The sequence below is a fragment of the Kogia breviceps genome, chromosome 9, assembly GCF_026419965.1.
Source record: "Kogia breviceps isolate mKogBre1 chromosome 9, mKogBre1 haplotype 1, whole genome shotgun sequence".
NCBI classification, from domain to species: Eukaryota; Metazoa; Chordata; class Mammalia; order Artiodactyla; family Physeteridae; genus Kogia; species Kogia breviceps.
This window is the reverse complement of record NC_081318.1, coordinates 11,464,031-11,536,119: the sequence shown is the minus strand read 5'-3', so window position 1 is coordinate 11,536,119 and position 72,089 is coordinate 11,464,031. Positions and strand designations below refer to the sequence as shown.

At 43.1% G+C, this 72,089-nt stretch overlaps 1 protein-coding gene across 1 annotated transcript; it reads right to left on the bottom strand.

Annotated features, from left to right (window-relative positions):
- Positions 1-42,229: 42,229 nt before the first annotated feature.
- On the bottom strand, positions 42,230-70,452 carry TCAF2 (TRPM8 channel associated factor 2). The gene is made up of 8 exons (XM_059073479.2): positions 70,355-70,452; positions 67,371-68,004; positions 51,309-52,300; positions 50,935-51,032; positions 49,765-49,978; positions 49,188-49,427; positions 47,348-47,685; positions 42,230-44,713 (listed from the first exon to the last, which is right to left on the bottom strand). The coding sequence occupies exons 2-8, from the start codon at positions 67,991-67,993 to the stop codon at positions 44,459-44,461; spliced, it is 2,760 nt and encodes a 919-aa protein (XP_058929462.1). The 5' UTR covers positions 67,994-68,004; positions 70,355-70,452; the 3' UTR covers positions 42,230-44,458.
- Positions 70,453-72,089: the final 1,637 nt, after the last annotated feature.

Here is a 72,089-nt window from a genome sequence, read left to right as displayed (position 1 = left end):
ATGTGCTGGTGGATTCTGTTTGCTAGTATTTTGTTGAGGAGTTTTGCATCTATGTTCATCAGTGATATTGGTGTGTAGTTTTCTTTTTTTTGTGACATCTTTGTTTGGTTATGGTATCAGGGTGATGGTGGTCTCGTAGAGTGAGTTTGGGAGTGGAGTGTTCCTCCCTCTGCTATATTTTGGAAGGGTTTGAGAAGGATAGGTGTTAGCTCTTCTCTAAATGTTTGATAGAATTCGCCTGTGAAGCCATCTGGTCCTGGGCTTTTGTTTGTTGGGAGATTTTTAATCACAGTTTCAACTTCAGTGCTTGTTATTGGTGTGTTCATATTTTCTATTTTTTCCTGGTTTAGTCTCGGAAGGCTGTGCATTTCTAAGAATGTGTCCATTTCTTCCAGGTTGTCCACTTTATTGGCATGTAGTTGTTTGTAGTAATCTCTCCTGATCGTTTGTATTTCTGCAGTGACAGTTGTTACTTCTTCTTTTTCATTTCTAATTCTATTGATTTGAGTCTTCTCCCTTTTTCTCTTGATGAGTCTGGCTAATGGTTTGTCAATTTTGTTTATCTTCTCAAAGAACCAGCTTTTAGTTTTATTGATCTTTGCTATCGTTTCCTTCATTTTTTTCATTTATTTCTTATCTGATCTTTATGATTTCTTTCCTTCTGCTAACTTTGGGGTTTTTTTGTTTTTCTTTCTCTAATTTCTTTAGGTGTAATGTTTGGTTGTTTATTTGAGATGTTTCTTGTTTCTAAGGCAGGATTGTATTGCTGTAAACTTCCCTCTTAGAACTGCTATTGTGGCATCCCATTGGTTTTGGGTTGCATGTTTTCGTTGTCATTTGTTTCTAGGTATTTTTTGATTTCCTCTTTGGTTTCTCCAGTGATCTCTTGGTTATTAAATAGTGTATTGTTTGCCTCCATGGGTTTGTATGTTTTACAGATTTTTTCCTGTAATTGATATAAAGTTTCATAGCGTTGTGGTCAGAAAAGATACTTGTTTCGATTTCAATTTTCCTAAATTTACCAAGGCTTGATTTGTGACTCAAGATATGATCTCTCCTGGAGAATGTTCCATGAGCACTTGAGAATAAAGTGTATTCTGTTGTTTTTGGATGGAATGTCCTATAAATATCAATTAAGTCCATCTTGTTTAATGTATCATTTAAAGCTTGTGTTTCCTTATTTTCATTTTGGATGACCTGTCCATTGGTGAAAGTGGGGTGTTAAAGTCCCCTACTATGATTGTGTTACTGTCAATTTCCCCTTTTATGGCTGTTAGTATTTGCCTTATGTATTGAGGTGCTCCTATGTTGGGTGCATACATATTTACAATTGTTGTATCTTCTTCTTGGATTGATCCCTTGATCTTTATGTAGTGTCCTTTTATGTCTCTTGTAATAGTCTTTGTTTTAAAGTCTATTTTATCTGATATGAGAGTTGCTACTCCAGCTTTCTTTTGATTTCCATTTGCATGGAATATCTTTTTCCATCCCCTCACTTTCTGTTTGTATGTGTCCCTAGGTCTGAAGTGGGTCTCTTGTAGACAGCATATATACAGGTCTTGTTTTATATCTGTTCAGCCAGTCTATGTCTTTTGGATGGAGCATTTAATCCATTTACATTTAAGGTAATTATCGATGTTTATGTTCCTATTACCATTTCCTTAATTGTTTTGTGTTTGTTATTTTAGGTCTTTTCCTTCTCTTGTGTTTCCTGCCTAGAGAAGTTCCTTTAGTATTTGTTCTAAAGCTCGTTTGGTTGTGCTGAATTCTCTTAGCTTTTGCTTGTCTGTAAAGCTTTTAATTTCTCCGTCAAATCTGAATGAGATCCTTGCTGGGTAGAGTAATCTTGGTTGTAGGTTTTTCCCTTTCATCACTTTAAATATGTCCTGCCACTCCCTTCTGGCTTGCAGAGTTTCTGCTGAAAGATCAGCTGTTAACCTTATGGGGATTCCCTTGTATGTTATTTGTTGTTTTTCACTTGCTGCTTTTAATATTTTTTCTTTGTATTTAATTTGTGATAGTTTGATTAATATGTGTCTTGGCATGTTTCTCCTTGGATTTATCCTGTATGGGACTCTGTGCTTCCTGGACTTGATTAACTATTTCCTTTCCCATATTCGGGAAGTTTTCAACTATAATCTCTTCAAATATTTTCTCAGTCCCTTTCTTTTTGTCTTCTTCTTCTGGGACCCCTATAATTCGAATGTTGATGCATTTAATATAATCCTAGAGGTCTCTGAGACTGTCCTCAATTCTTTTCATTTTTTCTCTTTACTGTGCTCTGCAGTAGTTATTTCCACTATTTTATCTTCCAGGTCACTTATCTGTTCTTCTGCCTCAGTTATTCTGCTATTGATTGCTTATAGAGATTTTTAATTTCATTTATTGCATTGTTCATCATTGTTTGTTTGCTCTTTAGTTCTTCTAGGTCCTTGTTAAATGTTTCTTGCATTTTCTCCATTCTATTTCCAAGATTTTGGATCCTCTTTACTATCATTATTCTGAATTCTTTTTCAGGCAGACTGCCTATTTCCTCTTCATTTGTTAGGTTTGGTTGGCTTTTACCTTGCTCCTTCATCTGCTGTGTGTTTCTATGATTCTCATTTTGTTTATCTTACTGTGTTTGGGGTCTCCTTTTCGCAGCCTGCAGGTTCGTAGTTCTCTTTGTTTTTGGTGTCTGCCCCCAGTGGCTACGGTTGGTTCAGTAGGTTGTGTAGGCTTCCTGGTGGAGGGTACTAGTGCCTGTGTTCTGGTGGATTAGGCTGGATCTTGTCTTACTGGTGAGCAGGTCCACATCAGGTGGTGTGTTTTGGGGTGTCTGTGACCTTATTATCATTTTAGGCAGCCTCTCTGCTAATGGGTGGGTTTGTGTTCCTGTGTCGCTAGTTGTCTTGGCATAGGATGTCCTGCACTGTATCTTGCTGGTTGTTGAGTGGAGCTAGGTCTTGGCATTGGGATGGTGTTCTCTGGGAGATTTTCACCGTTTGATATTATGTGGAGCTTGAGGTCTGTGGTGGACCGATGTCCTGTACTTGGCTCTCCCACCTCAGAGGCACAGCCCTGACACCAGGCTGAAGCACCAAGAGCCTGTCATCCACATGGCTCAGAATAAAAGGGAGGGAGGGAGGGAAGGAGGAAGGAAGGAAGGAAGGAAGAAAGAAAGAAAGAAAGAGATAAAATAAAAGTTATTAAAATAAAAAACAAAAAATAATTATTAAGAAAAAAATTTTAAGTAATTAAAAAAGAAAGAACAACCAAACCAAAAAAGAAATCCACCAATGATAACAAGTGCTGAAAACTATACTACAAAAACAAAAAAATGGAAAGACAGAACCCTAGGACAAATGGTAATAGCAAAGCTATACAGACAAAATCAAAGAAAGAAGCATACGCATACACACAAAAAGAGAAAAAGGGAAAAAAAATATATATCGTTGCTCCCAAAGTCCACCTCCTCAATTTGGGATGGTTCGTTGTATATTCAGGTATTCCACAGATGCAGGGTACATCACGTTGACTGTGGAGATTTAATCCGCTGCTCCTGAGGCTGCTGGGAGAGATTTTCCTTTCTCTTCTTTGTTCGCACAGCTCCTGGGGTTCAGCTTTGGTTTTGGACCCGCCTCTGCGTGTAGGTCGCCTGAGGGCATCTGTTCTTCGCTCAGACAGGACGGGGTTAAAGGAGCCGCTGATTCGGGGGCTCTGGCTCACTCAGGCCGGGGGGAGGGAGGGGCACGGATGCGGGGTGAGCCTGCGGCGGCAGAGGCCGGCGTGACGTTGCCCCAGCCTGAGGCGCGCCATGTGTTCTCCCGGGGAAGCTGTCCCTGGATCCCAGGACCCTGGCAGTGGCGGGCTGCACGGGCTCCCGGGAGGGGCGGTGTGGAGAGTGACCTGTGCTCACACACAGGCCTTTTGGTGGCGGCAGCAGCGGCCTTAGCGTCTCATGCCCATCTCTGGGATCCGCGCTGATAGCCGCAGCTCGCGCCCGTCTCTGGAGCTCCTTTAAGCAGCGCTCTGTGTCCCCTCTCCTCACGCACCAGGAAGCAAAGAGGGAAGAAAAAGCCTCTTGCCTCTTCAGCAGCTCCAGACCTTTTCCCGGACTCCCTCCTGGCCAGCCGTGGCGCACTAACCCCTTCAGGCCGTGTTCACGCCGCCAACCGCAGTCCTCTCCCAGCTTCCGAAAGAAGCCCGAGCCTCAGCTCCCAGACCCCGCCCATCCCGGCGGGCGAGCAGACAAGCCTCTCAGGCAGGTGAGTGCAGGTCGGCACCGATCCTCTGTGTGGGAATCTCTCCGCTTTGCCCTCCGCACCCTGTGGCTGCGCTCTCCTCGGCGGCTCTGAAGCTTCCCCCTCCGGCGCCCGCAGTCTCCGCCCGCGAAGGGGCTTCTAGTGTGTGGAAACCTTTCCTCCTTCACGGCTCCCTCCCACTGGTGCAGATCTTGTCCCTTTTCTTTTGTCTCTGTTTTTCCTTTTTTCTTTTGCCCTATCCAGGTACGTGAGGGAGTTTCTTGCCTTTTGGGAGGTCTGAGGTCGTCTGCCAGCGTTCAGGAGGTGTTCTGTAGGAGTTGTTCCACACGTAGATGTATTTCTGATGTATCTGTGGGGAGGAGGGTGATCTCCATGTCTTACTCGTCCGCCATGTTGAAGCTCTTCTCCTTGGCCTTCATTTTATGTCTTCACATTAGCTTCTCAGGATCCAGATATCTTTTGTCAAGAAACAAAAGCAAAATTGTCCTCTTTCTCAAGGGATTTGTATAAAAATTAGTAATCAGAGCAGGTATGATGCCGACACTAGACATGGAGAATAAGGAAGCTGGGTTTACATGAGGACAGCAGCTCACATGTTTATCTTCATTGATTCCACATTCTTACTAGACAGCTCTGAGCCAAGGACCTTTCATGGTAACTAATAGTAACTTGGTGGAAAACATAACTTGTTGAAGTTTTTTTCCTGTTTTTTTGAAGTTTTAGTAATAAATACATGTGGTAAATTTTGAACTATTTTTATCCCTTAGTTTGTGAAATAACATATTTACCAAATGTGAGTTTGAGGCTACACCCCAACCTCAGCCAGATGGTTTAATACATTGAATATCACACCTCACATTTACAAGATGCTAAACAAACTATTAAGTGAAACAAGCAAGCAAAAACAAAAATCAACCAAGAATAAATGAGAAACCCATTTTATAATCATCAAATTGGCAAAAATTAGAATGCCAGGTAATATAAGGTGCTGGTGAGGTTGTGGAGAAATAAGAACCCTCCTGCACTGTGAGTGGAGGTATAATTAGTGCAGTTTTTATGGAGAACAACTTAATATTAGTGAAATTGCATCATGTTAATCGTCTATGTCTGTGCAATTTCACTCCTGAGAATAGATGCCACGCTTACTCTTCTGGAGAGACAGGAAAGATAAGTCCTCAGAAGTTTACTGCAGCATAGTTTGAACCAGCAAAGAACCGGAAGTAACATGAGTGCCCAGTAGTAGAGAAATAGGTAGGAAAATGTGCCATATGCAAATAATGGAATACCATGCAAGGGATTAGAAGTAATGAACTAGAATTAAGTATGTCTACATTAATAAATCTCAAAATATAATGATGAGTTAAAAACAGTAAGAAAAAGCAATGCAGCATAATGCCAGGTATCTTAATTAAACACACAAGTGAGTACCTGAATAGAGTAATAAAAGAAGAACCTTGCATGACTGATGATGTAATTGTGCCGCAAAGTGATTACAGCCAAGTTAGCATTTTGCCTCACCCCCTGCGGCTTAGTTGTTCCCTTTATCCCCTGACGTGAGTGGGAATGGGAAAGGACATAATGGTTATAGCTAATTAATATCAAATAATGATTGATCCTTCCCTCATTACCCCGTCTTCTCATTTGAGGTCTGTGGTATCACCAATTCATATCAGAAATTATTGTCACCATTGTTTACAAATTTCTAAGATTACTTTTACCATCTTTGATGATTTCTTGTAATAATGACTTCGAAATGTGGGGATGGGGGCAATATTTTCAGCCTCCTTGCAGTCCCATAATTCGTTCGTTAATGAAGCAATACTGTCAAGTCTTGTCCCTGATTTTCCTGTCCATTCATCTTCTGCTGCATTTTCAGTGACTTCAGCACTTAAGTTGCAATATACTAAGCATACTTCCCATCCTTGACTGTTTCCACCTCTTTGCTTAACTAGTAGTGAGGAGATGATTTAAACTTCATGACTATCACCAACACTCCTCTAAGATAACATCTACTAAACCTTTTAACTAGTTGCACCTTTGTGTAGTATGACTGCCTACTTACTGAAATTTCACCCATTATACTAGCCTACTTTCTGACCAGACACCTACCAACCTTTCCCAATACCAGTGCCTGGCTAAACTTCAAGTGGGTTCCTATGGATGCTTAAGAATAGTTTGCTCATCTGCTGAAGAAATCTCCACAGTTTCCCTGTCCACCAACCTTCTTCTATGTTTCTTCAACTTACTTCTGCTCACTTTATTCTGAAACAGATATTTCTTATTGATTATTGCCACTGTTGCTCTGTCTAATTCCACCATCCCCACTATATAATAGCTTAGAAAAGTTCCTGGAATACAGTAAACGCTCAGTAAATGTGTGCTGCTGTTCTTACTACCACCACTCCTACCATCTACTGCTATTCAGTCTCCTGGGGCCACCATTTGTCAAACGATTATTATACATGAAGCCTAGTGCCAAGGATTTTACGTATGTTTTCTCACTTAATTTAATACGTTTTTACTGAGAACACTGAAACCGTTCAAGAAAAATCTTCCGGCTGTTCAAAATTGATCTCCTTAAAATTTGAGCCCTCCTCTTAATCCTTTTTATCTCAGAAAAAGAGGTGTTTTCCTCCTCTCCAAGGCCAACACTTCAATGTGTATTTCATTCTCAGTCCTTGTCTATTACTCCCAAGACCATGTGTTCTTGTTTTCTGACTCTAGATTCTTTAGTCTCTGTCTTTCCACTGGCTCGTTTCTCAGACTTCAAATATGCTCAGGTCTGCCTAACTCGTCTTGAAAATCCCCAAGTTTGAACTGATTTCTGTATAAGATTCTATTATATTTTTCTCTTTCAGTTTTCACTATCTTACACCTCTTCTTGCCTGAATTCTATGTTCCTAGAACCCACCTCTGTTATTTCTGAACTAATCATAGTTGGTAATGATTTCCTTGTTACCAAACCCTCTTCTAAATTCTTAGTCTCACAGATTTTTCTAGTGCATTTGCCCCTTTGACTACTGTAACCTTAAAACTCTTCTTTGGTTTGTATTACAGGACAGATTCTTGATTCTTGCATACCTTTCTGTGCACATTTCCTGGCTCTCCTTGCCTCTTTAAGGCCAGATGGTGAGCATCATATGAGGGTACCACCTGAGGGATGTTGGAAACAGAGCATGCACAGAAGGTCAGGGTTGAGGCAGCAGCAGAGTCATTATTCACATTGTTGCAGAGAAACCAAGAGGACACAAGAAGGTAGAGAAAGCCCGAAGGTTCATATTCCTGGCACCAGTTGATAGCTGAGATGGCTGCAGTTGTCGGTGAAATATTATGGATGTCTGGGCATAGTTTGTCAAGGGTTTACAAACACTGATGGAGCTGGAGGAAGGAAGGGCAGAAGGTGTGCAGGGAGCAGTTGGCTGCAGGTGTGCAGGGTGACAGGGAAGTTGGTGGGCAGAAGAACAGATGGAAAGCAAAAAAAAAAAAAGAGGATAAAGAGAAGGAGTTTTGGCACCATTTACTTACCTCCTCCTAGTGAAGTTAATCTTGGCTTGGCCTTGCTCAGAGGCCTGGGGGTGATTATAGCGTGAAGCAGCAGACTGGGTGATCGTGGGAGCAAGGTGAAGACCCGGGTCGGTCTGATTATTGGCAGTGGAAAGAGTGGAACCTGGCCGAGGTACAGATACAATAAGCAAGGCACTTGGAGCATCATCGTCCTTCGTCTTTAGTAAACGTCAGCCATCCACACAGAGAGCTTTTTATTGTAGAAGGTTTCATATATACATAAAAATAGAGAGGCCAGTACAATAAGCCTTCATGTATTTATTATCCAGCTCAGCAATTATCAACATTTTGCCAATCCTGTCTCATCTATCTTTGCCCCACACCCTTTGGATATTTGCTTTTGCTGCAGTGTTTTACAGCAAATCCAGAGCATCCTGTTATTTCACCCACAGATAATTTAGTGCACTCATTTGTTTTGTATCCAAGCGCGTGCACACACTGGTGCATTTTCCGCTCTGGAACAATTATTCATATAGCTCTTCAGTTATGATATTTGAGTACCAGGTGAGTCTTAAGAAGGAATAGTAGCCTAAAAGCCCAGCAGGTCCTGCAGATGGATGTAATAAGGACTCTGGAACTAGTATCTTCTGTATCCTTTAAATTTTGTGGCCCCACTAAGGACTAGACCTTATTCCTTAAATTAAAGCAGGTTATTCCTTTCTTAAGCAGTCTTTAAAGTTGAAATTTGTATTTCGGGTAAAAAGGATTTTGTTATCTGAAAGCCTCTGAGCTAGTCTGATAAGCAACATCAGAATCATTATTATAATCAACCTAAGTTATAGAGCAACTAACTCTGGGAGATAAATAAGTGCTAGAGATAAATGAGCCAAACTATCAGGAGAGATATGAAGGAATATAAAGCATGATTAACAACACAGGACTGGGCTTCCCTGGTGGCGCAGTGGTTGAGAGTCCGCCTGCCGATGCAGGGGACGCGGGTTCGTGCCCCGGCCCGGGAGGATCCCACGTGCCGCGGAGCGGCTGGGCCCGTGAGCCGTGGCCGCTGAGCCTGCGCGTCCGGAGCCTGTGCTCCGCAACGGGGGAGGCCGCGGCAGTGGGGGGCCTGCGTTACCGCAAAAAAACAAAAAAAAAACAAAAAAAACCCAACACAGTACTGCATATAATGCTTCTAATAAGCAGTACAAAAATAGGTGTGCTCAGTAATTATGGTGAGTTAACTATAAATCAGCAATCAGAACATATAATTTAATAAAGGATATTTTTTTCTAACATGTGAATTTACTTACCTTAGAGATCCCTTCAAAAAAATCCCGTTTCATGCTATGTTTGAATCATCTTCATTTAGAAGAATAAATCGTATTAGCCCAGGGCCACGTGGACAGTCTGGGACGAGTGAGCGGAGCACTCAACAGGCCTCAGGTAGCTAGAGAAGAGGGTAGTGTTGAGCTCAAAGGTGGGCTTGATCTTACTTGGTCAGGAGCCAATTTAAGGGCCAGGAGGGATTTGTACAGGGTACTGGTGGAAGGTAAGTTCAGAAAAGGATGTGGACCTGAGGAGGTAGATGTCATAAACTGTGTTTTGTGGAACATTAGTGCCAAGCAGATATTCCTAGCTTTTCATTGAAAAAAAGTGTTCTTTCTTTTCAAGTGCATTTTGAAATGCCAATTTAAAAAAAGTTTCTGGTCTTGATCACATAATCAGGCTCTTAGCTAATGTTCATGTAAATGGAGAAGAGATGATAGTAGGTAGCATTTCTTTCTTTCCTTTTTTTTTTAGATGTTGGGGGTAGGAGTTTATTATTTATTTATATATTTATTTTTTCTGTGTTGGGTCTTCGTTTCTGTGCAGGGGCCACTCTTCATCGTGGTGCGCGGGCCTCCCACCATCGCGGCCTCCCACCATCGCGGCCTCCCCCGTTGTGGCCCACGGGCCCAGTTGCTCCGCAGCATGTGGGATTCCCCCAGACCAGGGCTCGAACCCGTGTCCCCTGCATTAGCAGGCAGACTCTCAACCACTGCGCCACCAGGGAAGCCCCACCTTTCCTTTTTTTAAATGAAGTGTCTATTAACATCCAAAGAGCATGTGTTTCTCAACACATGGTTTGGGAAACACCAAGGAAAGGAATTAATCTTATCTGAAAGGATATGAAGAGTCATGGAAAGTTTTTCTGCAGGAGACCAAGTGACATGTCACCAGGATTAATCTGGTGTGCTTTTAAGATGGAATGAAAAGGGAGAAAATGGAGACCAAGAGAACACTATAGTAATAGTTGAAAGGTGAAGCCATGAGGGCCTGGATTTGAGCAGTGGGTGTGTGAATAAAAGAGAAAGTGCACATATGGGAGAACCTCCAGGTTCAACAGATAGCAATGAGAAAGGTGAGGGTAAGGGATAAGTCAAGTGTTAGTCAGAGTTTTGGAGTGTAGGCAAAATTTGTGACCATTGACAGAAATGGAGGCATACGCAGAGAGAGAGCTAGTGAGCTGGAAAGGATGCTGAGGTCAGAACGGGACTCGCTGAGCTGCACGTGGCCATTCAGGTGATGATGCACAACAGCTGCTGATGTGGGTGTAAAGTTCAGGAGAGGGAGGGCAGCGAAGGACATGGAGGCTTCGAAATTTTTGTGGCTGGAGTTTGAGTGGCGGAAGGCTGGTAGTAAGAGTCCATGCAGATTTTATAGGCAGTGTGGTACCCCAGAAAGAATAGACTGTCTGGAGTTAGAAAATCTGGTTTCTAGTTCTATCTCTGGCACTTTGCAACTCGGGACAAATTATTTATCTCTCCTGAACCTCGATAGATAGATAGATAGATGATAGATAGGTGATAGATAGATATACAGTAAAAATGTCTGTCTCGAAGGATTGTTATGAAGGTTGACTTAGATAAAGTTTGTACAGAATAAACTGTAAAGGGCGGTACCAATATTAGTTACTGCTCTGAGTGGTATGTCCAGAGAGTTTGCAAACTAAAATGTAAACTCCAGATTCAGAGATCAGTCCCAGAGTAAGTGGGCAGTGAGTAAAGACCATTACAGTTCATGTCTACACAGGTGCCAGGGACTTCCCTGGTGGCACAGTGGTTAAGAATCCGCCTGCCAATGCAGGGGACATGGGTTCGAGCCCTGGTCAGGGAAGATCCCACATGCCGCGGAGCAACTAAGCCCGTGCGCCACAACTACTAAAGCCTGCGTGCCTAGAGCCCGTGCTCCACAACAAGAGAAGCCACCGCAATGAGAATCCCGCGCACCGCAATGAGGAGTAGTCCCCGCTCGCCACAACTAGAGAAAGGCTGCGTGCAGCAACAAAGACCCAACACAGCCAAAAAAAAAAAAAAAAAAGTGCCAGCATCTGAGGAACTGAACTGGTATGGGGGAGGTAACGTAGGGTAAGAGTGGGCAAACAGTTTGTAACAAGGAATTCTGTTAGCAATTATTAGAGATCTACGCATTGGGAATCTGGGGCAGGTGGGGGCCAGCCCCTGGGTGTGCTATACGAGGGAAGAAATCTGAGCAGCAGGCCTGGGGTGGAAAAGAAGGACACCCACTCCCTTGGAATGCCAAGAGCACAGCATTAGCAAGAGCAAGGCTGGCAACAGTCAGAATTGGTCTCAGAGTTTGGAGCAGAGAATACTTAAGGGGGTCCTTCAATAATAAAAATACAACGATAATAATTAACTCTCCAGCACTTACTGTGTGCCAGGCTCTATTATAAGCTCTCCTCATACTGACTGAATCATTTGGTCCTTAGAGACAACTCTAGGCTTATCAGTCTTTTGCAGATGAGGAAACTGAAGCCCAGAGCAGGGAAGTGACTTGCCCAGGTTCACACTGCTGGGAGTAGCAGGGTCAGGATTCGCAGGCAGCGAGCTGGCTTCGGAGTCTGCCTTTTGCCTTGGGCCACAGTTCTAGTGTTAGAAGGGAGAGGAGGTTTCCTAAAGGGTGGATAATCCATTCAACAGCCCACATTCTCAGGATCTGGAGATTTTTACTGCTAATCCCTGTTCTTTATACCTCTGTACTCTCCATCTCCTCTCCACCATTAATTGGTGTATTCACAATCACTGTATTAGTCCTGTGTCAAAGGGTGGTGGCTTTTCTTAGTCTACTAGAGTCTCTATTATGGAGGCAGAGCAATGCGGGGTGGGCCCAGGGCTCTGAGAAGGCTGGATTTGAGGCTGACCCCACTCTGTGTGGCTGTGTGCCCTCGGCTGTTACTTAAATTCTCCAAGCCCCAGGCTTTTCATCTGTTGCTTTAGACTAGTATTGTGTGTGAGGATCCCATGTACAGGCTTTGCAAACACACACTTTGAATCCTGACTTGGCCTCTTATTAGCTGTGTGCTGTTGGGAAAACGATGGACTTCTCTGTTTCTCTGTTTCCCCATGTATAATATTGGGACAATAGCAGTCATACCTGTGCCAGAGAGCTGTTCTGAGGATTTAGTAGAATATTAGCGCGGTACCTGAGGCCCAGCTGGTGTCCTCTCTACGCCAATTTATAGGGTTATGGAGAGGGTGCAAAGTGCGCATGCTGTGCGGTGGTGAGTACAGGACATGGCACGGAGTGAGTCCTCACTCGGCCTCGTATGTCATCATCTCCTTGTTGACCCTCATGCTGTTACCACGGAACGACAGCAGTGCACGCTCCTCATTCTTTCCCTTGAGGACCGACCCGCTGTGTGTTCTCAGGGGACGTATCTCTTGAATGTACACGGCCTCTAGGTACGATTGAATCTAAAATTCAGTCTTGTTACTGATTCCAAAATACAGAGAGAAATTTTTGTCTTCGACTACTGGCCGGAGGGCAACATCTTCCCAGCTCCTTTCTGCGGTCTCACCTGGAGCGCTCTCCTGCCCTTTGTAGCTCTCTGAAGGCTTCACAGCAGGGCCCTTAGCCCTCCAGAAGAGCCCTCATGAGGAATGGCTCTGTGGCTTCAGGAGTGATGGCTGGCCAGTCTGCTACCGCTGCTTGCTTTTGGCTAGATGACTCCTTGTAAGCTTGCTTCGTGAATCTTACCACATACCCTGCCTCACCCTCAAGCTCCTGGCAGGAAAAAGCACTTCCGTTTCAGTTGGAGTTTTATTTTTATCAAAGTTAAAAAATAATTATGTAAGACTGAAAAAAGCATTTCCCCTACTCTGCCCCTGTCTACCTCTGACTTCTGTTCCTCAGTATCTTAATCTATTATTGGTTGATTTTTTTTTTTTTTTTTTTTTTTTTAGTTTTACGTATTTCTCAACTTTCTATTGTGGAAGATGGAAGTTTGGCTTTCTTACACTCCTCCCCAACACAGACACACACAAGACAAACACACATACTTCCTTTCCCCATAGAATAATTACATCATTATCTTGGTATAGAACAATATTCACTGTATCCATTATTATAATTATGTTAAGAGTATTCATGGATGAGCCGTAGATTACACTATTATCACCAATTATTAAATTTCCTTTCTTGTAAACCTTTCGTTTCCCCTAGAGTTAATAATTACCTCATTTTTGCTTGTTTGCTTAGCTTTCTATGTAGCTATTACTTCACCCCAGAGCACTGAGCCAATAGTGTAAAGCTCTGAGTACATTTAAACATATCAGCAATATGTCAGTTTCACCATTGTCATGGAGATGTCCCCCCTGGAGTGCAAAACTACTGCTCCAGCGTGGCTGGTTGGTCTTTGCTCACTGTACATCTGTCTTCCTGGCATTGATCGCCCTTTGTGCACATCCGGGAGATTACCTTCACTTTCTCTGGGGTCCCTGTTTCCTGGATGCCCGATTCTCTCTCTCTCCTTTATTCCCTTATTTGTTGGAAAATATCCCCCTAGAATCTTCCTTAGTAAAAGGAATATGGGAAAATAAAGTTGTTGTTGTCTTTATTTATTTATTTATTATTATTATTTTTAAAAAATGTATTTTATTTATTTATTTTTGGCTGTGTTGGGTGTTCGTTGCTGCGAAGGCTTTCTGCAGCTGCAGTGAGCGGGGGCTGCCCTTCGTTGCGGTGCACGCGCTTCTCGTTGTGGTGGCTTCTCTTGTTGCGGAGCACGGGCCCTAGGGCGCGTGGGCTTCAGTATTCGTGGAGCACGGGCCTAGTTGCTCCACGGCACGTGGGATCTTCCTGGACCAGGGCTCGAACCCTTGTCTCCTGCATTGGCAGGCGGATTCCCAACCACTGCGCCACCAAGGAAGTCCCTGTTGTTGTCTTTAACATCTGTTAATGTCTATCTGTCCACACAATGGATTCATACTTTGGATGGGTATAAGATTTTGTGCTGAAAATCATTATTCCTCAGAATTGTGAAGGATCATTCTATTGTTTCTGGCCTCCAGTGTTGCTTTTGAGAAGTCCAATCCCATTCTGAATCTCAACCCTTTTCATATAACCTATTTCCCTCTTTCTCTCTGAAAACATTTTGTGTCCTCTCTTTGTCCAGAATAACCTGACATATCATGGCACTGTGCCTGTGGGTGGGTCATTTTAAAAATGAATCATGAGTACTTTAGTGGGTTCATTCAGTCTTGAAACTCAAAGCTTTCGTTTCTAGGAATACTCATTTATAATGTTTTGGATAATATTCTTCACTTTCTTTGTTCTTTCTTTTTGGAACTTCTATTCATGAACCTTCTGAACCACTCCTATGATTTTTCTCTAGTTTTTCCTCTATGTCTTTACTTATATAAGGGAGATTTTCTTGAATATCTTCCTAAACTTTCATTGAATTTTTCATTTCTGTTGTCAAAGTTCTGATTTTAAAGAGCATTGTATTCTCTGTTGTTTCTTTTTCTTGTGTGATATGATGTTCTATTTGTTTTCACTCGATAGATGGAATATCTTCTGTAATTTCTCTGGGGAGATGCATTATATATATTTTGTAATAATTTTCTTTCTCCTGAGATTTTTTGTGTGCATATTTTCTCTAATATTAGAGGTTTTTAAAATGACTGGTGCTTCCTAGCTTTCTGTCATATTTATGAGTCAATAAAACTGTTTAGAAGCACAATATGTGCAGACAATTCTTGCTGATTGGTAGGCTTCAGCAATTGAGTGGTGCCTCCGCTACTTCGACGGGGGACCTCTCAATGTCACGATCATAAATTTCTTCTACTGACTTGTCAGTACACTGAGAAAGAAATTCATTTATCTCTAGCTGGTAGGGTATAAGTCTGGCTGCCAACATCTCGGGTGAAAGGGGTTTGAGGGTGAAATGGGGAAGAAACCTCACTCACTGTCTCTAAACTACCCCTGTTCTCGGATGTGTATGGAGTCCCTGTGTACAGAGTTCCTCTAGTTCAACCTCTTCATCTTCACCTGGGGTAGAGTAGGGGCAGCTCACTGACTGTGAGCTTTTGGATGGATCTAACTGCTTTTGTGCAGACTTTTTAACCAGACCTATTTCTTCAGCTTTCAAATCCCGACTCTTGCCCAATTCCAGAGGCTTTCTAGTAATCTGCAGCATAAATCTAGCCTTTAAGAGCTACTGTAGTTCCAGATTTGGTTTCTGTTTCCCTTGGTCCACTAAGTTGGTTACCCACCCATTTGTTTTGCAAAGACTAAAATTGTGTTGCTCTCATCACCACTCCTATTTTCTTGATCCCCTTGGAGATTTACACCTTTTGTAATTCCTTAATTATCATTTTAGTGAGGTATGAGAGGAAGAAGAGGTAAATCTCATGCATAAACGGAAGTTTCTTGAGAAGCACTTTCACCATCTTCTGCAGGGCATGTGTGGTTACCAAGCATGGAAGATAGTTTTGTTTTTGCTTTTTTCATTTATTTTCCTTCCTGACAGCAGCCAGATTTGGTTTTAGGATTTAATTCCTTCATAGTCAGGTGAAACAATAACCACTGGTCCTGCTCTCTCCTAGTCAGGGGCTGGGCATGTGGCCCATGCTGAGCCAGACTGATTCTTTCCCTTAAGATTTCAATCTTCAGGGACTTCCCTGGTGGCGCAGTGGTTGAGAGTCCGCCTGCCGATGCAGGGGACACGGGTTCGTGCCCCGGTCCGGGAAGATCGCACGTGCCGCGGAGCGGCTGGGCCCGTGAGCCGTGGCCTCTGAGCCTGCGCATCCGGAGCCTGTGCTCCTCAATGGGAGAGGCCACAACGGTGAGAGGCCCACGTACCGAAAAAAAAAAAAAAAAAAAAAGATTTCAATCTTCAGAAGATGTAAGACAAGTCTGAAGATATTTGCCATTCATCCATCCCATCCATGGCATCCTAACTAGATTTCTTCTTCTATTAGACAATTTCTGGTTTTCTTGCCTTCTAGATTTCAGAAATGACTGCTGACTTTAAAAAATGCACAATGTGAGAGTTTCTAGTTAAGTTTTATATGGGGCAAAATGAGTAATGTAGCCTGGGAGACAGCATTTCAGATAGCTCTGAACAACTGCTCCAAAGAGGTGGGGGGGAAGGTCAGTACGTATATGTGACTTTGATGAAGGGGGAGTACACGCAATCAAGCACACACTTTTTGCAGAAGGTGTTTGCTAGTCACGAGGAGCAGTCATCACCGTGAAAGATTTTAGCGCTTTTCTAGATACGAGGAGATGCAAGAATTGGGCTCATAAAATGGGCTCCTGAAAATATCTAACTCTCTGAAGACCTGTTCTTCCAGTTTTTACCAGAGGCGCCTCATTTCCGCTCTCCACCCTGAACTCCTTTCACGGGTGTTGAAAATCAGCAGCTGCAGCAGCATATGATTTAATCCTTGTAGAGGTAGATGGCACGTGCCAATTTGTAGTTGACACGACTTTTATTACTATTGGTTTCAAATCTGATTCTATGGGCTTCCAGTCAATTTTATTAGCTTCTGATAATGTTTCGGTAATTTCACACTTGATTTTGTCATTACTCTAAGGCTGTGTAAAAGTTGCCATAACTTTGATTTGGTGAGAAGCTGCTTCATTACCCAACCCTGCACATTTCCAACTCTCTAAATTTTCTCTAAATTTTTGCAAACTGACCAGTTCTTTCCTCAGTTCAGCTCTTTTAGGTAGCACCTTAATAATGTAGCTAGTAGCAGTCAGCTCATCTTTCAACATTCTTTTACAAAACATCTTTGCTTAATGCTATAATTTTGTTAGTGACAGTTTCTGTCTTACAAGTTATCACAGTCACAGTTTATGCCAAATGTCTTGCCTCTATGTAATACACACCAGCATTTTTTCCAGCTTCCACCAACAGTCTCCTTATAGCCTAAAGCTAATGCCACATATTCCAAGTTTTTGTTATGGCAGTACCCCACATCTGTGTTTCAATTTGTGTTTCAGTCAGCTATTGCTATGTAACAAACAACCACAAATCTCAACGTTATGTGACACGATTACGTAGTCTTCATCAAGTTCCCTTTACATCCTTGTGAAAAATAAGTTGATCATTTATGTGTGAGTCTATATCTGAATTCTACTCTTTTACATTGATTTATGTGTCTGTCCTTCCACCAACACTACACTGTCTTGATTAATGCAGTTTTATAGTATGCCTAGATGTGAGATAGTCCTCCAAGTTTGTCTTTTTCAAAATTGTTTCAGCTCTTGCAGTTCTTTTGATTTTTTTCCATGTAAATTTTAGAACCAGCTTCTCAATTGGTACAAAAAATATCCCACTGTAACATTAGGATTGCATAGAATCTATAAAACAGTTGATGGGGAGTTGACATCATAGCAACATCAAGACTTTCAACTCATGAACAAGGTAAATCTCCTATTTGTTTAGGTCTTTGATTTCTTTCACCACTTTTTTGGAGTTTTCAGTACAGAGATCATAAACATATTTTGCTAAAATTTTTGTGTTACAATGCACCAAATTATTTTGTATTTTTTGGTGTTATTACAATGTTACTGTTTACAATTTTCCAGTTTCCATGGATAATATATAGAATATACACAGAAACATGATAGATTTTATACTATAAGTAAATTGAAATTATATTGGCATAATATCCATTGACCTTGCTGAAATTATCTTCTAGCTCTGTTAGTTTCCTTGTAAATTCTTTGGGATTTTCTCGATATACAACCACGTCATCTGTGAAGAGAAACATTTTTATTTCCTCCTTTCCAAACTGTATGTCTTCATGTCTTCAAGTCTCTTATTTATGTCTACTTATTGCAATGAGTAGAAATTCCAGTATGATGTCAAGTAAGAGTGGTGAGAGTGGACCTCCTAGCTTTGTTCCTGATCTTAGGGGTAAAACGTTCGATCTTTCACCATTAACTATGATGTTAGCAGGCCATTTTTTAGATGTTCTTCCCTAGTTTTAAGAATTTCCATTCTGTTATTAACTCCCTGAGAGGTTTTTTTTTGTGAATAGATGCTGAATTCTGTCAAATGATTTTCTGCATCTCTTGGAATGAGCATATGATTTTTTCCTTCTTTTATGTACTGATGTGGTGAATTAATTCAATCAACTTTGGAATGTTCAGCTATCCTTACATGCTGAGATAAGCCTCACTTCATCATGGTGTCTTTTTTTACATATTGTTGGTTTGCAATTGCTAGTATTTCATTGAAGAGTTTTGGATCTATTGTTGTGAGGGATATTTGGTCTGTAGTTTTCTAGTAATATCTGTTTTTAATATCAAGTAATGCCAGCCTCATAAAATGAGTTGGATAGCATTCCCTCCTTTTTTATTTTCTGGAAAAAATGTGTGTAGAATTGGTATTATTGTTTGAAATGTTTGAGAAAACTTGATGGTACAGCATTCTGGCCTGAAGAGCTCTTCTTGGAAGGTTTTTTAACCACATATTCTATTTTTAAAATACATATTAGATTATTGAATCTATATATTTCTTCTTCATATCCATTTCATCTTTATAGTTATAAATGTCTGTAGGATCTGCAATGATGTCCCCTCCTTTGTCCCTCTAATTGGTAATTTATATCTTTTCTCTTTTTTCATCTTTGTTGATATAGCTAGTCATTTAATAGTTTTTAATTTTTTTCCAAAGGACCAACTCTTTGGTTCATTGATTCTTTCTCTCTGTCTCTCTTTTAATGTTTTTCCATTTTTTATCTGTTGCTATTTATATTATTTCCTGGGACTTCTGGAACAATTTCCAGGAATCAACACTCTAGGTCACTGTGTTTAAAACTTAAAATATATTGTGACTTATAAGAAATACTCTTTACATCATATCTTGATATGTGTACAGAAAGTCTACATACATATAATTAAAACAAACTTTCTTGTATTACGTGTGATAAATTTCATTTTCCCCTAATTTAATTCCATTCGGTTCCAACCTGGCTATATTCTTTTTTGTTAAGAAAAATCTGTTCACAACCTGCTAACTATATTCACTGACTGCTAATGGTTAGTGATCTACAATTTGAGAAACTTTGCTGAAGATTATTCTGTTAACAGGTCATGTATACCACACTTTGTTAAACTGGTTACTATTTCTTGATCCATGTCATTGATAAAAATAAAAAACAAGATAGGATACATTATCCAGTCCAACAGCATAACCCTAGAAATCTGTTGACAGGTTGAAACAGAGCCATTAATGAATATATTGATACTTTGCATGTGCTGGTTTATATATCCATTGGACAAACACTGAACCCAGGTATCAATTTAGGTAATGTGAATACAGCAGTGAATAAAGCAGTCCTTTACCTATGATATTTCTACGTTAGTGGGTAAAGTAATTAATAAACAGAATGTATAAATAAGTATGTCAAGTGATAATAAATGCAATGACGAAAAGTAAAGCAGGATGAACGAGAAAGACATGGGATGCCATGCTATTTTATTTGGCAGGATTAGTGACTATTTCTCTTAAAAGAGAAATGAAGAAGTGAGAAATACCTGGGGGATGAGTATTCCAAACAGGGGAAAGAGCAAGTGCAAAGGCCCTGAGTCAGGATCAAGGAGATAGAGAGGAGAACATGGGGAGAGGAGAGTGGTAGAGATGGTAGCAGAGAGGTCGTAGAGTCCAGGCCAGGGACTGCTTTACAGGCCTTAGCAATGACTGGATTTTACTCAGAGAAAGGGGAAGCTACTGAAGTGCTTTTGCAGCTGAGTTACATGATCTTATAGACTTACATGCTAAAAGACTCAGACTGCTGTGGGGAGAGTAGAACACAGGGAAGTAAGATGCGAAGGTCTTACTTACAATACCTGCAAAGGAAGGTATTGCAAAGGTCCAGGCAAAAGGGGGTGGTGACTTGCGTTAGGGAGATAACTACAAAGGGGGTGAGAAGTGATGAATTCTGCTTCTATCTAGTAGGTAAGGCTGACCATACCTGCTGATAAAATTGTATGGGGGTTCAAAAGAAGGGAAAAAGCCAACCCCCAGTCCCTATCATTCCATTTTATGTATTTTTATAACATTAGTTACCATTTATAATTACACTATGTATTTTTTATTTCTTGTTTATTGTCTTCCTTAACCCGTAGATTAGGTATTGCATGAGATTAGAAGCCTTGTCTACCTGTTCACAGCCATATTCCAGCACCTAGAAGAGTGCCTGCCACTAACGATGATCATTACATATTTGCTTGTATGAACGAGTGAAAGGAAGGGAATTTGACATCCATATTGAGTCCTAAATATATTTTGGCCTTTTCACCTCTAATTTAACTTCTAGGAATCTATTTTGAGGAACTCTTCACAAATACAAAGACTTATCCCCATAGACACTCATCAGAGCAACTGATGCTAATAGTGGAAAATCAAACACATCTTAATTGTTCAACAAGAATAAAATCTGGGGCACTTCCCAAAGGTTTAAGGGAGACTTTGACCACTTTCAGGGCGGGACAGTGGATGGCAGGAAACAGCTCTCTCTGCCAGGGCTTTAGCACCAGAGCCCGGCAGACCCATGGGCAGAGGACCATGGCAGCTGGATGGCAGGATGATGTTAGTTCACTTCAAATCATGCATTCTAATCACAGCTCTTAAAATCTCGAGGGTTTAATTTTAAAAGTTTTACAGCGGGCTTTGAACCAGTTCCTGGGGCCTCATTATTGTCAGCTCTCTTCACCATGGGCCTGTGTGGAGGGACTTAGGGGGAAGGAGAGAAGTAACTAAGGGAGGAAAAGAGAGAAGTGTACATATAGAAAAACACGAGGGAAAGTGAGTGCAGAGCTTCAGTTAAAACCCATCTGGGCAATTTGCATCAGTGAGTCTAACTCTGAGAAGGAAAAGGTAGTCTTAGGAAATGCTGTGGGAATATGGGTTTGCTTGGCCCCTCGGAGGTAACACTTCCCATAGACATTGCAGTATAGCTCATGGCAGGAACTCTGTATCTTCCTGTGGGAACTCATGCTGCTGTGCTCAAACTTGACACACTGGCATGTACAATTTTACTAGTTAATGAAACCTACACTTAATCTGAGTGTTGAGTGCTGGGGAAAATAAATGAGATATATCCCCATTTTTTCCTCACCAAAGAAATAATCCTTTTTAAAAAAACTTGCACACAACAGAGTCCTAGTATCCAATCTTCAGTATATTTTTCCCAAAATCAAAGAATTTCTGAGCTGAAAGGTAATCTGAGCTATTTTGCCTCTTTATTTTACAAATAAGGAAAATGATGACCAGAGAGTACCTCAAGGTAGTAGAGAAAAGAAGGGAATGCTTTGTTTTCTGACCCTTATTTCAGCTCTCTCTCCACGATTCTGTACTGTTTTCTCATTTTTTAATGGATTTACTTATTCGACAAATATTTACTGAAAATTTATGTGCAATGCACTGGTTAGCCATTGGGGAAAGATAAAAAGGAAATGAATTGTATTTTCCAGGGATGTGTACTCTGCATGTACATGTTCTTGTACGCATTCTTTCTCTCTCTTCCGTCTGCCTAACTCTAAAACCAACTTCAGGTGCCCAAGATTTTGATCATCGGGAGCCAAATGCAGGACCTAATGCAGAGGAGAAAATGTAGTTACTCTTTGGGCTTCCAGAGATTCTAAGATTTGGGTGGAATTCTTGGAGGAAGAGGCTGTCAGGTTGGCCCGGGGATCCTACAGTTGTGGGCATATCTAGTGTAGCACTCAGGGATCTTGGCTGGATAGCAACAGAAAAGAAAGCCTTGGCTAAATTTTGCAGGAAGGAAAACTTACTAGAAGTAATTTAGGTAATTCTCATAACTAATGTTATGTATGGAGAACTGGGCCTGAATACCCTATAGGCACCAAGATCTAGGTGTCTGGAAGTGCAGCAAAAATTATGCCACAAGAAGAGTTTGGCTGACATGTGACTGCTGTGGTCACTGGTCACTGGATGCCACCAACAGAATTAATTGCATACTTTACACTCCCCGTGTGTCATCTGTTTGGTATTTAGTGTCCCAGTGGACATGACTGACTACTCTAGCTACAGGGTTGAGGGGAAATATGTAATACGTACCTGGCGTTTTTAGCACGTGTGTTGTGAAGAAGAACCTTGTCTTACACGGTGACTTGGACTATTTGAGAAGACCCCAAACAAAATGAGGGTCCAAATGCTGAGCAGCCAAAAAAGAAAAAAACCCCAAAACTCTAAAAAGTCTGTTTAAAATGGAATATAACTGAGTTGAGACCAAATAGGCAATCTGTATAAATTTAGTCAAATTTCCACTTTTGCATCCACAGAAGGTTTCTAGGTGTGAGTTAATAAATCTTTTGTCAATATAGGTCTAGCCTAGATACCCAAAGATCATTGGGAAGTAAGGTGCTCTGATTAGGGGGAAAGCTCCCAGATATTTTACTATAATGAAAATAATCTCTGAGCTAATTAGATACCTGTAAAAGAAAAAATATCTTTTACCATTAGTCTCTTAAACGTCAAGCATATAACAAAATTCAAATCCAGTTGAATTAATAGAAAATCACTTTGGCTGACTTACGGATCATGTTCTATCTAATCTCTTTCCTTTTACTTGAGAAATACTTTATAATTTCGTATAAAACTAAATTTAATTTACTCCCCCCCCCTTCAAGCACATGTCAAAATTTCTCGCTCCATACTGGATTATTCACATCTTCATTGTAGAAATATTCTCTAGTATTTCATTATCTTCAAAAACAAACTTTTCTCTTAGTCCTTTATCCCTCTAGTTATCACCCGTTTTCTTTGTTTCCTTACCAAGAAAAATGTGTCAAAAGTGTTTCGAATATGGGTTGTCTCAAATCCCTCACCTCCCATTCTCCTCGACCTGTTTTCTGACTCAGCCACCACCCACAAGGACCGACCCCCAAATTGTGTCTCCACACTCGTTTTACATGACTTTTTCGTGAGCATTCAACAACATGAACTGTTGACATCTCCCCCCTTCTTTGCTATAAAAAAATATTTTCTTCTCCACAGTTCTGTGATACTGTAATAAATTTGGGCTTTCTTCTTATCTCACCAAACTAGTCTTTCCCAGTCTCATTTGCTTTCATTAAAATAGTGGCTTGCACCATACTAGTATTCTTCTTCTTAAGGAATTCAGTGTGGCCTAAAGCTTTGAATACCGTCTATATTCTAATGAGTTCTAAATTTATACCTTCGGACTGGACCTCTGCTCTGAAGTCTAGACTCATCTATCAAACTGCCTATCTAATAACTCCTCTTAATTTTGTACTCCAAACCTCTAAAGTCTAGACTCATGTATCAAACTATTTCATGTTTTCTCTTAATCCCATACTCTCATTTCCCATTATCTCAGTTAAAGGTATGAAAAACACTGAGGGCTCATTTGCAGCAACATGGATGGACCTAGAGATTTCCATACTAAGTGAAGTAAGCCAGACAGAGAAAGACAAATATATGATATCACTTTTACTTGGAATCTTAAAAAAAAAAAAAGATACAAATGAACTTCTTTCCAAAACAGACGTAAAAAGCAAACTTATGGTTACCAAAGCAGAAAGGGGGGTGGGGGGAGGGATACATTAGGAGGTTGGGATTAATATATATATACACACACTACTATATGTAAAATAGATAACCAACAAGGACCTACTCTATTGTACAGGGAACTATACTCAATATTTTGTAATGACCTACAAGGGAAAAGGACCTGAAAAAGAATCTATCTATCTATCTATCTATCTATCTATCTATCTATCTATCATCTATCTATCTCTAAATTGCTGTGCAGTAAACTTGAAACTAACATGATATTATAAATCAACTATATTTCAACAAGAAAATTAAAACAAACAAACCAAAAAAACCCACTGAGGGCTCCAGCCAAGAGCCTAAGTGGATGACCTCAATCTCTCTTTACCTGTCCCCATCACGTCCACTTCATCAGCTGTCTATTAGATACAATCCCAAAATATAGAGGGTCATATTTTCTGAAAATAATGACTATTTTCCCCTTCCTTTCCAGTCTGTTTTTCTTGTCCAAATGCATTAATAAAGACGTCCAAGGGTATGCTGAAGGTAGCACTAAGAGTGAACATTCTTTTCACATTCTTGAGTGTAATGTGAGTGCTTCTACTTTTTACTACAGAGTATAATGCTTGCCAAAGGTTTCTGGTATATACACTACTTGTTATAGGAAGTTTCTACTTCACTGTCTTACAAAATGTTTAATCATGACTGTGTCTTGAACTTTTCAAACTATTTTTTGCCATGATTGTAAAGTTTTTCTCTTATAATCTGTAAATTCAGTGAACGTATTAGATATACTATAAATGCATCATCCTTGCATTCTTGAGATTTATCTGTTCCCCCAAGCTACCTTCTCTGGATTTGGAGAACTCCTGTGGTCACTTCTGCTCTATAAAGCACTTTGCACTGAGCAGGCTTTAGGTTTTCTTTTTCCATGTGATACCACCTCCCTGGATCTTTTAGGGGGAGGCTGCCTTCTGCCTTTCCAATGCTGTGTTAGAATTTTAGAAAAGATCTGGTCTTCCTAGTAATCTAGGGCCAGGGGTTGAAAGCGGCTGGAGCCTGTGCTTAGTGTGCCACCTTGAGGACAGACAGGAAAGGACTGGATTACTTTGGTTGATGATGTAGAAAGATTGGGGGATCGTGCTGACTTAGAGGAATGCCCTTGATCCAGAAGTTAATGACATATAGCAGGACTAGGGCGAGTGACAATTCAGGGAAAAGAAAAACCTCTTCAAAATTAATGTTGGCTGAAGTTCAAGTGAAGAGAGAAAAGAAACAGGTATGCCAAGAAGTGAAGACAGAGACCGTAAAATGTCAAGACCTAAGGAATTTATTTAAAAAATGATTACATCCCTTGAAAGTTTCCATCTTCATTCCCCACAAAAATTTTGCTAAAAACAAACATTCTCATAAGTACTGAATCTTGAATATATGAGTGGTTGGGAGGAGACCAATGGAAAGTTCCCACTCATCCAGTCTGACCACAAATATGACCGAAATTTTTGTAGCCGGGTATGAGGTGTAAAAAAATAGAGGAAAGGCTAAAAGTCATGTTACTGCTTCCTTCTAGAATAATGGAAGAATCTCTCTGAATTTCAGTAAATGTCATAGAGCTCTATAAGATATTCATTGTGGACAGGTGTTGGGAGTCCTTAATCAGCCTTGTCAGCCGACACATACCTATCCACAAAAACTTCCGATGCGTCAGGAACTGTGCTATTTATTGGGGATAAAGTCTGAGAAATACAGACGGCAGCCTTGCCTTCATGAAATGTGCAGTCCGGTGAGGGAAGAGAACATTAAACACACATTAAATGTGAATGTGATGAGAAGTATCGAATGAAGCATGGGTAGTGTGGCTGCACGTAAGCAGCGTGCATGGTCAGGACACAGCTGGGCATGGCGTTTCCTCTAAAAAATGACTTTTAGGTTGAGACCCAAAAGGGAAGACAGAGAACCATTGTCAGCCTTTCCGACCAGACTCCTGTCTTTCCAAAGCTGGAAAAAAAACCCCAAATTCTTTGTCTAGCCTCTCTGTCCAGAGGTACCTTTAAAAACAAGAGTGTATGGTTTCAGAATCATGGGATTCTAGAGGCGAAGCCTTTGGTGACTGTTGCTTATCTTTACCATCAGTGGGAAACTGGCTTGTGTTACCACTGTCTCAACTCACGTTATACTGCAGCTGCCCACTGTGAGTAGAGGAGAGAGATGTGAAAGCAGGAGGGTCTACTCCAGATAAATCCTTCCTGAGAAAAGGCAGGAGTCACATTGCTCCAATAGCAAACTGGAGAGGACTTAAAAAGGGGAAAAATGTTATTTGGACATTTCTGATGACAGGTAACAGGAACTCAGCTCAATCTGGTAGAAGCAAAAAGGAAGCAACTTATTGATTCAAGAAACAGAAGAGTCTGGGTGTTGCCATGGAGCTTGCATCACTACTAGATCTAGATTCTTGAACAGTGTCCTTAAGGATATAGATCTTTCTCTTTGATTGTCATTGTTTTTCCTTGTGTGGGTTTCATTGTCCATCAGGCTCTCTTTATGCAAAGATGATATTGCAAGGCAGCTCCTGGCTTAAATGGCTCATGGAACCCATGATCTCAGAAAAAACATTGTTCTTCCTCTACCAATGACTTCATTACTTATCAAAAAAGGACGCTGCCTGGTTCTACTTAAGTCATGTGAACATCCACAATCCAGTCACTAGGTCCAGAGGATGGAGTACTCTGGTTGTCCATGGTCTTATGCCAGCTCTTATGATGGGAATGCTGTGGTCCCGTGATTGACAACCCCATTCCAATCAAGGAGAAGGCAGAGGCAGCTCTCAAGAGGAAGCTTCATAGAACAGATGAAAAAGTGAGTAAGTCCACTAAAGAAAGGCACATTTATGTATTTTTCTTCTTTGAGCTTACATTTGGCTCCTGTAACTAGAGGAAGAGTAGCTATGATCATATGTTCTTACAGTTAATCCAATGATTGGTTTCAGATTCTTGCTCTGCCACTTGTTAGTTTGTCACTTTGAGATTTAAGCGTCCTTGTGTGCCAGTGAAGATTATATATGCATACATGGCTTAGCAGTACCCCATTCAGCATGGATTTGCAACAGCATTAATCCTCCAGCACAGAAGATACTGACCAAAACGCAACCACGTGCCTGGCAAAGGTTTCATTGATATGCATGGAACAAGCCTATATATATATATATATATATATATTTATTTATTTAACATCGTTATTGGAGTATAATTGCTTTACAATGGTGTGTTAGTTTCTGCTGTATGACAAAGTGAATCAGCTTTATGTATACATATATCCCCATATCCCCTCCCTGTTGCGTCTCCCTATCCCACCCCTCTAGGTGGACACAAAGCACCGAGCTGATCTCCCTGTGCAATGCAGCTGCTTCCCACTAGCTAGCTATTTTACATTTGGTAGTGTATATATGTCAGTGCTACTCTCTCACTTCGTCCCAGCTTACCCTTCCCCCTCCCTGTGTCCTCAAGTCCATTCTCTACATCTGCGTCTTTATTCCTGTCTTGCCCCTAGGTTCATCTGAACTATTTTTTTTCTTTTTTTTTTTAGATTCCAAATATATGTGTTAGCATATGGTATTCGTTTTTCTCTTTCTGACTTACTTCACTCTGTATGACAGACTCTAGGTCCATCCATGTCACTACAAATAACTCAGTTTCGTTTCATCAAGCCAATATTTCTTTCGTTTGCTTGCCTTGGTCTATCTTTCTGACACTAACATAAAATTTTCTCGATAACAGGCTTTGAATTGTCCGCAAATTGTTTGATCATTTCCCAAAGGAACCACATGGGGTGTTCGGTAGCTGTGTGGCCGCTCCCATCTGTAGAGGTGAAATGGATGTGCGTGGTCCTCTATGCTACAGGAATAATTCTAAAGAATTTTGTGAAGTAGTAAATCGACATCCCCTCCCCTATGCATATGGAATATAGCTTCATGAAGTTTCACCTATTATAACGTTAGAGCTTTAATTTCCAGGAACACATTTTCCTACTTGGAACAGGACCTGTAATGGTTCCTAACTCAGGGTTGCTGCAATCAGGAAATGACTTGGTCCAGTTAAAGCACTTACTGGCCGGCACACAGTGAGTTCTCTATCATGTAGTTGTTATTATTCATTTTCTTTTTTATTATTATTACTTATTTATTTTTAAAATTGAGTTATTAATTTTTGGCTGCATTGGGTCTTCGTTTCTGCGCGCAGGCTTTCTCTAGTTGTGGTGCGCAGGCTTCTCACCGTGGCGGCCTCTCTCGTTGCGGAGCACGGGCTTCAGGCTCACGGGCTTAAGTAGTTGTGGCTCGAGGGCTGTAGAGCGCAGGCTCAGTAGTTGTGGCGCACGGACTTAGTTGCTCTGCGGCATGTGGGATCCTCCAGGGCTCGAACCCATGTCTCCTGCATTGGCAGGTGGACTCTTAACCACTGCCCCACCGGGAAAGCCCCTGTTATTCATTTTCAACAAGTATCTGTTGACCAACTACTGTGTTCAAACCATGCAGACAAAAGATATTTGTGAAACATATGAAATGATTTTAGGATAAAGAGAAAGGTGCTCTAAAGGGATCCAAGGAAAGACATTCCTGGGGTTAAGTCTTTGGGTCTGAGCAGTTCCTTTCCCCCAATGAAGCAAATGTAAAACACTAAACAGATCAAGAAAGGAATCTCTTAGGATTAAAAAATAAAACTAGAGAAAACATGGTTGAGTTATGCAAATTACTAATTTGAAAAGCACTGTCTAATTTAATCTCTATGTTGCAAATGAATTAGGATGTTCTGAACAAGATTGAGAAAAAAAAAGAAAGCTGAAATTTGGGTTGATTATGTGAGGATTAGACCTGTTACATCCAATGATCTGTTTTAAAGTGAACATTTCTACAACTCTCCTCTCCTTTCTGTGCATATGATCTCATGGGATTTCCTTGCCACTCAGGGAGACAGGGCAGGTTATTAGCCACTTCCTTCTGGACGGGCCAGCCCCAGGCCTCAAAGGAAGTAGCCAGATTCTTCTGCACCCTTTCAGAGAACTTCTTCACCACAGATTCATCTTGCCAGTGTTGTCTTTGGGGATGCCAGAGAGGGTCTGGTACTCAGCAAAGAGCTGGACGAATGCCTCCCACCCAAAGGCCTCCTGGAGCTGGGAAGAGCAGGAAGGGGCAGGATGAGGTGTCCGGTCTACAGAAGCCATGCCCCCCGGCACATACTCACATAAAATTACACGGTGATGCGTAGTTGTAAGCTACCTTTTAACACTGATTTAATTCTCAACGGTGGCTCTCTCCTTCTCCGCTCTCTCCTGTGCTCATCCCAGTGACTGGTGTCATACCGTATCCTGCCGCACTCCACTCTCAGAGATGGAGTCTGTACTTGCACTTTACTTGGTCTATAATAAATGGTAGTCACTTTTAGTGTTATTATTTTTCTCACTCCTAAGCTTAGTGGTCGACAAAGATTTTAATCTGATATAGGTGAGGATAATCTTGTGTAGCTGAAAAGTGGAATCCTTCCATTGGAAAACACAGACACCAGCCAGATGTAATGATATTTTTATTCTTTGTTGAAGACTCGACTCTTAGTAAGTCTGCCATGTTGTCTTATGGAGACAGGCAGATGTATAGAAAGAATGCATTTTTTTGTGGGTCGAGCTAGGATGAACTCAGACATAGGGAGAGATGTGTACTCAGAGTCAGTGCCTGGAAGGCCCTCTGAAATGGATAGTTGGGGTTATAGAACTTTAGAGCTAGAAGGGACACAATCCTGGTCCATCATTTAGGAATCTATGACCCTGGAGAAGCACTGCCTTGAAGACAAGTTAAAGTAGAATGTCTCAGCCAACACCACTGTCATTCTTTCACTATTGCTCAGCTGCGATCACAGACTGAGCCATTAGGAGATATCTAATACTAATTATAATCAACTTATTAAATTTAATTTAATTTTAATTAATTAAGTTGAATTAAACAAATAACTGACAACCTGGGGTCATTTCAACACAATTGTAACGTGGGGGAGCAAGTAAATAATATCTCAAAGGAACATATTTGGGGAAAGCTTCTTGGAGAAGGTGACACTGGTCTGATTTTGAAAGATGGACAGTTTTCTTGGTATATAAAGAAGGCAAAACTACCTCAGTGAGAAAGAGCAATATTTGCAAATGTGCAGAAACATGAACCATGGCAATGTGTTCTGAAAACTGTAAACAGTTTGGATTTGCTGGCGAATGAGTAGGAAGGCAAGAATCTGGATCTCGAGGCAGGAGGAGAAGGCAGAGCCAGTTACAAAAGAGTGTGGCATTCCACCTGAAGGCACCAGGGAGTTACTGAAGTTTTATTCGCTGAAATGTGTGGTTTTTTTTATCAGCACCTTTGGAAGGCAGGTCAGTCGGGATCACGGATAGAAGTAGGGAGACTAGTGAAGAGGCTATTGGAATAGTTTGGATGACAGACGCCTGGGACTTGAATTTTGACCATGTGGTGGGAATGGAAGGTGAGGGGTCAGGGAGGTGGCCGCCTGGCCTGAATCCAACCCCAGAGCTATGGAAGTCCAGCTAGAGAGCAGTGAAGGGAGTCTGCCCCCAAGGGCTTTGAACTGAACTTGTAGGTCAAGCTTCTGGGACACTATGACTCTTTCATGCATATGCTCAGACAGATTAGTTATTGCTAAGGAAAATGGAACAGTCCAAATTTATTTTGCTACCTGAAGTAATCTCAGAATCTTTGGAATCGTGAATATCCAGAAACGGTGTGCGGTAGTGCCAAAGGCGCGGGGGTCTGGAGTCAGAACACCAAACCTGAGTTCTAGGTCTTCCCCTTTCTCTCAGTTTTAAGGTCGATGATGGACTGCTTATGCCCTTTAACCTTCAGCTTCTGCACTTGCCAAATGAGGATAGTGATAATACATCCTTAATGTGTTTCATGAGGCTGGCAAGAATTAGACGGGGGAAATGGAAGGGAAGGCTTTGAAAAGCTGAAAAACACTACACGTTACTTATTATTATTTACATCTTTACTGGAGTATAATTGCTTTACAATGGTGTGCTACTTTCTGCTTTATAACAAAGTGAATCAGCCATACATACACACATGTTCCCATATCTCTTCCCTCTTGCATCTCCCTGCCTCCCACCCTCCCTATCCCACCCCTCCAGGCGGTCACAAAGCACCGAGCTGATCTCCCTGTGCTATGCGGCTGCTTCCCACTAGCTATTTTACGTTTGGTGGTGTATATATGTCCATGCCACTCTCTTACTTTGTCACAGCCTACCCTTCCCCCTCCCCATGTCCTCAAGTCCATTCTTAGTAGGTCTGTGTCTTTATTCCCATCTTACACCTAGGTTCTTCATGACATTTTTTCCCCCTTAGGTTCCATATATATGTGTTAGCATACGGTATTTGTCTTTTTCTTTCTGACTTACTTCACTCTGTGTGACAGACTCTAGGTCCAACCACCTCACTACAAATAACTAAATGTTGTTTCTTTTTATGGCTGAGTAATATTCCATTGTATATATGTGCCACGTCTTCTTTATTCGTTCATCCGATGATGGACACGTAGGTTGCTTCAATCTCCTGGCTATTGTAAATAGAGCTGCGATGAACATTTTGGTACAAGACTCTTTTTGAATTATGGTTTTCTCAGGGTATATGCCCAGTAGTGGGATTGCTGGGTCATATGGTAGTTCTATTTGTACTTGTTTAAGGAACCTCCATACTGTTCTTCATAGTGGCTGTACCAATTCACATTGCCAACAGCAGTGCAAGAGTGTTCCCTTTTCTCCACACCCTCTCCAGCATTTATTGTTTGTAGATTTTTTGATGATGGCCATTCTGACCGGTGTGAGATGATATCTCATTGTAGTTTTGATTTGCATTTCTCTAATGATTAATGATGCTGAGCATTCTTTCACGTTTTTGTGGGCAATCTGTATATCTTCTTTGGAGAAATGTCTATTTAGGTCTTCTGCCCGTTTTTGGATTGGGTTATTTGTCTTTTTGATATGGAGCTGCATGAGCTGCTTGTAAATTTTGGAGATTAATCCTTTGTCAGTTGCTTCATTTGCAAATATTTTCTCCCATTCTGAGGGTTGTCCTTTGGTCTTGTTTATGGTTTCCTTTGCTGTGCAAAAGCTTTGAAGTTTCATTAGGTCCCATTTGTTTATTTTTGTTTTTATTTCCATTTCTCTAGGAGGTGGGTCAAAAAAGATTTTGCTGTGATTTATGTCATAGAGTGTTCTGCCTATGTTTTCCTCTAAGAGTTTGATAGTTTCTGGCCTTACATTTAGGTCTTTAATCCATTTTGAGCTTATTTTTGTGTATGGTGTTAGGGAGTGTTCTAATCTCATACTTTCACATGTACCTGTCCAGTTTTCCCAGCACCACTTATTGAAGATGCTGTCCTTTCTCCATTGTACATTCCTGCCCCCTTTATCAAAGATAAGGTGACCATATGTGCGTGGGTGTATCTCTGGGCTTTCTATCCTGTTCCATTGATCTATATTTCTGTTTTTGTGCCAGTACCATACTGTCTTGATTACTGTAGCTTTGTAGCATAGTCTGAAGTCAGGGAGCCTGATTCCACCAGCTCCGTTTTTCTTTCTCAAGACTGTGTTGGCTATCCGGGGTCTTTTGTGTTTCCATACAAATTGTGAAATTGTTTGTTCTAGTTTTGTGAAAAATGCCTGTGGTAGTTTGATAGGGATTGCATTGAATCTGTAGATTGCTTTGGTTAGTAGAGTCATTTTCACAATGTTGATTCTTCCAATCCAAGAACATGGTATATCTCTCCATCTGTTTGTATCATCTTTAATTTCTTTCATCAGTGTCTTATAATTTTCTGCATAAAGGTCTTCGGTCTCCTTAGGTAGGTTTATTCCTAGATATTTTATTCTTTTTGTTGCAATGGTAAATGGGAGTGTTTTCTTAATTTCACTTTCAGGTTTTTCATCATTACTGTATAGGAATGCTAGAGACTTCTGTGCATTAATTTTGTATCCTGCTACGTTACCAAATTCATTGATTAGCTCTAGAAGTTTACTGTTAGCATCTTTAGGATTCTCTATGTACAGTATCATGCCATTTGCAAACAGTGACAGCTTTACTTCATCTTTTCCAGTTTGGATTCCATTTATTTCTTTTCTTCTCTGATTGCTGTGGTTAAAACTTCCAAAGCTATGTTGAATAAGAGTGGTGAGAGTGGGCAGCCTTGTCTTGTTCCCCATCTTCATGGAAATGGTTTCAGTTTTTCACCATTGAGGACGATGTTGGCCGTGGGCTTGTCATATTTTGGCCTTTATTATGTTGAGGAAAGTTCTCACTATGCCTACTTTCTGCAGGGTTTTTATCATAAATGGGTATTGAATTTTGTCAAAAGCTTTCTCTGCATCTATTGAGATGATCATATGGTTTTTCTCCTTCAATTTGTTAATATGGTGTATCATATTGATTGATTTGCATATATTGAAGGATCCTTGTATTCCTGGGATAAACCCCACTTGATCATGGTGTATTATCCTTTTAATGTGCTGGTGGATTCTGTTTGCTAGTATTTGTTGAGGATTTTTGCATCTATGTTCATCAGAGTATTGGCCTGTAGTTTTCTTTCTTTGTGACATCTTTGTCTGGTTTTGGTATCAGGATGATGGTGGCCTTGTAGAATGAGTTTGGGAGTGTTCCTCCCTCTGCTATATTTTGGAAGAGTTTGAGAAGGATAAGTGTTAGCTCTTCTCTAAATGTTTGATAGAATTCGCCTGTGAAGCCATATGATTCTGGGCTTTTGTTTGTTGGGAGATTTTAAATCACAGTTTCAATTTCAGTGCTTGTTATTGGTGTCTTCATATTTTCTATTTCTTCCTGGTTCAGTCTCGGAAGGTTGTGCATTTCTAAGAATGTGTCCATTTCTTCCAGGTTTTCCATTTTATTGGCATGTAGTTGCTTGTAGTAATCTCTCATGATCCTTTGTATTTTGGCAGTGTCAGTTGTTACTTCTTTTTCATTTCTAATTCTATTGATTTTGAGTCTTCTCCCTTTTTCTCTTGATGATTCTGGCTAATGGTTTATCAATTTTGTCTTTTCGAAGAACCATCTTTTAGTTTTATTGATCTTTGCTATTGTTTCCTTCATTTCTTTTTCATTTATTTCTGATCTGATCTGTACGATTTCTTTCCTTCTGCTAACTTTGGAGTTTTTTTGTTCTTCTCTCTCTAATTGCTTTAGGTGTAAGGTTAGATTGTTTATTTGAGATGTTTCTTGTTTCTTAAGGTAGGATAGTATTGCTATAAACTTCCCTCTTAGAACTGCTATTGCTGCATCCCATAGGTTTTGAGTCATCGTGTTTTCATTGTCATTTGTTTTTAGGTATTTTTTGATTTCCTCTTTGATTTCTTCAGTCTCTTGCTTATTAAGTAGTGTATTTTTTAGCCTCCATGTGCTTCTATTTTTTACAGATTTTTTTTCCTGTAATTGACATCTAGTCTCATAGCATTGTGGTCAGAAAAGATACTTGATATGATTTCAGTTTTCTTAAATTTACCAAGGCTTGATTTGTGACCCAAGATATGATTTTAAAGTCTATTTTGTCTGATACGAGAATTGCTACTGCAGCTTTCTTTTGCATGGAATATCTTTTTCCATCCCCTCACTTTCAGTCTGTATGTGTCCCTAGGTCTGAAGTGGGTCTCTTGTAGACAGCATATATACGGATCTTGTTTTTGTATCCATTCAGCCAGTCTGTGTCTTTTGGTTGCAGCATTTAATCCATTTACATTTAAGATAGTTATCGATATATATGTTCCTATTCCCCTTTTCTTAATTGTTTTGGGTTTGTTATTGTAGGTCTTTTCCTTCTCTTGTGTTTCCTGCCTAGAGAAGTTCCTTTAGCATGTTGTAAAGCTGGTTTGGTGGTGCTGAATTCTCTTAGCTTTTGCTTGTCTGTAAAGGTTTTAATTTCTCCATCAAATCTGAATGAGATCCTTGCTGGGTAGAGTAATCTTGGTTGTAGGTTTTTCTCCTTCATCACTTTAAATATGTCCTGCCACTCCCTTCTGGCTTGCAGAGTTTCTGCTGACAGATCAGCTGTTAACCGTATGGGGATTCATTTGTTTCTTTTCCCTTGCTGCTTTTAATATTTGTTCTTTGTATTTAATTTTTGGTAGTTTGATTAATATGTGTCTTGGTATGTTTCTCCTTGGATTTATCCTGTATGGGACTCTCTGTGCTTCCTGGACTTTATTAACTATTTCCTTTCCCATATTAGGGAAGTTTTCAACTATAATCTCTTCAAATATTTTCTCAGTCCCTTTATTTTTCTCTTCTTCTTCTGGGACCCCTATAATTCGAATGTTGGTGTGTTTAATGTTGTCCCAGATGTCTCTGAGACTGTCCTCAGTTCTTTTCATTCTTTTTTCTTTATTCTGCTCTGCTGTAGTTATTTCCACTATTTTATCTTCCAGGTCATTTATCCGTTCTTTTGCCTCAGTTATTTGGCTATTGATTCCTTCTAAAGAATTTTTAATTTCATTTATTTTGTTGTTCATCATTGTTTGTTTGCTCTTTAGTTCTTCTAGGTCCTTGTTAAACGTTTCTTGTATTTTCTCTATTCTATTTCCAAGATTTTGGATCCTCTTTACTATCATTATTCTGATTTCTTTTTCAGGTAGACTGCCTATTTCCTCTTCATTTGTTAGGTCTGGTGGGTTTTTGCCTTGCTCCTTCATCTGCTGTGTGTTTTTCTGTCTTCTCATTTTGCTTAACTTAGTGTGTTTGGGGTCTCCTTTTCACAGGCTGCAGGTTCGTTGTTCCTGTTGTTTTTGGTGTCTGTCTGCAGCGGCTAAGGTTGGTTCAGTGGGTTGTGTAGGTTTCCTGGTGGAGGCGGCTAGTGCCTGTGTTCTGGTGGATGAGGCTGGATCTTGTCTTTCTGGTGGGCAGGTTCACGTCTGGTGGTGTGTTTTGGGGTATCTGTGGCATTATGATTTTAGGCAGCCTCTCTGCTAATGGATGGGGTTGTGTTCCTGTCTTGCTAGTTGTTTGGCATGGGGTGTCCAACACTGTAGCTTGCTGGTCGTTGAGTGGAGCTGGGTCCTGGCGTTGAGATGGAGATCTCTGGGAGATTTTCACCGTTTGTTATTACGTGGAGCAGGGAGGTCTCTTGTGGATCAGTGTCATGAAGTTGGCTGTCTCCCTTCAGAGGCACAGCCCTGATGCCTGGCTGGAGCACCAAGAGTCTTTCATCTGCACAGCTCAGAATAAAAGGGAGAAATATGAAAGAAAGAAAGAAAGAGAGAGAGAGAGAGAGAGAGAGGGAGGGAGGGAGGGAGGGAGGAAGGAAAAGAGGAGGAAAGGAAGGAGACAAAATAAAATAGTATAAAATAAAGTTATTAAAAAATAATTAAGAAAAATATTTTAAAAAGTAAAAAAAAAAAGAAAACAGATGGACAGAACCCTAGGACAAATGATAAAAGCAAAGATATACAGACAAAACCACGCACGGACGCATATACATACACACTCACAAAAAGACAAAAAGGGGAAAAAAATATATATCTTTGCTCTCAAAGTCCACCTCCTCAGTTTGGGATGATTTGTTGTATATTCAGGTATTCCACAGATGCAGGGTACATCACATTGACTGTGGAGATTTAATCCGCTGTTCCCGAGGCTGCTGGGAGAGATTTTCCTTTCTCTTCTTTGTTCGCACAGCTCCTGGGGTTCAGCTTTGGATTTGGCCCCGCCTCTGCGTGTAGGTCCCCTGAGGGTGTCTGTTCTTTGCTCAAACAGGACGGGGTTAAAGGAGCCGCTGATTCGGGGGCTCTGGCTCAGGCCGGGGGAGGGAGGGGCACGGATGCGGGGCGAGTCTGCGGTGACAGAGGCCGGTGTGACGTTGCATCAGCCTGAGGCACCGCGCGTTCTCCAGGGAAGCTGTCCCTGGATCCCGGGACCCTGGCAGTGGCGGGCTGCACGGGCTCCCGGGAGGGGAGGTGTGGACAGTGACCTGTGCTCACACACAGGCTTCTTGGTGGTGGCAGCAGAGGCCTTAGTATCTCATGCCCGTCTCTGGGGTCCGCGCTGATAGCCACGGCTCGCGCCCCTCTCTGGAGCTCCTTTAAGCAGCGCTCTGTGTCCCCTCTCCTCGCGCACCAGGAAACAAAGAGGGAAGAAAAGGTCTCGTGTCTCTTCGGCAGCTCCAGACCTTTTCCCGGACTCCCTCCCGGCCAGCCGTGGTGCCCTTGCCCCTTCAGGCTGTGTTCACGCTGCCAACCCCAGTCCTCTCCCTGAGATCCGACCTCCAAAGTCCGAACCTCAGCTCCCAGCCTCCACCCGCCCCGGCGGGCGAGCAGACAAGCCTCTCAGGCAGGTGAGTGCAGGTCGGCACCGATCCTCTGCGGGAATCTCTCCGCTTTGCCCTCCGCACCCCGTGGCTGCGCTCTCCTCCGCGGCTCCGAAGCTTCCCCCTCCGCCACCCGCAGCCTCCGCCCGAGAAGGGGATTCTAGTGTGTGGAAACCTTTCCTCGAAGCCTTCACGGCTCCCTCCCACTGGTGCAGGTCCCGTCCATGTTCTTTTGTCTCTGCGTTTTCTTTTTTCTTTTCCCTACCCAGGTACGTGGGGGTGTTTCTTGCCTTTTGGGAGGTCTGAGGTCTGCCAGCGTTCAGGAGGTGTTCTGTAGGAGCTGTTCCACATGTTGATGTATTTCTGATGTATCTGTGGGGAGGAAGGTGATCTCCGCGTCTTACTCTCCCCCCATCTTGAAGCTCCTCCTGTATTTTTAAAAAGTTACTTAGAATCAAATCCCAGCAGAGTTTATTGTTGTAGTTGTTCGCTTATTTGTTGTTTTGGTGGAATGCAATGAGCTGATTCTAAAATTTAAATGGAATCAACCAAGAACCAAGAATAGTTGAATGTTCCCAAAGGAGAAAAAAGGTAGAACAAATATCAAGATTTATTATAAAAGTATTGCAGAAGCATAACATTGTCATAGAGACAGAAAAATTAATCAACGGAAAGGAAGAGAGAGCATCTAGGAAGACCCACCCATATACAGACACTTGATCCTGTAGATGAGAGGAGAGGGGGAGCTTTTTAATGCACAGTGCTATGATAACTGGGAATCCATGGTTTTAAAAACTGAATTTGTGTTTCTACTTCACGCTACACACAAAACTCATTCAAAGATCTAAAATGGAAAGAAAATTTATAAAACGTTACAAGGATACTGTAGAAAAAATATCTACATGAAGTTTGGGTAAGCAAAAAAATTAATCAAGATACAAATAGCACTAACCATAAGGAAAAGATTACTAACTTTGACTACATAAAGTTAAGAAACAATGTTTATCAAAAAATACCCTAAGAGGCAAAAAAAAACAAACAAACCCTAAGAAGAAGGGCAACCCAGAGTGGGAGAAGTTATCAGCTGCACAAAGAAGTGACCACAGTTATATACACAAAATATCATGACACAGAAAATCCAACAGAAAAATGCATGAGAGAATTAAATGGGCACTTCAAAAACAAAAACAAAACCAAAAACCCAAAATCTAAATGTCTAATTAATATATGGAAACTGTTTGACTTCATTAGTAACCTCTTTGCTGGATCTCTCTGAACATGAGATTTTGCATGAGCCGTTTAAAAGCAGTCTCTGTTTCCTACAGCCCTCCGGCTCTCCTGGACACAGGCCCCACAGGCCTAAACGCCAGATGTTTGGGGGCTCACCTTCCCAGTGCAGGACCCCTGGGCTGGGAAGCTCAATGTGGCGCTTGAACCCCTCGCTCTTTTGGGAAAGCCTCTGCAATTGTGATTATCCTTTCATTCAGGGGTCTTCTACCCGGGGTGTGGGTGTTGTCTGTACCGCATCTCCACCCCTCCTACCCATCGTGTGGTTCCTCTTTATAGCTTTAGTTGTGGAAAATCTTTTCTGCTATACTTAAGGTCATTCTCGTCGGTAGTTGCCCCGTAAATAGTGTAATGTTGGTGTGCTCATGGGAGGGGGTGAGCTCAGGGTCTTCCTGCTCTGCCATCTTGGCCACACCTCCTACAATTATTATTTGAATTGTACATATGTTTCATGCAATTTTTTTGTGAGCACGATGCATTTCCTAATAATAAGAATATTGTTGGGTTGCTTATTGTGACTCTAAAATCTCCAAATTTAATTAGAGCACATTCTAACTTGTGTAGAAATCATGACAATGTTCATAAAAATACTTTTTCCCGCATTTTTAAAGTCTGTATTATAACAACAGGATTCTGGCAAGTAAAGATGAAAGTCCTACCTGCTTCTCAGTTGTATCTTATTGCTTCATTCAAATTGTCTGTCCCTAGCACAGATTCAAAGAATTTCCATGTTTCCTTTAAATTTGATCTTTAAATGTCTTAAGACTATATCCCAACTCCCATCCCCTACTCCAAGATCTCGGTATCTCTGGAGGGGTTCCCAAGAGGTTTGAATATTTTAGATAGGAAATCATGATATCCTAGTCAAATTAACTTAAATCACTATTGCCTTAAACTGAGAACTGTGTACATCAAGGAGTCTTGCTTCAAGTAAAGACAAAGAAAAATAGAGTAGAATCTCCCTCAGTACTAGCTGTTCTTCTTTGTCCTTTTCCACTTGAGTGTAGGATTTGGGTAACAATTAAAGGGATACATTGACTCAGATCCTTCTAAAGGCAAGCAGCTATTCACATTCATACATCAGTTTCTTGCCACTAGAGGAATAGCTAGAGCTCCCTAGAACATCAATTCTGATTAAGATATCCACTGCATAATTCTGCTTAGAATCTTTTCATACACACACACACACACACACACACACTTTTATGTATATTTGATATCAATATATGAGACTAAAATTGTACTTAATCTGTATATTTGACCAGCTGTTTTCAGATTTACTTGTTCTGTATTAGTTTGGATCCAGTATACCAATTGTCCCCCACACTAGGGCTTGATCCCAGGTCCCAGATCATTGGAGGTGGTGCAGGAATTTTCTTCGTACCTAAACATTTGATTCTGCAGCCTTTCAAGATCTTTGGGCAGGACATAGATGTTGCTTTTAGTGTTGTCTTAAGCAGGGCCACAAAGTTCTTGACAAAAAGTTTGAGAACAGAGAATCAAACCTAAAGACCCATGAGGTCAGAACTCTGCTCTTAAGAGTAGAGTTAGAACTCCCTGGTCATGGATCCTATTTTGGTGAGGTGATGAATGACCAAGATGTGGATGCAACTCCTCATGAATTTATTTCCAAATGTACTTGGACATTTTCTTGGCAGAGGTCTTATTAGCCTTAATTGTCCTGTGGCTGGAGATATTTTCATTACTCAGTTTTTTAAAAAAATATATTTATTTTATTTATTTTTGGCTGCGTTGGGTCTTTGTTGCTGTGCGCGGGCTTTCTCCAGTTGTGGTGAGCAGGGGCTACTCTTCGTTGCAGTGCGTGGGCTTCTCATTGCGGTGGCTTCTCTTGTTGCAGAGCATGGGCTCTAGGCACGCGGGCTTCAGTAGCTGTGGCTCACGGGCTCAGTAATTGTGGCTCGCGGGCTCTAGAGCACAGGCTCAGTAGTTGTGGCACACGGGCTTAGTTGCTCCTCGGCATGTGGGATCTTCCCAGACCAGGGCTCGAACCTGTGTCCCCTGCATTGGCAGGTGGATTCTTAACCACTGTGCCACCAGGGAAGCCCCATTACTCAATTTTTAATAAGTAGTTTGTAGCACTTGACGTCCTTCTGTGAGTAGCTTTTTTCCCCAAAAAATTGGCCCTTAGAGGCATCAAGCGGCCAAGTTTCCTTTTCTGTGTGGTATGAGACAAATGGAAAGGCAGCCTGTACTGTGACCTGAAAAGCTTGTAAACATCTTAATACTTCTTTTCCCCAGTGGGAGGTCACCAATTTATACATATCCCAAAGCATTAGGCTGGAGAAGCCTACCCAAATCCTGAATGGACTACCGCTAGTTACAAAGCTACTAATCTTTGTTCATCTTTCTTAGAAGAGCTAGTGTAAATGAGAGAAAGGTAATGTTTATTTTGGGAGAATATTTCTCTGTGGTCTAGATGGCCCCAAACGTATATTTTGGGAAGCCTCTTGGGCTTGTTCTAATAATCATTTATTTTATGAAAGTCATAAATTTAGTAAAAAGTGTTAACTAAAACTTCGTATGTGTAATTGATAATGGCAGTAACTCTTTTGTATGCCAAGAATCTAAATCCATTTTAACAACATTATGAGCTAAAGAGCAGAGGAATTTGTTTCCATTCCAGTTGAAGCAAATTGATTTGGGTGTTTTTTTTTATGGATATTAAAAGTGAAGAGCAGGGCTTCCCTGGTGGCGCAGTGGTTGAGAGTCCGCCTGCCGATGCAGGAGACACGGGTTCGTGCCCTGGTCCGGGAAGATCCCACGTGCCGCGGAGCAACTAAGCCCGTGAGCCATGGCCGCTGAGCCTGCGCGTCCGGAGCCTGTGCTCCGCAACGGGAGAGGCCACAACAGTGAGAGGCCCGCATACCGCAAAAAAAAAAAAAAAAAAAAGTGAAGAGCATATTGACCAATCTGTTTCTTCATGGGAAGAGTCACATGAATATGTCTTTTAAACTAAAACTAAGACAGAAACTGAGTTTGCCTCCATGGGAATAATTACACTGTTACAATTGATGGTCAGGAGCTGTAAGGTTTTCTATGTGGCCATAAGGGGGAGACAAAGAGCAACATAGGCGACCAGGGAAAGTACAATGCCAGATTTAGTCAAGATAGAAAATCACTTTAATTCCTTTTAGGAAGTGCTTGTTATTTTATTTCAACAATATTTGCCACAAGTATGAGGTGTTGTGGTTCCATGTAGTGTGACCAACCACAAATGCTTTAATTTTTTGAAATTAATTGTCCATTCTTCTAATAAGTCGGTGGCTATCTTGTGCTCAGGGGATAAGATAGAGGTATATTCCTTTTTAATCTCCTTTAAAACTTTAAAGTAGCCATTACTACTTCCCTGAAGTATCCTATGGTGATTTCTTTCCTTTGAAAATTATCCAATTTGCTAGAAATTTGGATATTTCAGATATTGGATCTAGTAACCTATAAGAATGCATGGGCTCCTTTGTCTAATAAGAGTCTTAGACATGAGGATGGAAGTTTGGGTATCTTTAAGAATGAGCAAAGGACACTTGGATACAAGCCTTGAGGTTAAGACAAGCTTCCTCTAGGACTCCATGAAGTTGTTGTTTGAAGCATAGGATCTTTAAAACCTTTCAGACTTGGTAGGGCAGGGTCTTGGTATTGAGGGATGTGTGCCTTGGATGCATGACCCTTATGGTTAAATAATTCCTGTTTGGGTAACTAGAAATAATCTGTTTGGTTTTTAGTAGTTTTTGTGTGGTCATTTTGTGATACAGTAGCCATACACATAGTTCCATGCAAGTAGAGCTGCAGGTTGTGGCAGACCCAGTAATATAATATACAGTAGTATATAGTACGCTGGCTAAAGCGTGGGTCCTGAGTCCGACTTCCAGGGACGGAAATGTGGTTTCACCACTTGCTACCCCTGTATCTCTGCTTCTTTCTTTGAATAATGGAGACAGTCATAGTACTTATTCCATAGGACTGTTGTGAGGATAAACAAATAAAAAGCACTTATAACAGTTCCTGGCAAGTGGCATTTATTGATGATTCACCGGACCTGCATAGACATCCTTCGGAGCACGTTTGCTCTGGAATACAGAATACTCTGAGAGTGTTGCAGTTACACGCAATTAATTCTGAACTTAGAAACAAGTGGCAGAGCCACAGTCTCTCTGTAAGAGGGAGAAGGGCTCCAACTTCCACTACAAAGAATGTGGGGAAAAGTCAGGTTTTGTCTTTGTCTCTATGGCAACCTCTTAACCCCAGCATTATCCATTCATTTACTCATCTCTAGCATCATGGATAAGAACACCAGTTCTGGAGCTGAGTTGCCTGGGTTCAAATCCTTTCTCTACCTATAGGGAAGCTAATCACATGCTGAGACAAACAGAAAATCAGGTACCAATATTTTCTTAGAGGTTAAATTTTATATTTAATAAAAATTCAATAGTGAACATGGCATAAGTCAGAACTTTGTTGAACTTCCATTTTCTCGGTGAATTTGTGTCTAAATTGACAATCATTCTCGGAGAAAAGCTCTACAGTTTTTTCATTGCTGTGGCTTCAGTCAAGCCCCGACTCTTCCTCTCACTAGCTTTGTGACTTCAGAAGCTATTTGATATCGTTAAGTGTTCATTTTCTCATCTATCAAATGGGATAATAATAGCACCAACCTCAGATTCTGTAAGATAACTCATAGGAACTACCTCACACAATGTCTGGGACATAAAGACTGTTCATTTTGTGTTAGGTGTCTTTACTGTTCTTTCAGTTAACAAATATTTACCGAGCACTTTTCATGTGAAAAGCACCTGATGAAGGACACTAGTGAAATAAAAGGACGTTATCCTAGAGTTGGGAGAAGGATGTGCTGACGGGATTCAGAGAAAGACATTGCCTAGGTTACTTCTCCACCTGAGGAGTCTCTCTATTCTCAACAGAGCTAATGGAATGATATGGAAAACAACACAAATATGGTTAAAGCAAGCTAGAGGCAAATGGGTGGATGTACACCCCATTAATCCTGAGGGTGCATCTCTAACTGAAACGCCGCCAAAGGGCCGGGGTGGGTTGGAATGAGATTATGAGAAAGCTTGGGGATGCTGGTTCGTGGGGTAATAAGTGAGTATGGGTTAATCCTGTCTGCTGCACTCAGGAATCCTGTTCCACTGGAGCCGGTCCTGGCCATGGCCCTCTCAGCACAGTAGCTGTCGATCACTGACAGTGCCTTGATTCCAAGGTGACCAGAGGAGTCAGACACCTGTGTTGTGCTAAGAACCAATGGGCTTATGGAGTTGGTAGGGTTGCTGGAATGATCTTTTCCTTTGGTTGAAGCAAATGTTCTCGAAGATGAAACTAACCAAGAAGTCCAAACCCCAACAGCTTTGTAACCTCCAGTTTGAATTCATACCACATTCTTGGGGTTAGGTTATACCCAAGAGTCTTTCCAGAGGCAGAAGAAAGGACACATAGGATGAGCTAGGATCTTGAGGACTATCATTGATACCATGTCTGGGGACAACCCTGGTGTTCACTAAATACTCTCACACAAGGACTGAATGCTAAACTCAAGGAGGTTGAGTCCGAAGGGAGATTCCGTTTTCAGGCTGTCCACATGAAAGTGGGCAGACAGGCTACTCTGGGGCCTGGTGAAAGCTGAAGAGCTCCCTTATATACATGTGTGCGCAGGTTGTGTTCAAAGACGTTCACCATCATCAAACAATAGATTTTCATCCCATGTCATGGATAAGAAGCCAGATGCAGACAGAGTTTAGTGATTTTCCATAGACCCAAAGCTGGTTCAGGGCTCTCTCCATTATACCAGCCTGTCTCGCTTGCTGTTAGAAAGCTTCTCAAAGCAGAAGTTAAGAGCTTTGTTCGGGCCTGGCTGGGATGATATCAGATTATCATGGAATCCATGGTCTTTAGAACTACCGGTCATAAATAGAAGCGAAGAGCCTGCGGAAACTCAAGATGCCAAGATGAAACATCCTCTTCTGGAGGATGAGGATGGTGAAGCAAGTCTCTTGATGAGACCAAGAGTGCAAGCAGAGAAACAATAAAAGAAGTATAGCAGCACTTTCCTGAGACAGTTGGGCTCATTTTGTCTTAGGACCTTAAAGACCTTCCTGAGGACAGGTAGGAAGTAGGATTCAGGCTCAAGGTACACTGGGCAAGAAAGAGGGTGGCAGAGTTGGTGGGTGATCACCCCCCCTTCCGCACACACACCCCTTGGCGCACATCCTTTAGTCCTCAGTCTGGACGTACATCTGCACGGGGTTTTCCTGCCACTGAGGCAGACAGGCCAGGCTCGCAGCCACTTCCTTCTGGACGGGCCAGCCCCAGGCCTCAAAGAAAGGAGCCAGATTCTTCTGCACCCTTTCAGAGAACTTCTTCACCCACAGATTCATCTTGCCAGTGTTGTCTTTGGGGATGTCAGAGAGGGTCTGGTACTCAGCAAAGAGCTGGGTGAATGGCTCCCATCCAAAGGCCTCCTGGAGCTGGAAGAGAAGGAAGGGGCAGGATGAGGTACAAGTGTGTGAAAGTACCTGCAACATGCGTGTCCACGAGTGCATCTCATTTCTGGTACTTTCTTTCCCTTAATCATTCACTAGCTTCACTTCTTTGCTTGCCCTCATCTCCCCATCTCAACCCTGCACATAAACACAATCTTGTTGGCTCATTCCACTTCTTGGCCACAAACCCTGTACCCCCTGAATGTAGTAGGGGGCTACACGAGGAACCGAATGGCTGAAAAGAGGTAAATACTCAATAGATGACAGTTATCATTATTATCTCTATTTTAGAAACTTATATCCCCAGTTCCTAAGTGTTTTCCCATGTGCATCAGACAGGTTTGAGCCCGACCGCAATGGGGATTGAGAACTTCCGACACCTTCCAGACATAATGAACCCTTGGTTTTTTTCTCTTTTTCAGCCACCTCAGAGCTGTGACTGTTTTCAAGGCAACTGTTTTTCTCTGTGGAACACTGCCTTTGGGGCAAAACAAGGAAGAAGCAGGTATGTCACAAGGGGTTCAAAATGAGAGTGACTTATACTTTATAGGGAACAGCCCAGCTGAAAGCCATGGGCAGGAGACTCTGACTTGCCAGGATTATAGAGATTTAGAATTAGCAGGGATCTTGAGGTTTCCGAGACCACCCCCTTTTATGGAGGAGAATCGTCTGACTCTGAGGTGTAAAAGCCCGAGGACAGATGGCATTTTGATAGCCTCCCTCTGACCGCACTGTTGTGCTCTCACTGCTTGGCCTTTGACAATCGTCCTGCTCATCTCTCTTAATTAATAATCAACAGATTAAACATTTATCACACATATAACATTAAAAAATATCTACAGTGTGCCAGGTATTTCACTAGGCAAAACGACTACGGCTCTTGTTTTTCTGGAGGTCACTGGTCAATGGGAGAGACAGACGTGTAAGTAAACAAATTACAAAAAAAGTTGGCTTGTCAAGGAGATGATGTCGGGAGAAGAGGACAAGAGAGCTGAATTTTGACAGGTGACTTGACAGGTAACAGACAAGGTGTTCAAGCATGTTTCAGCTGCTGGAAGGAAACGTGAGGAGGTATAGAAGCGAAAACAGCAAGATTCGTTCATAGTGGGAAGCAGCTCGGTAAGCTGCAGGATAATTATGGAGATGGGAAACTGGGAGATGGAGCTGGAGGTGTTGGCCAAAGCCTGATGTTAAAGGGCCTTCTGCACTCAGCCGAGCAGCTTCCATTTTATTCTGTGTGTGAAGGAGAACACTTGACGAGCTTAAACGTGGAATATGCAGATTATTTTGGAAGTGGTGTGGAAGATGGATTGTAGGTGGTTGAAGCAAGATGCTGGAAAAACTGAGGAGGCTTTTAACACAGAAGAGGATACTGAGGACCTGTGCTAAGGCAACAGCAGGGGAATGATGGGGAGCAGACCTCCCACAGGTGAAGAAAACAGAAGGTATCGCTCTGTCCTGGGACCAAGGCTCAGACTCCAAGGCGAGGGGTCTTCCCACAGCTTTTGCAAAATGACATTCATGGTGAGTGGGTCAGTAGGTAGGGTGGAATTAGGGCTTTGCCTTACACTTCCGTGGCAACTACCACGTAAGGTCTCTTTCCCTGTAGACCCTCAGACCGGCTCTAGAAGAATCCTGAGCTGATGCTACACAGTTATCTCATTGACTGGGGCTGTCTCACACTCACTCTTCAGAAAATAAGTGAAAAAAGAAAAAAAAAAATCAAAGAGAGGGTTCAGAAGTGCAAAAGCCTGGGCTTGTCATTAGCTCCTGATTTTAGGTTCTGGGTCCATCATTTAAATGTGTGACATTGGACAGGATGCTTAAACTCTCTAACTCAGTATGTGCCTGTAAAAAGTGGGCAATACCCACTATCTAAGGAGTCATGGTAGACAGTATAGGAGATCTGATATGGGGAGTGGCTTTGACAACTTGAAAATATAAAAATTTAAAGCAGGATGGGGGAGGGGAAAGGGATTTACGCTTATTTCATAGGAAATCGACTCACTTTGGGACTTCGGTGTTCTTCTGTTGGGTTGATTATGTACTTATTCATTCTAAAGACATTTTGGGCTCAAATGGGTGATGGAAATATGAGAATCTCGTTGACAGATTTACCTCCTAAGAGGCCTTCTTGTTATACAGTTGCCCCTAACACATCACTGTAATTATGAAGGGATGCAACACTCACTTGACCCATAAAACTAAGGTGAGGGAAAAGAAAGCAAAGCAAAACAATCAGCATTTCCGAGGCACCTGCCAGGGGACAAAGGACAAATGAGTGAGAGGGAGAGCTGTGACTCAGTCTTAGGAGTGTCTTACTCAGAGCTTCTGCTCTTGACCGACATACCCAGAGACTGTATTCTCTACTTATTTTCTTTTCACAGTATTTTTCATTTGCTCTTACATATCATCACAAGACCACAGTACGTGAGTGGGACAGGCACCATTATCTCCATCTTAGAGATGTGTGACCTGAGAAGCACTGCCATGCAGCCAGGGGAGGTGGTGGGCCCAGACTGATGGCGGTGGTGAAGGAGTTGGAGAGCTCCTGGGATCCAGGATGCGACACGACTGAGGGTCTAGTGGCCCCCGTCTCCCTGAATTTCAGTTCAGTACCTTTAGATACGTTTCCAGAGCTGTCCACACATTCCAGTCATTCAGGGGCGCTCCCTTTCCCAGGTGTGTTTTGATCCTTTTCTCTCGTTCTGAAGGACTCAGAGCTGGGTGGGCCTGAGCCCTGGGGATGTGCAGGACCGTCTCGTGCACATAGACTGACCAGAGGTTGCAGGTGGCCTCGGTGGTGTGCGGGGGGAACTCCCACCCGTGCCGCTGCTGGTTGTGGCCCAGCTCGTGGATGGCACCCCACAGACCTCTGCTTCTCATGCCCGTCTCACCGATGAGCTCCTGCACTGACTGCAGGTGGCACATGATAGGGTATCCTGAGTGCATCCAGCCTGGGGACGCAAGAGGAAGAGTGAGGCATGGTGGGCGTGGTCCCCCCGAACCCATCTCCCTTCATTCCTCTCCATGGGGTAGCTTTTCTCGTCATCGTGGCTGCCACCAGAATTCCGGAATCTCCACGCTGACTGCAAAGCAGATGCTTTCTTTGACTTGGTCTGAAGAGTCCCTACCCTTCTTCCCGGCCTCCGCACTGGAGTGGTGCCTCTCCCTCTCTCTGGCCCCCCAAATATTAACACTTTATGTAGTCATTCTCACTATAATTCAGTGCTTCCTTCTGTGTGAGTTTTCTTTGCATGTGAGTCTGCAACATTAGGTCCTGTGTCTGAATTTGAGATCCTGAGGCCAGGGCAGGGCCATTCCTTCTCCTATGTAAACTACTGTTGGCCAGATTTATACCTTTTAACAGTGAAAATCTTGTGTTTTTTTGAAGGTTAGAAAACAGGTCCAGAGGAATTTTCCACATGTTGGAACCAGATTTCCTTTTTTTTTTTTTTAAAGATGGCCTTCTTTCCTCTAAACCACTGAATACTTAACGTAAACCTCTTTATTCTCTCTTTTCATTGCCAACACTGACTTACGTTTGAAGGAGATATTTCTGTTTTAAACTATCCTTGAAACAGTGTCACTGCCATCTTGAACTCCTAGTACCAATTTTTCTGAGACTGTTCTCCCTCCTGTGAAATCTGACGCTTTAGATGAACATGATTTACCTTTTCGCATGTAAACATCTTTTCATCTCCATCAAAGTCCATGTCTTGAACGTCTTTTTTCCCTTACTTTACTGGTAAAATTATACCTTACACATATCGGACGTTTAAAAGAGGCAAAATAGATGTCAGCAGAAGGAAGGAAATAACAAAGATCAAACAGGAAATAAATAGAGATTAAAAAAACAATCGAAAAGATCAATAAAACCAAGAGCTGGTTTTTTGAAAGGATAAACAAAATCGACAGACCCTGGCCAGGCTCACAAGAAGAAAAGAGGGGACTCAAATAAACAACATAATAAATGTAAGAGGAGAAATAACAACTGATATCACAGAGTTACAAAAAATCACAAGAGAATACTATGAACAGTTATATGCCAACAAATTGGACAACCTAGAAGAAATGGATGAGTTTCTAGAAACACAAATTGAGTCAAGAAAAAAACAGATAATTTGAACACACCAATTACTAGAAGTGAAGTAGAACCTGTAATTTAAAAAACTCCCTACAAACAAAAGTCCAGGACTGGACGGCTTCACAGGGAAATTCTACCAAACATACAAAGCAGAACTTATACCAATCCTTCTCAAACTCTTCCAAAAGATGGAAGAGGATAGATAGAACACTCCCAAAACCATTCTATGAAGCCGCCATCACCCTGATACCAAAGCCAGACAAAGACACTACAAAAAATAAAAAATAAAAATAAAAAACTACAGGCCAAAAAAAGGCAAAATAGTAAATAAATGGTGTCCACAGACTAGGAGCATCCCTCTGGAGCACCCACCGGCTGAGATCTGCACATCAGCAACAATCCTCTCTGGACGGAGGAAAGGAAAGGGCTGGGCTGCCAGCCTGGCTATAGCCCGCATCATCTCATCCCAGAGGTGGAGTAAAGATTCGGGGTCCTCCAGAGCCTGGAGGTCTGCAGTTGGCACCGTCAAGATGATGTTGTCTGTTGCCAGCTCTCCCCAGGGAGCTGTGCTCTCCTGGATACGCCTCTTCCACTCCTCCAGGGATGTCTTACCTGGGATAAAGGGCATGGAACCTGTCACCCACTTCCTCAACTTCCCCTGAGCTGAAAAACACAACTGGAACTCCAGGAGGAGGACAATGAAATGATGAACTACTATCATGCAGGTCTTTGTGCTGTGAAGTGAAGGACAGGCCCCCAGACCCTTCCCTCTGTTCTGCCCTGACGTCTCCTGGACACAGGGTGTCCCTCATCTCCTGCCTCCACTGGCACCTCAAACAGTCCCTCCTCCTCCTGTGCACCAGTCTTCTTCCCTCCCCTCCTCCAACCAGCCCATCAGCACCCCAGCACCCCCGGCCCTCCCACTCCCCAAGACGTTCAGTCCACTCACCCAGCCTGTAATATGGGGCAGGCACAGCCCTCTTGATGGTGACGGACACGGGGCCCAGTTTATTGCCCTTGGGCACGATGACATAGAGAAGCCCACCCCAGAGGCAGGAGATTGACCGTTTGGTCCTATCCATGCAGCACTGGTGAGTCACCACAGGGGCTCGAGACAGCTTGCTGGCACTCGTCAAGTCATCGGTGTGGCAGCCAATCTGTACCTGGAGAGGCGATCCCACCGTGTGTGCTGTGGGTGTGTGGTACTGTGTGGACGGAGGGTATTAAAAAACTCCAGCTTCCCCTTTCTATGAGCAGTGCATGCAAACCTGTGAGCTTTTGGCACTCCCAAAATCGTATAGACTGAAAGGTACGCAGAATCATTTTTCTAGGGATTTAAGCAGCTCCACGATGGACCACCATCAGGCAGACCAGGCATAGCTCCGAGGCTGATACTGACTAGGGTCCCGTGGTGCCTCTGTACCAGGCAGAACCTGGGCTCTCGCTCCAGGGTTCAAACCCCTGAGATGATTCCGATGCTGGGAATGAGGCAGAGGGAGTCTTCCTCTGCCCTTTGTGCACAGACAGGAGGCCCATCCAGAGGAGTAGGGGATGGGGGATGGGGGAGGACTGGTTCTCTCCCCGCTTTGCCTCAGCCTCCCCTCCTGCTCAGGTAAATTGAGTGCATTCTGTCTGGAGTCCTGTGACTGCTTTTCTTAGGTTTAATGTAAGTGAGCTCGAGAAAGGAGACTAACCCCAAAGAGACCCTTACTTTGATAGGAAGTGACCCTCAAAATTGAGACAGGAAGAATTTTCATTCTGCGTGACGGCCTGTTTTTGTGAGTGACGGGGTTAAGTACACCCTTCAGCGATCAAGGTGAAGAGGTAAAACCCAGAAAGGCCATGTGGGCGGATTGAGTGAGGTTCCGAATATGCCCCTTCCCCTCATACCCCTGTTGGGAGGTGGAAACCTGAGGGCTTGTGTTTGAGGACTGGATCTGATGTTAGGAGATCGGGCATCTTCAGTCACTCCCTTAGGCTCCCTGAAACTTAGCTGTTTCATCTGTGAAAGCTGTAGCGTGGGCAGAACAATGCCTGCCTGCACCCCTGGAGGAAGTGCCGCGAGCTGGATGAGAGTGCTGTGTGGCTCTGAGATGTGGCGGTGGTGTGCTGGCCTTACCTTCAGGCCAGCAAAGACTGCAGCTTCAGGCAAGGAGACTTCTGCATTTTGTCCATTTGGGAGGTAGAGCCCCGTACTCACCCAGGAATCACCGCTGCCTGAGAAAAGCGGTAGGAAAGGCTGAGTTATTCCCCCACCTGACTCTGCCCCACCTGGAACCTCACAGCCCCTCCCAGAGGTACAGCCCTGCCCTGTGCACCTTATCTCCTCCATGCTTCTCGCATGCATCCCACCTAATCCCTGAGCAGAACCCCAACCCCTATCTCCTGGGAAGTACCTGTTAGAGAATGGAGCTGGCCCACCTGAGCTTCAGCACCTGCAATGTCCTGCAAAGCTCGCTGGCCCCACCTTCCCCCAGGTCCCTCATTCGGTACCTGGGTTGCTTCCATCAATCTCCACTGTGATGGCGTGTTCTGAGGGGTACGAACTGGAGCTGCAAGACCAGGTTCCAAGCCCCTGTGCCAGCTGAGAGCAGTCTGTGCCGGAGCGTGCCAGCTCCGTGGCCAGGCAGAGCAGTGCAGCCTCATAGGAGTCACTGGCAACTGGGTTTTCCCTGCTCACAGCTGGGAGGCCCGACAGATGCAGCATCTTCCTCAGGAGCCGGTGCAAGGAGGCATAAGCAGGGACCCCCTCTGCGGGGATCTGCAGGAAGCCCGCCCCATCTGCTCCCAGTTTTGCCAGCCAGCTCTTTTCCAAGGTCCCACCCCCATGCTTCACGATAAGCTGGAATTCAGACAGTGCCTTGCGGAAGTGGTAGCTCTGCTTCTCAGGGGTAGGGACAGGGAAACAGCCTGGGTCCAGAGTCTGAGCTAGGATACTGAGGCCAAAGCAGTTGAGTATGATGTTACCAGGGAAACTAGCCAAAGTGGAGCGGCCGGGGTTCTGGGAGGCCCACCACCAGGCCTGGCCCCCGATCAGCAAGCCCCCACCCTCAGCCACAAACTCCTGCAGCTGCTTAGCCTCCTTGTCACTGTAAGCCACACAGCAGTAGACACTCAAGTCAGCAGTCAGGTGGGGCTCCAGACTGCATTCCAGGCCATGCTCTGACAGCAGGGCACACAGATGTTTTAGACATGTGTTCACCCCAACTTTGCTCGTCTGGCCTCTGGCCAGCCAGCGCACAGCATTGAGCAAAAAGGGCCCCATCTTGGGCGTACAGAGCATGCCCTCGTGGGCAGCCAGAACCACACGGCCCCGGCCATAGCGGGCAGCTGCCAGGAAGCAGCCGAGAGAGGCATCTAAGCCCAGGGGGAAGGCCAGCGCCCCATGCACCAGCAGCTGCGAGGGGATTCCTCCTGTCTTGATGTCCAGCTTTGAGATCCCTTCCAGGAGCTCCCGCTGATCCTGCCTGAGGTCCTCCCCAAACCTGGAGAAGAGACAACGGTAGAGGAACAAAGGGGCTACAGTCAGTTAGTGAACCACTGAAATGAGCTCACTGAATAGAGAAATCTGTGTGGGTACAAAGATACACAGTTCATGCCAATCTTCTTATTCTCGCTAAGATTTGAGATTTGAATCACTCGTGTGACCCGCTTTATTGCAGTGGTCTGGAACTGAACTTGCAGTATCTCCGAAGTCTGCCTGTTACTGAACATACAAATGAATTGTTAGAAAAATGGATCTATTATTCTTAGAGAAAGTAGTCCTACTTAGACATTTTTCAGAGTAACATTTCTGTAAAAGAAGGCAGTAAAAATCAAATCCCCCTCTCCACATGCTAGCACTGATCTAGGAACATGTTACAAGTAAACTATTTAATACTACACTTGAAGATTTATACAAACTCACTCTTTTTAAAAATTGTCACTTAGGTGATTCTAACGTGCAGCACAGAAGGACGGCCACTGCAGGCCAGCTTCTCCAACTCAGAAGGCACTCCAGCCGTGTGGCTGACAGGGTCTTGGTGCTCCGGCTGGGTGTCGGGCCTGAGCCTCTGAGGTGGGATAGCTGAGTTCAGGACATTGGTCCACCAGAGACCTTCTGGCCCCACATAATATCAATCAGCGAGAGCTCTCCCAGAGATCTCCGTCTCAGTGCTAAGACCCAGCTCCACTCAATGACCAGCAAGCTCCAGTGCTGGACACCCCATGCCAAACAACTAGCAACAAAGGAACACAACCCCACCCATTAGCCAAGAGGCTGCGTAAAATCATACTAAGTTCACAGATACCCCAAAACACACCACCGGACGCGGTTCTGCCCACCAGAATGTCAAGATCCAGCTGCATCCACCAGAACACAGACACCAGTCCCATCCACCAGGAAGCCTACACAAGCCACAGAACCAACCTTACCCACAGGGGTCTGACACCAAAAACAATGGGAATTACGAACACGCAGCCTGCAAAAAGGAGACCCCAAGAACAGTAAGTTAAGCAAAATGAGAAGACAGAGAAATATGCAGCAGATGAAGGAGCAAGGTAAAAACCCACCAGACCAAACAGTTGAAGAGGAAATAGGCAGTCTACCTGAAAAAGAATTCAGAATAATGATAGTAAAGAGGATCCAAAATCTTGGAAATAGAATGGAGAAAATACAAGAAACGTTTAACAAGGACCTAGAAGAACGGAAGAGCAAACAAACAATGATGAACAACACAATAAATGAAATTAAAAATTTTCTAGAAGCAATCAGTAGCAGAATAACTGAGGCAGAAGAACAGATAAGTGACCTGGAAGATAAAGTAGTGGAAATAACTACAGCAGAGCAGACAACATTAAATGTACCAACATTCAAATTATAGGGGTCCCAGAAAGGAAGAGAAAAAGAAAGGGACTGAGAAAATATTTGAAAGGATTATAGTTGAAAACTTCTCCAAAATGGGGAAGGTCATAGTCAGTCCAGGAAGCGCAGAGAGTCCCATACAGGATAAATCCAAGGAGAAACATGCCAAGACACATATTAATCAAACTACCAAAAATTAAATACAAAGAACAGATATTAAAAGCAGCAAGGGAAAAGAAACAAATGAATCCCCATACGGTTAACAGCTGATCTCTCAGCAGAAACTCTGCAATCCAGAAGGGAGTGGCAGGACATATTTAAAGTGATGAAAGAGAAAAACCTACAACCAAGATTACTCTCCCCAGCAAGGATCTCATTCAGACTTGATGGAGAAATTAAAACCTTTACAGACAAGCAAAAGCTAAGAGAATTCAGCACCACCAAACCGGTTATACCTAGGCAGGAAACACAAGAGAAGGAAAAGACCTACAATAACAAACCCAAAACAATTAAGAAAATGGTAATAGGAACATACATATTGATAATTACCTTAAATGTAAATGGATTAAATGCTCCAACCAAAAGACACACACTGGCTGAATGGATACAAAAACAAGACCCATATATATGCTGTCTACAAGAGATCCACTTCAGACCTAGGGACACATACAGACTGAAAGTGAGGGGATGGAGAAAAAGATATTCCATGCTAATGAAATCAAAAGAAAGCTGGAGTAGCAATTCTCATATCAGACAAAATAGACTTTAAAATAAAAACTATTACAAGAGACAAAGGAGGACACTACATAATGATCAAGGGATCAATCCAAGAAGAAGGTATAACACTTGTAAATATTATGCACCCAACACAGGAGCATTTTAATACATAAGGCAAATAGTAACAGGCATAAAAGGGGAAATCGACAGTAACACAATCATAGTAGGGGACTTTAACACCCCACTTTCACCAATGGACAGATCAACCAAAATGAAAATAAATAAGGAAGCAGAAGCTTTAAATGATACATTAAACAAGATGGACTTAATTGATATTTATAGGACATTCCATCCAAAAACAACAGAATACACATTCTCCTCAAGTGCTCATGGAACATTCTCCAGGATAGATCATATTTTGGGTCACAAATCAAGCCTTGGTAAATTTAAGAAAATTGAAATCGTATCAAGTATCTTTTCTGACCACAACGCCATGAGACTAGATATCAATTACAGGAAAAAAACTGTTAAAAATACAAACACATGGAGGCTAAACAATACGCTACTAAATAACCAAGAGATCACTGAAGAAATCAAAGAGGAAATTAAAAAATACCTAGAAACAAATGACAATGAAAACACGATGGCCCAAAACCTATGGGATGCAGCAAAAGCAGTTCTAAGAAGGAAGTTTATAGCAGTACAATCTTACCTCAAGAAACAAGAAAAATCTCAAATAAACAACCTAAAGCAATTAGAGAAAGAGGAAGAAAACAAAATAACCCCAAAGTTAGCAGAAGGAAAGAAATCATAAAGATCAGATCAGAAAGACATGAAAAAGAAATGAAGGAAACAATAGCAAAGATCAGTAAAACTAAAAGATGTTTCTTTGAGAAGGTAAACAAAATTGATAAACCATTAGCCAGACTCATCAAGAAAAAAGGGAGAAGACTCAAATCAACAGAATTAGAAATGAGAAAGAAGAAGTAACAACTGACACTGCAGAAATACAAAGGATCATGAGAAATTACTACAAGCAACTATATGCCAGTAAAATGGACAACCTGGAAGAAATGGACAATTTCTTAGAAAAGCATAACCTTCTGAGACTGAACCAGGAAGAAATAGAAAATATGAACAGACCAAATCACAAGCACTGAAATTGAAACTGTGATTAAAAATCTTCCAACAAACAAAAGCCCAGGACCAGATGGCTTCACAGGCGAATTCTATCAAATATTTGGAGAAGAGCTAACACCTGTCCTTCTCAAACTCGTCCAAAATATAGCAGAGGGAGGAACACTCCCAAACTCATCCTATGAGGCAACTATCGCCCTGATACCAAAACCAGACAAAGATGTTAACACAAAAAAGAAAACTACAGGCCAATATCACTGATGAACATAGATGCAAAAATCCTGAACAAAATACTAACAAACAGAACCCAGCAGCACATTAAAAGGATCCTACACCATGATCAAGTGGGGCTTATCCCAGGAATACAAGGATTCCTCAATATATGCAAATCAATCAATGTGATGCACCATATTAACAAATTGAAGGAGAAAACCTATATGATTATCTCAATAGATGCAGAAAAAGCTTTTGACAAAATTCAACACCCATTTATGATAAAAACCCTCCAGAAAGTAGGCACAGAGGGAACTTACCTCAACATAATAAAGGCCATATATGACAAACCCACAGCCAACATCGTCCTCAATGGTGAAAAACTGAAACCGTTTCCACTAAGATCAGGAACAAGACAAGGGTGCCCACACTTACCACTATTATTCAACATAGTTTTGGAAGTTTTAGCCACAGTAATCAGAGAAGAAAAAGAAATAAAAGGATTCCAAATCAGAAAAGAAGAAGTAAAACTGTCACTGTTTGCTGATGACATGATACTGTACATAACAATCCTAAAGATGCTACCAGAAAACTACTAGAGCTAATCAAGGAATTTGGTAAAGTAGCAGGATACAAAATTAATGCACAGAAATCTCTTGCATTCCTATGCACTAATGAGGAAAAATCTGAAAGAGAAATTAAGGAAGTGGGCTTCCCTGGTGATGCAGTGGTTGGGAGTCCGCCTGCTGATGCAGGCGACATGGGTTCGTGCCCCGGTCCGGGAAGATCCCACATGCAGTGGAGCGGCTGGGCCCGTGAGCCATGGCCGCTGGGCCTGCGCGTCCGGAGCCTGTGCTCCGCATTGGGAGAGGCCACAGCAGTGAGAGGCCCGCGTACCACCAAAAAAAAAAAAAAAAGTAATGAATTGAGGAAAGATTTTGTATTTCAAGAATTTTTAAAACCCATTTGTAGATACTTTGTCAAGCAACAGGAGATTGGTTAAATAAGTTATGGTTAACTGTAGATAGCATATCATATGGCATTAAAATAATTATGGGAAAATGCTTAATAGAAAATATTTTAAGTCAGATTCTAATATACTATGCTCTAAATAAGCCCAATTTTGCAAAACAAACTGCCAAGAACAAACAGAAAACAAAATCCACAAGACCAGACAGAGAAACATTATCCAAAGTATGTTTATCAAATTGTCTTCAGTGATCATCTTGTCTAGTGGGATTTAGATGATTTCAATTACCCCTATAAAACTTTGTCTCATAATAAAAATCAAATGTTAAAAGGTTTACTCATTCAAGTAGCAAAACATTACTGGAAAAAATTCCTCTCGTACAGTTTCTCCTTAATTTCTCTATAGCATGAAAATGGAGACACATCATGTCTTAATTTTGTCATTCCATTTTCAACTAACATGGCCAAATGTCAAAAGGGTTCTGGCATCAGTTTAGCTTGTACCTTTTTTCCACCTGTAGAGGCTTAAAGACTTATTTTGTGGGGCAATGACGTTGAGCCACAACACTTAGCTTGTAGACTTAGCTTGCACGCTAAGTGTTCTGCCAGAATCTTCTGACGGGCACCTTGTGAAGTCCAGCTACTGATAAAACACCTTCACTATGGAGAGCTGTGATAATGAGACTGGGAGCGTGAAGGTTTAAACTCATGTGCTTATAAAAATATCTCACTGCCACTGTCCAGCTGAGCAGGTCATTGGTCGACTCTGGCTCTGACTGGTCAGGATGATCCTGCTTCCTCCCTTGGCCGAGTAGCTGGAAGAGCCTGTGAAGTTTACATCCCCGCTCCAAGCCACCCCTTGCCTACCACCCCCTGTGTCTGGGAGTATTCAGTAAAGACGACGTCCCTAAGTTGGCTGACATAGTACCTGATACATAGTAAGTCTTCAACACATGTTAGTGGGTATATAAGATACACAAATACACACGGAATATTTATCTGATAATGAAAGGCTTTATATCTGATAGACAGGGACCTTAATACCTAAAAGTATTAAGGGTATAAAGGGTTCTGGGTTGAGTTGTGTCCCCTCCAAATTCATTTGTTGAAGTCCTAACCCCCAGGACCTTAGAATGTGACCTTATTTGGAAATAGGATCATTGCAGATATAATTTGCTAAGTTAGGATACGGTGGGCCTAATCCAACATGCCTGGTGTCCTTATAACAAGAGGAAATTTCGACACAGACACACACACACGTAGGGAGAGTGCCATGTAAAAATGAAGGCAGAGATCAGGGTGATGCTTCTACAAGCCAAGGAAGGCTAAAGATTGCCAGGAAACCACCAGAAGCCGGAGAGAGGCCTGGAGCTTATTCTCCCCACAACCTCAGAAGGAACCAACCCCGCCAACCCCTTGATCCCAGATGTTTAGCCTTCAGTGGTGCGATGACAAAATTCTGCTGTTTAAGGCAGCCAATCTGTGGTACTCGGTTATGGCAGCCCCAGGACGCTAACACAGTCACAACTCTGAAAACTGATCCACACAGAACACTCTAGGGTAGGTGATCTGTAAAATTGGTCTGGATGTATCCTAACATTCTTGGACTTACTCTTTTTTAAAAATTAATTAATTTTTGGCTGCGTTGGGTCTTCGTTGCTGCGCGTGGGCTTTTCTCTAGTTGCAGCGAGTGGGGGGGCTACTCTTTGTTGTGGTGCACGGGCTTCTCACTGCAGTGGCTTCTCTTGTTGCGGAGCATGGGCTCTAGGTGTGCGGGCTTCAGTAGTTGTGGTTCGCGGGCTCTAGAGCGCAGGCTCAGTAGTTGTGATGCACGGCTTAGTTGCTCAGCGGCATGTGGGATCTTCCCGGACCAGGGCTTGAACCTGTGTCCCCTGCATTGGCAGGCGGATTCTTAACCGCTGCGCCACCAGGGAAGCCCCTTGGACTTACTTTTTAAAACACTGATAACTGAATCAGACAGTTACCCGGGGGTAGGACCATATCTTGTGTGTCTCTAGTTCCAACAGCACCTAGCGTGGTGTCCAGTGGGAAGCACTACCTAGCGGTAGTAAGACATGCCACAGAAATGAGGGGGCAACCATGTAAAATTACCATGCAATGGGCTGAGAGCAGCCCTCTGAGCTGCAATGCCTCTCACCTTTCTTCTGAAAAAGGACTCACCCTCTCACTTACACAGGAGTACATGTGTATATGTATTTGTATTTATATGTGTTTATATATACACATAGGCATGCGAATATACACAGAGACATGTGTGCACACCCATATATGTATACATATACTATATGTGAAATGATTATATGGGCCTGAGGAAAACTATGGAAGATGACATCCTGGGTTGTCAACACGGTTCCTGGGGAAGGGGTGGGAAGATGGTGTGCATAGTACCATGAAGGAGGAGCAAATAGAAACCTGGCATTTAATCACACCACAGCTTACTATTTATCAGCTACAAACAACAGGTAGACCTCTGAGAACTAACATGGTCAGATGTTCCAAAACATTTTTGTGAGTAAAAAATTTAAAAATAAAACCCAACAATTGGGTGATGCAATTTATATAAGACAAAAATAAAACAAAGTAAATATATGTCCAAAAAAGTCAGGACAAAATCACAAGAGTGTACGATGTATTCTGAATTGTGACAGTGATGGAGACAAGGGCTTGGTATTGAACGAGCTGCTCAAAGGGGACTTGTCTCATCAGTATTTTTTTTTTCAAATACGGAGAATGTATGAATAAATTTCTCAGGTAATTAAGAATTAAATTTAAAATGTTAAGGTAACTGATGGAAAAATAGAACTGAGAAGCATAATCTACAAACATGTTGGGAGAATTTAAGGAGTAGAGAAAACTAGGTCAAATACTGTAACAAAGAAGAGAAAATGTAAAAAGAAACAAAGTAGAAAAACAAAACAGGAAAACAACGAGGGAAGAGTAAGAAATACACTTGAATTATCACTATCTAGGACTGGATTAAATTTTTATATGAAGAGACAGATGCTCTCAGACTGGGCTAAAAACATCTAGGTATAAGCTGCTTACAAAAGACACAGTTGGGCTTCCCTAGTGGCGCAGTGGTTGGGAGTCCGCCTGCCAATGCAGGGGACACGGGTTCGTGCCCCGGACCGGGAAGATCCCACGTGCCACGGAGCGGCTGGACCCGTGAGCCATGGCCGCGTGAGAGGCCCACGTACCGCAAAAAAAAAAAAAAAGACACAATTGAAACTATCAATAAATGGTACGCAAAGATTGAAATGAGGAAATCACCAAAGGTATATCTGGAAGGTACAACAAAAAGAAAGCAGAAGTGCCGGTATTAATATGAGATGCAGTTGATTTCAAAGAGGAAAGAATTAAACAAAAGATGAAAATTTTCTATGAATAGAAGTTAAGCCTTCCAAGGATATAATTTTCATTAATTTTTATGGGCCTAAAAACAAAGTGCTGAAAGCAAAAACTGCTACAAAGAAAATTAAAATTTGATGAATTCATAATCACATTTGAAAATGGTAACCGATCTCTCAGCATCCAATGGATCAACTAAAAAAAAAAAAGGATAGAGATGATTTGAGCAGAGTGACTGACAAACTTGATTAGAACCGGAACATAATGGTGCAATATCACCTAGAATCTGAGGATGAGAAAGTGAGAGCCTGGAATGCTGTACCCGGTCAATTTGTTGTGTAAATATAACAAAAATGCAGACATTCTCAAACATGATACATTAAAAATACAATTTTTTAGAATACACACACAGGCATAGACAAGCAGTTGAGAGGGTCCATATCAAACTTCTAAGAGCAGCTGCCTTCCTTAGTCCAGAGGCATGAGACTGGGAATGGTGGTGTGTGATGAAAGACAATTTGCCACTCTCCTCTATACATTTTTAAAAATTGGAGTATAATTGCTTTACAATGTTGTGTTAGTTTCTGCTGTACAGTGAGGTGAATCACCTCTGTGTATACCTATATCCCCTCCCTCTTGGACCTCCCTAACCCCCCCCCCATCCCATCCATCTAGGTCACCACAGAGCACCGAGCTGAGCTCCCTGTGCTACACAGCAGGTTCCCACTAGCTCTCTGTTTTACACATGGTATCTGTGTATCTTATTTATGTCAAACCTAAGCTCCCAGTTCATCCCACCCATCACCTCCCACCCCCCCACCCCTGTGTCCACACGTCCGTTCTCTACATCTGCGTCTCTCTTCCTGCCCTTGTATTTTTCATTATAAGCTTGAATTCATTTTGAAATATTTTTTGTAAAAAGGTGAAATGTTTCGGGACTTCCCTGGCATTCCAGTGGTTAAGACTTTGCCTTCCAGCACAGGGGGTGCGGGTTCAATCCCTGGTCGGCAAGCTAAGATCCCACGTGCCTCACGGCCAAAAAACCGAAACTGAAAACAGAAGCAATATTGTAACAAATTCAATAAAGACTTAAAAATTGGTCTACATAAAAAAAAAAAAAATCTTAAAAAAAATTTTTTAAAAGGGTGAAATGTTTCTCAAAAGAAAAGAAAGGAGGGAGAGAGGGAGGGAGGGAGGAGAGAAGGAAGAAAGGAAGGGAGGAAGGCCGGACAAGCAAGCATAGAAGATGGGATGTCAAGGAATTCTCAACAGATGTTTCTATTTACCAATATTTAAGTCTTGTATAATATCTATTTACAGTATTTAAGTTTGGATAATAACATAATGAAAGTAGCTGTTATTTAATGAGATTTAATATACTCTAGGCATTTACACACACAGATCATCTCATTTAATCATTATAATAAACCTGAAAGTTATTATTCTTGCTTTATAGATGAGACAGAAAAGTTAGGCTATTTGCCCCGTGTTTCTTAGCTAATAACTGGAAAGGACAAGAAACAAATCCAGGGTGGTTTGTCTCTAAAGCCAGTGATGTTTGTTGTCCACACACCAGTAATCTCTCACTTACTGAGTTTTGAATGAAGCCTACAGTTGGGTGTGCGGCAATCAACAGGTATATTTTGTGCAAAAGAGGCTTTAAGTAGACATGAAGGTGTGAATAATACTGCATTTACGCCAAAGGAAAAGCATGTGCTCCTTCAGAGCTGGAAGTGCAAGAGAGGGCACTGAGGAAAGGAAGGGAGAGGTGGCAGTGCTCAGGTACCAAATCACACCTGAGCAAACAGATGATACGGGAGATGGCTTTCTGAATGGAGATTTAAAACCTGTCATAGTAATGACAGCAATGATCAGAGTTCAGTGTGAGGCGAGCTGCTGTCATTGTCACCATGCATTGGCCTTGTCTCTTCTCTCCCATGTGCTGGCTACTAGACCTAGTTCACCTGGGGTGTTTGCTTCTTTTTTTTTTTTTTTTTTTTTTTTTTTTTTTGCAGTACGCGGGCCTCTCACTGTTGCGGCCCCTCCCGCCGCGGAGCACAGGCTCCGGAAGCGCAGGCTCGGCGGCCATGGCTCACGGGCCCAGCCGCTCCGCGGCACGTGGGATCTTCCCGGACCGGGGAGCGAACCCGTGTCCCCTGCATCGGCAGGCGGACTCTCAACCACTGCGCCACCAGGGGAGCCCTGTTTGCTTCTTAATTTGTTTTCTTCACTCTGAAATTCCCCCTTTTCATCTCATTTTGTCTCTCGTTTTATATAACATACATTTTTAGAAAGTTCTGTTAGAGTGTGAAGCATTCTCAAGGAGTGAATGTGTCTTCATTCATGTATTTATTCACTAATTATATAGTCTACAAATATTCTGTTCTGTTCATTGGGTCATATTTTTCTTCCAGGCATGATTGATCTGTTGTCTTTACACACTAAACTTCTGTCTAATGTTTTCCTTTTAAATTTAATATAGCCTTTTTTATAGTTATTACCTAGTATTTTTTTTCACTATGGGCATGAGCAGATCTTTTGCACGTTCTGATATCGTGTGGGTGAGTTCCTCTTGATATTCTTTCGAAGTTATCCCAGACCAGTTTGTTTGCAGACATGCACCACATCCGCCATCTTCTCAAATTATACTGGGGTCTGTAGAATGCTTCCTTCCACTTGCTTATTGCTTAACGTCGGTATCTCTCACTGAAGGGCAAAGGTCAGCTGGGGCCTATTGCTGTCCTTACTGGGGGCTTGTCCCTCCACTCTTCAGGGACCTAAAGCAAGGCCTACTCCACCCAACAGGGCATGGAATGCACTGCACGTGTTCAGCCCGCCATTGTCTTTGGAAGATGGCAAACTCCAGCATCCCTTTCTGCCTCCACCAAATTCTGAAGGAGCTTTGCTGCTTTTACATTTGAGGGTTTTTTCCCTTAAGTGTCTACTCACCCAATTTGTTCATTCTTCTACAACATGAGAAGGCATCAGTGATACTTCTTGGATTTGCTTCAGCTTTTTCCTTGTGGTTGTGCATTGTGGGTAGGTACGGTCTCAGGAGACGCAGCACACGGCGCCACACATCAGTCCCCGGGCACTTCCACCGGCTGTGCTTTATCAGTACGTGGGATCAGCATCAAAACCCCCACATTCAGTTGTTTGCTCACTAATTTTCATTCACTTGGTCAGATTTGGTGGAGAGGGCAATTCTGGGATCTAGGCTCATTTCACACTACCTTTACCTGGAAACTCTCTACATTTATGGATCTTGAATATGCAAACAGAACAGTGCTACTTACGAGCTGAGAGTCCTCAGACAAAGACCTTGCACTCTGGGAATGTGGTGATGATCAAGAGAGATAACACATAATCTTTAAGAGAGGCATAAACCTAAGCTACTAGTTTGTATTTACTTTTATATGAGCAGCTCCTAATACACTCTAGACCTTGTAGGTTATGCCCTGTGTAAGAGTAATGAGCTGCTGATCTGAGATTAATTTTTCCCGAGACTCTCCTGTGTCTTGGTATAAAAGCAGCAAATGCCTTTGGGTCTGGCTTTGCATGTTAAAGTACAGGCAGGACCTCCTCAGGTGTGTAAACCTAGTTGTGCAGGCAGCTTTTGCCCTTGGGGATAGGACCCTTGAGAGGATCTTTTGTCGGTTTTATGAGACTGCCCCTCCCCTGGGCAGACAGGGCAATTCCCTTAAGGAGCTCCAGAGCCTCCCGCAGCAATTTAAAGTCAGCAAACCTGTTCGGTCAGCCCAGGAGCCATTGACCAAGATTTGCTGGCAGGAAAGTTCACTGAAAACCTCAAAGGAGACATGCGTGAAGGCGGCAGGGATCTGAGCTGGGGGCCTGGGCACCACACAGGCCTTTTAAGACTTTAGAGTTGAGGGGGGTCAGTCAACTCCAGCTCAGTTTTAGGCTGAGGCTGGAAGCCTCTGAGACACAGTACATTCTATAACATGAAGCTGTCTGTAGGCTCAACCCTGGTACCCAGGCCACCCTTTCCCTTCTCATGGTTTAGGATGTGTACTCGTTCATATATTTATTCACTAATTTACACAGTCTACAAATATCTGTTACTCTCTACCATGTTTCACACATCAGGCAGCGAGAATAACTCAGCACACGTGACAGGCAAGATCAGCGCATCCGTGGAGCTTTAGACTTTGGTTGGCTAGACAGGTACCAGCAAGTACACATGTTGGGTATTTACAGATTGTGATCACTGATGTTTAGGCAAGAGATGGAGAAAAGTGATACTGGAAGTTTAGTCTTAGTTTCAAGAGAGTCATTGAGGAAGCCTCTCCTGAGGAGGGTGTTTGAGCTGAAACTGAAGAAGGAAAATAAATTGGCTTTTCAGGAGCTGAAGGAAGATCCAGAATAGGAAGAGAAATTTGAAAACCAAGTCTTACATTCAGCTTTGCCGGAGCTACCAGTGTAATTTTTTCGATTAACTGAATTTCCAAATATCTGATATTTTATAAGACAAACTGTAAGGAAAAAATGTTGCCTGCCATCCCAGTTCTACAAGGATCAAGCCATTGGCTAGTGCGGTCACGCACTGACTTATATAAAATTCGAACATGAATCTGATCAAGCCTCTCAGCCAGGAGGTGGGAAACTTTTTCTTAGCAGTCCAATAATAAATAGTTTAGGCCTGTGGGCCACATGTTTTCCACTGACACAACTCAACTCTGCCACTGTAACTCAAAAACAGCCACAGACAATATGTACACAAATGGATACCTCTGTGTTCCAATAAAACTTTATTTATGTAAACAGGGGGCTGGCGCACAGGCCATAGTTTGCCAATCCCTGCTGGAGAATCCAGATCTAACTTCCAATTTACAAGAAATATAGAGAACAGAGGAATACATTCAGTGACACCACAGGGATTCAATCAGCAAAACTCAGATTGTTTTGAAGGAAACAGATTCTGTACTGTGGGGAAACTGCTCAGGACAAAGTACCTAGTTTCTTCAACAAAAAGGCAGCAAGAGATAAAAAGAATTGGAAAAGAAACTCAACATTATATGAGATATATAATTCATACCAAGCAATCAAAATATTTGGGTTTTAATAAAAGACCAATTCCAACAAACAGTGAAAAAACAAGACAATTATGGAAATGAATAGTGACATTAAGAAAGTATTACTTCTTTTGGGTATGCTGATGGTGCCTTGTGGTTATGTTTTCAAAACGATTTACATCTTTAGGGATACGTGTGAAAAAACAGATGGAATGATATGATGTCTGTGATTTGCTTCAAAATACTCTGGGGTGAAGCGGGGGTGTGGCTGTCGATAAAACTAGATTGACTGTGAGTTGGCTCTTACTGAGCTTGGGTAAGGGTTGCATTACCCACTGGGGCTCTCTGTCCTGTTTTCTCTACTTTTGCATATCTCTGAACTTTTCCATAATTAAAAGTTAAAACAAACAGAAAATATACTTCAGATTCAGTGGCAGAGATGAAAAATGTAGGCGTGGATGAAGAAAAACAGGTTTAGTCTGATGGACAGGAGTCCTTTGGAACAATGCAAATCAGTCAGGTTGATGGGATTTAACCTTGTTTGTCCCTTAGAATTAAAGGGAAGTTGGAGTGAATCAGATCCACCCTGCCTCTCTGAGTAACTCATCACCTCCCAACCCTCTCGGAGGGAAGGGAGACCAAGCGAGCCAGGACTTGGGGCCGAGGCCGCTGCTAAATGCTCACTAAATATGTGTACGCCCTTCCTTGTGGCAGAGTCTTGATTTCTTCAGAGATGCCAGGGCCCATTTTAAAATATTCGGCCCTTCAGACCCTCGGGCAGCTAGAGTTGGCCAGGTGAGCTAATTTTGGCCACTGAAATATAATAGCAGCCTAATGGTCAGGGCTCCCAGAAAATATATTATTTTCTGCATTAGAAGGGACATATTCAGCAGGTGTATTCATTCTGGCTTATTCTTGTGGAGGTGTAATTATAGTGTCTGAAGCAGTAGTACCAATCTTGTAACCATAAAGATAAAAGTGAAACATCATCAGGATGGGGGGGGTGGGGGCCACGGGGGTGGGGAGAGAGCAAGAGAGAAATGGAGAGAGAGGGAGGAAGGGAGCGAGGGCGGGAGAGAATGGATAAGCATGAACGAACCTGGGTCATCATGAAGCAGGGACTCAATGCCCCAGGCCTGATTATCTTGGCCGGACTTTGTTACATGAGAAAAATGAACTCCTACGTGGTCAATCCACTATAACAAGGCTTCTGTTACATGTGGCCAAGCACAGTGAGTCACCGATACCAAGTCATCTAAAACCCCAAATATCCAAAACTAAACTCCTGACCTCCTGTCACCTGTCTTCTCATAGACTTTCACAGCTCCTTACGTGGCAACACTCACTTTTAAGGCATTCGACCACCAAAACGCTTGACTCCTCTTTTGCCCCCTCGCTCCACATTCAGTCCACCAGCCAAGCCTGAAGGCAGGAAGGAGGAAGGAGCTGAGGCATGTGTGTGTCTCAGGCTGTGTCTCTGGCCATCACTGTCTTCTCTTAGGCTCCAGGTCCCATCAGACAGCCCCCCATCTGGAGTCCCAGCTCCTGCTGGACAGGCCTAACATGGCTCCAGCCTCCACCAGGTGGCTGCAGCCCCTGGGCTGCTGGACCACCACTGCTTAATCTCCTGGTTACCTCGCTGTCTCCTGTGCGGTTTTCAGCTCTTGTGTCGCCTGCTTAGTCAGTTCCCCATATTAAATCCCTTCTGTTTGAAACACCAATTACTCCTGACCAGGCCTGATTGATATGCCTTCCCTGATGACCCTAAATAAAATATTCTCCACTCCCCTCGCTGTCACTCTATCACTTATCCTGCTTTACTTTCCTTGCAGCTCGTATCAATACCTGCTAGCGTGTATCTATTTGTTTCCTTAGTTGCCTAATTTTCCACTGGAAGACAAGTGTCAAGACAGCAAGGGTCTTCTGCATGGGGCCTGGCACATGCTATGTACCTCACACAAAGAAACAAATGCTTTTCCGTTCCTTTAAGAGATATTGACACACACACACTCTCCAAGTCTCAGGCACTAGACAGATTGATGAATAAGACAAGCTTTTCTAATAGATCGACTGTCGCTTTGGCCACAGGTAGGAGTGGCAGTGAGAACCCAGCCGCTCTTGGGCTTCAGTGCATTTTAATTGTCCTATTTTCTATTTGTAGTGGTTCTGAAAAGCAGTGGTAAATCACGTGTATTAAAGTGGAAGCTCACTGGAGAGGGGGATCAAATCTATTGTGAACATGCATCAGACTCCCCATAGGGAAACACCACTCACCTGACCTGGAGAGGGATCTTGGGCACCTTCTTAGAGACCTTGAACCGGCTTCTGTCCCCATAGGTGTCAGTGAAGTACACCCCAGCCACACTGGTCACCTGGTTCCCTGGGAACTTGGACAGCACCTTGTCATGACCATGCTGACTGGCCCAATGCCAGGCTTGCCCCCCCATGAGCAGCCCCCCTCCACGTTTCACAAACTGGATCAGCTCTGCAGTCATGGTGTCATTGTAGGCATTGATGCAGTAAACCCCCAGGGCTTCTCTCGGTTCTGGCTGAATCTGTGCCTCGACCCCAGAGCCCTGCAGGATGTTTGCTAGTGATGCCAGGGATGGGTGCACTCCAACGGGAGCCCCAGGAGAGGGACAGAGCCAGCCCACTGCATTGAGAAAAAATGGGGCCAAGCCGGCGTCCAGCAGGTAGCCCTCATGGGACACAACCACAAGGCGGCCTCGGCCATAGGCGGACGCAGCGATGAGGACCTGGCCCTGATCATTCACCATCACCGGGAAGGCAGCCTCTCCAGTTAGAAGGAGTTCACTGGGGATGGGGCCTTTAGGGACATCCCAGCTTGTCACTCCATCCATGAGGGCCTCAAAGGCAGCAGCAGGAGTTGTCGCCATGGTTCAGTCAGCTGCAGGAGAAGAAAGCAAAGACTGAGTTTGCTCAGAACAGATGAAGGAATGAGTGAACACAAAAACAACCAAATGCATTCAGATGAAAACTACTTGTCAGGTTCTGCACTGTGTGCCACGGCCTGGGGGTGCAGCAAGGAACACAAGAGACAAGGTCTCTGCTTTCACGAATCTAATATTTGAGAAGGGGAAGGACAATAATTAGATAGGTAGATAAACAGATAAAATGCAGCAATTAATAAGTGTTAGATGAAAATAAAACAGTGATGTGATACCGAGCAAGCGGAAAATTACTTTAGACTGGGTGACAGGAAAGGCCTACAGGAAAAAGTGACCTTGAAGCTGAAACCTGACACTTAAGTTGAGGCCTGAAATGCTGCAGGAGAGCACTTTAGCAGTGAGAAGCCCCAGGGTGGCTGGAGGAACAGACAGGGAGGTGCAGAACCTGAATGGAGTGAGGGCGGGGCTGGATCCCCGCCCGGAGCAGGTAGATCAAGGTGAGAGTTGACCTGAGTTGACTTAGTATTTTACTTCTCTGGAAGAAAAGGTCAGTTGACCTTTCAGAAACTAAATTTGTTCTGGTAGCTTTGACCAAATGAATTGGAAACGCCTCCCAATTTATCATATCTGCCCTAACTAGGGAGCTCCCCGCCTCTACTTGGGGAGCATCCTGAGGTTTACCAGGTCTTTTAAAATTTGGTGTGCCTAGAACTGAGTTAATTATTCCCTTCAGAGCAGCTCCTCTTGGATAAATTACTTACACTTTAGTCTCTCCATTTACATAAAGAGAATAGTACAGCCCTTGGAGGATTGTTTTTGAAGATGAAGAGAATGCAAATAAAAATGCCTTGTCCAGTGTCAGGTATACAGTGAGCACTGAGAAAACACTAGTGTCTGTCCCTCTGCTGTCTTTTCTAGCTTCCTAAGTGACAAGAGCTATGTAGTAGGTGCTCTGGGTGCCCTGGACCGCCTCTGACTCCAGCAAATAAATGCCCTGGAGGACTTTCCTGGGCACTGGGAAACCTTTCTCACCTGGCAGGTGCCCTGAAGTGGCGGTGAGCTGATACAGGGTAAGCTTCACCAGGGGGGAGGGTGTCACGGATAAAATGCCACAGGGTTGTCCTAGGTGCATTCTGGAGCCCCTCACAAGGTCACCCAAGGAATTGGGTTCCAGCTGCCCACAGTGGTAAACAGCTCAGCGACAGGCCCTTCCTTGCTGGCTTCCCTTCCTTCCTGGTCTCTTCCTCCCCATGTCCTCACTGTGCGGTACTGGGCTCACCTACACTCAGGTCCTTCTATCAGGTTTTGCTTTGGGGAACAATCTAAACTGACAGAGAGCAAACCCTTCGCTTCCGCTACATCTGCCTCTGTCCTTCCTCCCTCCTGCTTCCCTGCACTGTCAGCCGCCTCATTTTGTTCATCTTCTCTCATGTATCTCTCAAATATCAGTCCCTTCAGTTTACATTCATATCTAGATGAACCCAATCTGGTTTCTGTCCCCAGGATACATCCCCACCTACAATCTCCCTCAAGCCATCCTACTCACATGTCTTCCTAATCAGAACCCTCAGGTTCATCCACTCCCCCAGGTAAAAACCGAGTGGCTCACCCTGGATTTTAAGCCTCCAGGGTATGGGCTCTCCACAGTTTCTTAGACTTTCTCCCTTCACTTTCTCCACCAAATCTCTGGTACGCTTGGCTCCCTGAGCATGCCCTGTATTCCTTGTAAAGTTCCAGCTTTTTTTTTTTTTTGGTTTTAAACTGCCGTTCCCATCTACCACCTCTTTCTTAATATTGCCCCCAGGAAAGTGAATTCACAAAAAAGCACCAGTTCCCAGCTGGAGGGAGTATGGAGCCCGTGGGTGAGTGATCTCAGCTTGCGGGTTTGGGGTGGGAAAAGGCAGCGAGAGATCAGGAAGCCTGAGGTCAAGCCAACCAACCACCTCTGACAAGACGAGGGATGTCTTTCACGATCCGGGCCTCCCTAGATTTACAGGAAAAGCACAAAAAAACCCAGGAGATGAGCAATAAATACGTTTTCAGAGCTTTGACCACAACTCTCCATAACTACGTGCCCGCGCGCGCACCCAGAATCACACCCAGACACCATCACATATTTGTCAAATTCTTGACTCACAAATTCAAAGAGGCGAGAGAAAAATGTTTTGAGAAACAGCAAATAGGGAAAGAAGGGCGAAACGAAACAAGAACGTGAACCTAAGAAGACAGAGACACCCCGATTGCCGGGAACCTTCTCGGATCTGTAACTGGCACTTTGGGGCGCACCCGTGTCCCCAGGTGCTCGGCCCCCGGCCCACCCTACGGACGCGCTCGGATCGGCAAACTCACGCTGGGGCGGCCGGGGTGCGCGGTGCAGGCCGGAGAGAGGAGGCCGGAGCCGAGGCTCGGCGGGCGGTACCGGGTCGGCAGGCGGGGCGGGGCGAGGCGGGGCGAGGGGGCGGTTCCCGCGAGGCATCTCGGGGCGGGGCCGGGCTCCTGCGGGGGCGCAGCCCGCCCCCCCGGGAGGCGGGGCCTCTCGGCCGGCAGGTGTCCGGGCCGAAACCGGCTGCCGCGGGCTCTCCGATGGTCGCTTCGGAGCGAGAGGGATCTCCGCAGAGTTGCTGTCACGGTTGGTGAGGAAAGCACACTCCAAGTCTCCAATAAGTCAGACTCGGGGCGAAGAATCCCCCAACAACAGTGTAACCCACGGCCGAGGCTCTGCTTGGGCCCCGCGTGGAACTGGGCACCCTCCCCTCCGGTCCGGGGGTGCGGCGCCGGAGAACCCAGGCTGCCGTGTCGCCGCCTCAGGGCGGCTCCTGAGTTGAGGGGCTGCCCCCTGGTGGTCAGCGCCCGGCCCTGCAACCCGTGCCGGGCGGGATTCTCGGCGGTCCACGGAGCTCCACCGAGAGAGCTGAGTCTGGGAGTGTAGGCAGAAATGCCGCCCAGTGATGTGCTTGCTGGGGAGGAAACGTGCCCGTTAGGGCACCAGACACGTCCCTTCCAGCTAAAGCTGTAGAGTGGCTGCTGCTTGGATTTCTACCTAAAACTGGTGGGAGGGTCAAAATCAAGGTTAAAGAGTTCTAAATTTGCCGCGAATCTGATTTTGCACAGCTTTGTGCAGCAGATGCGCTGTTTTAACTTTTATGGAGTTTTTGTTTTGTTTTAGGGGGAGGGAGTGACAGGTAGGGGTGGAGACACGCGTGCGTACTTGAGGGTGATTATGGAGAAGGGGCCTTTAGATCCCTATTTTATAATCCACCCACCCCCATTTGGGGCTAACACTGGTTATACATGTAAATCATCGCACTGTTCATAAAGTTACCGGATGTATCTATTTTTCTTAAAGGTTCATGACTGTCTCTTTATAAGCATTATTTAAAAGTAGCAGTTAATCTCACATCCTCATTGAATTTTAACATGTTGTGGACACTTAACTTATATTCTCTTTTGTCTCGGGGCTTATCAAGGCCAGTGCCTTCACCAGATCTCGAGCCCATTCTGTTTGTAAAATAGGTAGCACCTCTTCCAGGATCTTGATGTCGAGTTCCCTTTTATGTATTTTCATTTTTTAAATCTGTTTTTTACTTCTTCCTGGATAAAAATATACTTTGGTAGACTCCGTTTCTTGCCTCTCTGTATAGAACATGTCATTTCTTTCTTGCAGCTCACCCTCCCCTTTGCCAAGAATGAAGTTCAAACCTCGCAATCCAGCTTCTGCTTCTTCCGCTTCATTTCCTTCCCAAGTCCAGGCTCCACCGTTGCCTCGTTGCCGTAAGTGTACACTGGGTAGTGCTGACTGACTCTTCATTTTCCCTCTTTGGTGTTAAACGAACATAATGCTAATTATTACTCTATTTCTCTTTGGGTCTTTACCAAAATATACTTTCAGGATTTTAAAGCAGTTATTATTTTTTTTTCTTTGAGAGTGGGGGCAACCAGGAATGAAGTGCTGATACTTATTTTAATATGTTGTGAAATGCTTATTGTTATGGGCTGAACTGTGATTGAGTTAAAATGAGGCCAGTGAGGTGGGGCCCTGATCTGATTGCTGTCCCCGTGAGAAGAGGAAGAGACACTAGGGATG

Coding starts and splice junctions, on each gene's coding strand:
- TCAF2 (XM_059073479.2), bottom strand. CDS start 67,993: ATGGCGACAACTCCTGCTGCTGCCTTTGAGGCCCTCATGGATGGAGTG. Junction 52,301..67,370: donor AAGATCCCTCTCCAGGTCAG/GTGAGTGGTGTT, acceptor TCTCTTCTCCAG/GTTTGGGGAGGACCTCAGGC. Junction 51,033..51,308: donor GATTGATGGAAGCAACCCAG/GTACCGAATGAG, acceptor CGCTTTTCTCAG/GCAGCGGTGATTCCTGGGTG.